At 53.8% G+C, this 60,951-nt stretch overlaps 1 long non-coding RNA gene across 1 annotated transcript; it reads right to left on the minus strand.

The window, feature by feature from the left end:
* Nucleotides 1–19,567: 19,567 nt before the first annotated feature.
* On the minus strand, nt 19,568–43,057 carry LOC103351524 (uncharacterized). Its single transcript, XR_007911471.3, has 3 exons — nt 42,684–43,057; nt 26,937–27,081; nt 19,568–22,132 (listed from the first exon to the last, which is right to left on the minus strand). It is a non-coding gene; the product is annotated as an uncharacterized LOC103351524 (long non-coding RNA).
* Nucleotides 43,058–60,951: the final 17,894 nt, after the last annotated feature.

Genomic DNA, 60,951 nt, shown 5'->3' on the forward strand with positions numbered 1-60,951 from the left:
CTTGGAGGTCATCTGTGCTTGCAGAAGATGAAGTGCAGAGAGGGGAGGTGACTCCGGGGCCATGGCCACATGGTGGGGTTAGGGCCTGGAAGGAGTCAAATTCTCCCACCCTGGAACTCCACAAGGAACCGTGGTGAAGGCGCTGAACGCCTGGTGTGACCCACCGGCCTCTCAGCCTCCTTTTTCCCGGGGAGGGAACAGACCCAGAAAGCAGAGGACACAACGAGGCCAAGGAGCAGCGACAGGCCTGGGGCGGCATCGAAAGTGGATCTCCCCCCTCCCCCGCCCTGGGGGTGTCTCTTGAGTTTATTAGGAAGGACCTGCTGTCCTCTCTCTCTTCCTCTCATTCGGGGTCAGGGTAACTCACCCATCAACGTGCTCTAGTCCCCCTGGCCTTGTGGACATGAACACACAAATGCCTAAGCTCACTGAACCAAGTTGGTCTCTTGTCCTAGCCCTTCTGTTCCATGCCAGTGCTTCTGCACTGGGCAGAGTCAGGGAACGGTTACGAGGGCCTCACACAGAGCCAGGGCCCAGCAGCGAGAAGCAGCATCCCCTGGGAATCCTCCCCAAAGGGAACTTCTCGAGTATCCCTTGGATAGCAGGTGCTCACTCAGCAGAATGCTCTCTGGCTTGCCTTGTTAGGTGCTGTCTGAAATCCTGCAAGGCACCATCTTCACAACAGACCAGTGGACAAGTACACCAACCACTCAATTGCTCCATTTCCACAGTTACACTTGGAGTTGGGCAAAGATCAAGAGACACTCATGTCTTATTTTTTTTAATTAATTAATTTACTAATTAATTTATTTTTTGACAGGCAGAGTGGATAGTGAGAGAGAGAGAGACAGAGAGAAAGGTCTTCCTTTGCCGTTGGTTCACCCTCCAATGGCCGCCGTGGCCCGTACACCGCGCTGATCCGATGGCAGGAGCCAGGTGCTTCTCCTGGTCTCCCATGGGGTGCAGGGCCCAAGCACTTGGGCCATCCTCCACTGCACTCCCTGGCCACAGCAGAGAGCTGGCCTGGAAGAGGGGCAACCGGGACAGAATTCGGCGCCCCTACCGGGACTAGAACCTGGTGTGCCGGCGCTGCAAGGCGGAGGATTAGCCTAGTGAGCCGCGGCGCCGGCCACTCATGTCTTCTTGAGCCTTATCTGCCAGGGCCTTGACATTCCCTTGGGAAGCTGGCACTGAACAGAATGCAAGTCCCTGCCCATGTAAGACTAACACCGCGGGAATTTGGGGAGTGGATTTAAAAGCCACCGCTAGCCGATTCCAGTCCTGGCTGCTCCTCTTCCGATCCAGCTTTCTGCTATGGCCTGGGAAAGCAGTAGAAGATGGCCCAACTGCTTGGGCCCCTACACCCATGTGAGAGACCCAGAAGAAGCTCCTGGCTCCTGGCTTCAGATTGGCACAGCTCTGGCCATTGCAGCCATTTGGGGAGTGAACCAGTGGATGGAAGACCTCTCTCTCTCTCTGCTTCTCTGTAACTCTGCCTTTCAACTAAATAAATGTCTTTTAAAAAAATAATAAAAAGCTATCTCCAGGAGTGAGCATTTGGCACAGTGGTTGAGATACCCTTCGGCCGTCCATATTCCATGGAGTTGCAGGGTTCTAGCCCCAGCTCTGCTTCTAGTCCTACCTTTTTGGCAAGGTGCAACCTGGGAGGCAGCAGGTGATGGCACAGTGCCTGGGCTCCTGACGCCCACGTGGAGCTCCTGGCTCCTGGCTTTGGCTGGGCCCAGGCTTTGGGGAGTGGAACCAGTGCACAGCCGCTCTCTATCTGCCTCTGTCTCTTCGCCTTTCAAATAAACGAAAGTAAGCAGGTAAGTGAAATCAACCCCTGTCCGTGCCGATGCCCCTATCGTAATACTGAAGGCAGTGACGACAGCTGCTTCTCTTGGGGAAGTCACCGCTGGGCACCTTTGTAGATATGATCTCACAGGCTCTGCACCACGCCCTGCCAGGCAGGGATTGATATGAAGGGTCTTCAAAAGATTCGTGGAAAACGCGCAGTATGAAAAACCAGGTATGGGGCTGGCGCCGCGGCTCGCTAGGCTAATCCTCCATCTTGCGGCGCTGGCACACCGGGTTCTAGTCCTGGTCGGGGTGCTGGATTCTGTCCCAGTTGCCCCTCTTCCAGGCCAGCTCTCTGCTGTGGCCAGGGAGTGCAGTGGAGGATGGCCCAAGTGCTTGGGCCCTGCACCCCATGGGAGACCAGGAGAAGCACCTGGCTCCTGCCATCGGATCAGCACGGTGTGCCGGCCGCAGTGGCCATTGGAGGGTGAACCAACGGCAAAGGAAGACCTTTCTCTCTGTCTCTCTCTCTCACTGTCCACTCTGCCTGTCAAAAAACAAAACAAAACAAAACAAAAAAACAAAACCAGGTATGGATCTCTGTCGCTCCCCCTCTTCGTGGAGGAACGACACTAAACCCTGCCTAGGCTTCATATCTGAGTCACGGCACCATTATGTCGCTCCCCCTCTTCATGGAGGAACGACACAGGACCCTGCGCTGTTCTTTCGTCTGCTCGGCCCTCCCCGGGTTTGCTGCTGGTTCTTCCCGGGTTGGCTACTGACCCTTCCACCTCCGTGGAAGGGCGGTTCCCCCTGCCACATTCCCCACTTCCGCGGGGGAGCGGCACACCGCCGGCCGGCTCTCTCGGGGGCTGCACAGGTGTTCCTTCAGATAGGTGTTCCCCTTAGATGTTCCTGGTGCATGCCCTCTCTCTCCTCCTTTATAGTCCTCTTCCGCCAATCCCAACTCTGCTACCCACACGCCGAGTACGCTGCTCTCCTCCAATCAGGAGCAGGTCCTACAGTTTATTGGTTGAACTGGAGGCAGCTGTGTAGAAGCTGTTTCCCTTCTCAGCGCCATATTGTGGGAGAGCAGATGCATAGAATAAGTCTTAATTCCAGTAACTTAGTCTAGTCCGAGTTGCTCCCAGTTGCTCCCCACAGATCTCCACCTTACACTGCACACTGCACGAGATCAGGGCCAGAATTTGCATTCAGATCTCTTACCCCAAAGCCATCTTCTTGTGTTTTTTTTTTTTTTTTTTCCCAATGAACTTAAAAAATTTGATTTTTTTCTTTGAGAGGCAGAGATAGGGAGGGAGAGAGAGAGAACTCCCATCAGCTGGTTCACTCCCCAAAAACCCACACGCGACAGGCAATCTGCTGGGCCTTCGCCAGGAACCAGAAATGGAATCCAGGCCTCCACGTGGGTACCAGGGATCCAAGTACTCGATCCCTCGCCACTGCCTCCCAGGACCTGCATTACCAGGAAGCTGGAATCCAGAGCAGAACCAGTTATGGGACCTGGGTTCTCCCACCTGAGCCCGGTCATCCCAGCTGCCAGGCCGAGTGCCCGCCCACGTTCCCAGAGCCGACACCTGCAGCCCACCCTCTGCCTTCCACCCCTCTAGTCCTCTGCGGGGCCCTGGTTTCTGTAACTCCCCCTCCCTCACCCTCTGACCACCACATTCTGGCCCAGACTGCCGTCCCCAACCCCAGGACAGCCACTGCATGAACGGGGTCCAGAAGAATGAGGGAGATAGGGGACCGGCTCAGCGACTGGGGCCCATCCGCTCCCGCCCTGGCAAGAAGTGCAGGTGGGCCCAGGGGCACCCTGTCCCTAGCCTGTCACTCAGGGAGACACAAGAGGAGAACCACTCCCTGCTGCTCCCTCCCCACTTTGTACCACGCTTTCTGCTGCCTGGTGACGGATCTTGCTCTCCTGACATCCTTCGCAAACTAACAGGGGTAGCCGGCTCTCCTTCAATTACCAAGGGTCGCCGCCTAGTTCCTCCCTGAGTGGATCAGACACTGTGCGTCTCGAATCATTGCTCCACCTGGTGGCTGGACCTGGGAATTGCGGCTCTCCCGCTCATAAGGGCAACTCCCCCTTCCCCCCAGTAAAGGATTACATTTCTTCCGCCTCCCCAATCCTGTACTCTTACTCCCAGAGTAGAGGACATTATACAGAAAAGCCCACTTGACCTCCCCAAATTACCACCATGACTTCTGGATACGCTGAAGTTAAAATCACCCTGGGAACGCTAAGCTCTATTAGTTACTACTGCTGCTGCTGTTATCAGCATTACCACCATTAACACCCCCCAACACACACACACACCAGCACTGCTGCCACCAAAGGCTTACGGCGCACCTGACTCACGGTATTTTACTCAGATGACCTCACTGAATTCTCACCACAACTTGAAGTAGGGCATACTGCTGCCCCCATTTCACAGGTTAGATCATTAAGGCTCTTAGAGGCCCATGAACCACCAGAGTTCCCTCTGCCAGGAAGGAGCAGTGAATTGGGGTGTAAATCGTGGTTGTTTGGAACAGGCGACAGAGGGGCTGCACGAGTCCACCCCGACTGCCAGGCCCCCGCAGACCCTCTGTCTTGAGTTTCTGCTCCCACAGCAGAGGGCTTGGGGTCTGCTCGGCTGTGCAAACTGCTTGTGCGTCATTCATTCCCTCGTGCACCCAGTTACGGATCACCTGCTGTATCCCAGGCATAGTGCTTGGCCTGGAGAGGAGGAGGCAAGGAGAACAGGTCCCAGCACTGTCTTTCTGCAGGGTACCCTCTGGAGCCTTCTGTGTGTGGACTACGGGAGGTGCAAAGAACAGCCAAGGTCCAACAGGGCCACCAGCAAGCATGAAGGTGAATGGTTCGTGAGACTGGAGAATGGATGAAGGGAGCCAAAGCCCGTCAGAGGAAAGAGAAGTCCCACTGGTGGCCGGGTGAGGCCCAGCTTTGATGGCATCAATGGGAACGAGGAAGGAAGTGGCCACAGGCAGCAGCCTGGAGGTGCAGCCGGCGCAGGCAGGGCCCAGGCATGGCTAGGCCATCAGCTCGCACCGCTACCAACTGGTCCTTTCTTCTCCGCAGCTTCCCTGGGGAAGAGGAGACCCAACCTCCAGGGCTGCCTCTAGGGTCAGTGAGCAACATGAGCAGCAGGTCAGTGACCAGGTGAATGTGCCCCTCCTGCTGCACCCAGGTGCTGTGTAGGACCCCAGGGCCCCTGCCGAGAGCGCAGTCCCCCCACTGCACCCATGAGAACGCCGAGGCAGAGACAGTCACTGGCCCGTCACCAAGCGTGGATGCAAAGCTGCAGTCGCTGAGTTCCCAAGGCCACATTCTCTCCACCACAGGACACGCAGCATCTGTTCTGCCAGGGTGTTCTCACTCACGTCTGACCATGTGGGTGAGGGGACTTCAGACACCCTGCACACGAGCAGGTGCTTAGCCCAGCCGACTCCCACTTGAGAAGACCTGGTGTGGCTTCCGACTCCAGCTTCCTGCCAGTGTGCACCTTGGGAGGCAACAGTGATAGCTCAAGCCATCGGGCTTCTGCCACCCATGTGGGAGACCCGGATGGAGTTTCCAGCTCCTGGCTTAGGCCTTGGCCCAGCCCTGGCATTTGGGGAGTGAAACAGCAGATGGAAGCTCTCCCTCTTTCTTTTTTATTCTTTTTAAACTTTTTTGGAAGATTTATTTTATTTATTTGAAAGAGTTACAGAGAGAGAGAGAGAGCCAGAGAGCCAGAGGGAGGGAAGGAGGGAGGGAGGGAGAGGGAGGGAGAGGAAGGGAGAGGGAGAGAGAGAGAGAGGGGTCCTCCATCTGATGGTTCACTCCCCAAATGACCGCAACAGCCAGAGCTGAGCTGTTCCAAAGGCAGGAGGCAGAACCTTCCTCCAGGTCTCCCATGTGGGTGCAGGGGCCCAAGGACTTGGGCCATCTTCTGCTGCTTTCCCAGGCCATAGCAGAGAGCTGGATGGGAAGTGGAGCAGCAGGACTCAAACCGGCACCCATATGGGATGCTGGCACTGCAGGCCAGGGCTTTAACCTGTTGCGCCACAGCACAGGCCCCTCTCCCCCTCTCTTTCAAAAAAAAAAAAAAAAAAAAAAGAATTTGTGGGGAAAAAAAAATGGAAGTCAAAAGATAAGTTTATGTTTGGTGCAAAAAAATTTGAAACTTGGTAAAAAATATTCAAATGCTTTTTTCCCCAGAATATGCATTTCCTAGGAAATGTCACAAGAACCTCACATGCAAGAATTTCAAAATCTTTCGGTGTGGAATCAACTTGTCTTTTAATTCCACTTTCTGCAAACCTGTGGTGTCCCCTTGCAGAGGGGGCTGCACTCAGCGCCACCCAGGGCACCCACAGGGATGGGTCAGCAGGCTTGGGCGGAGTGGCCTCACAGGAGGCTGCAGGGGACAGACCGGCGCCCACCACATCTGCTGGGGATGGCCACTGGCACCCACCACATCTGCAGGGGACAGAGACTGGCACCCATCACATCTGCTGGGCTTTTTTTTTTTTTTTAATCTGCAAGCCTATTTTCTCATTTGTAAACCAATAGTATCAATCACAGGACTGACACGAGGACTATGTTAGTGAATACAGGAGGCGCTGTGCAAAGGGCAGGTATACAGTCAGCACTCCACGCACGTCTGTTACCAGGACGGGGCTGTTCCGCTTCCATTTTGCTAGAACCCGACAGAATCCTGACGGTTCTTCCCTTAGCCATGCGGGCCAGTGGGTGTTTCAGGAGCTTATGAATTTTTATAAGGTTCTATTTTTGCCATTTCATGTCATGCTCCAGTGCTGCTGGCCACGTCAGCTCCTGACCTTTCAGGCGGTGAGACTTCCCATAAACAGAGGCATAAAAGACCACTGGTTTTCTCCTTGGCATGTGAGCTTGTTTGGTGCTGCCCCTCTCTCCCTGGCCATTTGAATAATGACGTCACTGTTCCAACCCCCTCCACCCCGGCTGAGAAAGACCCGCCAGTGATTCCCTCCCGGGGCGCCGAGCGGTTCCCCCCGGGGAAGCTGTGGTTTCAACAAGGTGCAGGCATCATGAAACCGAGAGAGAAGAATCAGTGGGGTGGAGAAGTCACTGGGAGGTAGGAGGCAGAGAGCAGCACTCGTGCTTTTACGCAGCTCAGCTCCAGTCCGTTGTCACGGCTCGCTGTTAAGACGTGGCTACGACAACACTCACAAAATAGAAGCCGAGCAAATGCCAGCCCACGTGTTTCCCTCTGTGATTGCTCCCAGTGGCCGTGCAGAATTTTATGAACATTCTAGTCATACTGTAGGTCTCGTCTGGAGCCCTCTGGGGCTGGTGTTATGGTGTACTTGGGCTAACGCTGACATTCCATATCGGCACCGGTTCAAGTCTCAGCTGCTCTGCTCTGCTTCTGATCCAGCTCCCTGCAAATGCGCCTAGGAAAGCAGCAGATAATGGCCCAAGTGCTTGGGCCCCTGCCACCCATGTGAGAGACCTGGTTGGAGGTCCAGGCTCCTGATTTCAGCCTGGCTGACCCATGGCCGTCGTGGCCACTTGGAAAGTGAAGCAGTGGATGGAAGCGCTCTCTGTCTCTCCCTCTCTCTCTCTGTAGCTCCACCTTTCAAATAAATAAATCTCAAATATATATATATATATTTATTTATTCAATCCGGGGGTCCTTCTCTCTTCCCTGAGTGATATTCCAGGAAGCCTTTTTCAACTTTGCCGGGCCTTCTTTGTGCCCAGCATGGATGCTGCTGCCTCGCAGCCAGGTCTTGAGAGTCACCGCCCCAGCGGCTTGGTCCCCAGCAACCCCGGGGGTGGGGGGAAGGGAGAGGCGGAAGCGTCTCTGTCCCCAGGCCCGGGGTTCACGCCTTTACTTCCCCCCGGGAGCTCGGTCAGTGGCCACCTTGTGCTGCGCAGTCTTCCCACCCGGGAAACAGGGGGGAGGCAGGAGGACACCGTCGCTGGGAGGCTGGGCAGAGGCACAGAAGGCAGCCGCAGTCCCTGCCGCTAGAGAGTTGTGCACGCTCACAGCACCACGAAGGCGAATTTACAACTTTTGCTCTCCTTCCGACATCCCTTTTGGGGAGGAGTCTCAGGAGGGGATTATTTAGCACAAGGGTATAGACATTTCTGCAGATTTAACCATTTTTAGAACTTATTTTCATCTTATTGAAAGGCAGACAGGGAGAAAAAAAAAGAGATGGAGAGGGTTTTTTTTTTTTTTTTTTTTTTTTTTTGACAGGCAGAGTGGACAGTGAGAGAGAGAGAGAGAGAGAGAGAGAGAAAGGTCCTCCTTTGCCGTTGGTTCACCCTCCAATGGCCGCCGCAGCCAGCGCACCGCGCTGATCCGAAGCCAGGAGCCAGGTGCTTATCCTGGTCTCCCATGGGGTGCAGGGCCCAAGTACTTGGGCCATCCTCCACTGCACTCCCTGGCCACAGCAGAGAGCTGGACTGGAAGAGGGGCAACTGGGACAGAATCCGGCGCCCCTACCGGGACTAGAACCCGGTGTGCCGGCGCTGCTAGGCGGAGGATTAGCCTAGTGAGCCGCGGCGCCGGCCAAGAGAGGGGTGTTTTACATCTGCTGGTTCATTCCTCAAATGCTCCCAGCAGTCAGAGCTTGGCCAGGCCAAAGGCAGGAGCCTGGAACTCCATCCGGGTCTCCCATGTGAGTGGCAGGGGCCCGAGCACTTGAGCTATCACACCTGTTGCCTCCCAGGACACATCAGCAGGAAGCTGGGTAGGAAGCAGGGCGGCCAGGACTCAAACCGGTGCTCTGATACAGTGTGCGGCGATGTCGAGCCGTGACTTAGCCAGCTGCACCACAACAGCCAGCCCCTCCTGTGGTTTTCGATATGCATTGCCAATCTGCCTTCTAGAAAGCTGGTAGAAATTCACAAGTCATGGGCCGTGTCGCTAGTCACTGATCCAAAGTTAGCAGCAAGAGGTATGGGCCTAGAAATGTCAGTAGCGCAGCTCATAAGCAGGAGGTACTTCAGGAACCAAGGTCAGCGGTTTGTGGCATTGTGATGTTGGAAGCCGGGAGTCCGAACGCGGTGTGGAGGGAAAGGATACGGGGCCCGGCAGCTGAAGGCCACGATTTCTTCTCCAGTGTTTGTCGAAGCAGACACTCCAGCAGGCTCTGTATTTGTTTTGAAAACATGGCTCTCCCAAATTTATTTCTGGTCTAAAGCCTAAAATGGACTTTCTGCCTTGGTCTTGCGTTTATGATTAACTCTCTCCTTGCAGCCACTGCGTCCCTGGTTCTTTTCTTGGGGAATATACTAAACCGTTCAAAACAAGTTCCTAACAGTGGGCATTTAGCCGAGCCACACATGGGCTGGATTCCTGGCTCTGGCTCCTGGCTCCAGCTTCCTACCAGTGCAGACCCTCGGAGGCAGCAGTGGTGGCCCAAGGACTTGGATCCCTGCCCCCAACGTGGGAGACCTGGATGGAGTTCCTGGCTCCCAGCTTCAGCAATGGCCCAGCCCCAGCCACTGCAGCATTTGGGGGGGAGTGAACCAGCAGACACAAGTGCGCTCTCTCTCTGCCTCTTAAGTAAACAAATAAATAAAGTGCAGAAAACAAGTTCCCTTACTCATCTAATCTTGATTTTTATAATATATTAAAGCTAGTAGGTTGGTTACAGTTTTTAAACATTTACTTCATTTATGTGAAAGACAGGGAGACAGACATAGGGGTCTCCCAATTGCTGATTCACTGTCCAAATGCACACCACAGCTGGAGCTGGGCCGGGCTGAAGTCAAGAAACTGGAACCCCATCTGGGTCTTCCACATGGGTGGCAGAGGCCCAACTATTTGAGCCATCATCTGCTGCCTCCCGGGGTGTGCATTAGCAGGGAGCTGGGATTGGAAGCAGAGCCAGGACCTGAACCCAGGCTCTCCAATATGGGATGCGGGCATCCCAAGCAGCTTATTATTATTATTATTATTATTATTGACAGGCAGAGTGGACAGTGAGAGAGAGAGACAGAGAGAAAGGTCTTCCTTTGCCGTTGGTTCACCCTCCAATGGCCGCTGTGGCCGGCACACCGCGCTGATCCGAGGGCAGGAGCCAGGTGCTTCTCCTGGTCTCCCACGCGGGTGCAGAGCCCAAGCACTTGGGCCATCCTCCACTGCACTCCCTGGCCACAGCAGAGAGCTGGCCCCAAGCAGCTTCTTAACCACTGTACCAAATGTCTGCTTCAGGTTTGCATATTTTTTTAAGAAAAATTTATTTATTTGAAAATCAGAGTTACAGATAGGGAGGGACACACACACATACACACACAGAGAGAGAGGGAGAGAATCTTCCATCTACTGGTTCACTCCCTAGATGATGGGGCTGGGCCAGGCTGAAGCCAGGAGCTTTTCCAGGATCATTACAGGGAGCGTGATCGGAAGTGGAGCAGCCAGGACCGGGATGCCGGCATTGCAGGTGGCGGCCTTACCCACTCTGCCACGAAGCTGGCGCCAGGTTTGCTTGTTCTTAAGTCTCAGCTGGCCAGTCGGCAAACCTCAGTGCACAAGAGCCTACTTTCCCATCAGGGGCTGGGGCATTTCCACTTTCACTTCATGCTTCCTACCGCAGCTCCTCAGTGGGCTGAGAACTGCTGGGTCAGGGTTCAGGAGCTCCTTCTCTGGTTGCCTTGCAGTATCATCTGGGGCAAATCACAACCTCTTCCCTAAATTCTGCACCTACCGCAGCGAAGACTCAACTGCGTGCTACCGGAGACGGGCGCCTTACAGTTTCCGAGCCTCCACAAATCCATTCTGAAGCTCTTGTGACACCCAGGGGATCATAATACAGTAACTCATCCCGACGCAACCAAATTCCCAACAGTGTTTGCAGGGAGGGGACCCTCCCCGGGCTCAATGTCGCCATACACCGCCCAGACCTTTCCCTCTCTGAAAATGGACCCCCATTCCTAGTGAGGGTTGCTGTACTTCTGCTGAGCTGACCACCGCTGTGCCTCTGGTCATGCACTTGGGTTGGGGCTGGTGGATTTTGTCGCCATCCACTCAGCTGGGCTGCTTCCCCACCAGTAATCTTGAAGAAAGAAAGGATTCAATACACAGACTTCGCAACACCCACATTTCTGCCTCCCCTCTGGAGAACTTCTTTCTTCTTCCTTGTTCTTGTTCCTCGCCTACCCCTCAGAGCCAAGGTCAGACCTGGTGTGCACTCACCCCACTGGGGGACAGGGCAGGCCCAGGGCTCGCACACACGCATGCAGCTCTGGGCTCCCAGGGAACCGTGTCCCAGTTTCTCCTGCAGGAAGTGACCACGGCCCAAGGGCCCAGACACTGTTTATAGGCCACGTTCATTTCCAGCCGAAGGAAAATGCCCAGGGCAATACAATGAGATGTAGACGGGATTATTACTGGAACAGGTCTGGGTTTTTTTCTCCTCTTACTTTTACACACACACACACACACCCCCCAGGGCCGTGTTGATAGAGCAGTGGAGTGAAGGAGCTCTCAGTCTAGGGCACTTGTGCCTGGAGGTCTGAAGGTTCCTGGGCACGGTCAGCCCTCACCATGGCGATTTCTCCCTCTTCCAACCCCAATCTGAGAAACTGGGCGTTCACGTCCATCCTCGGGACAGCTTCTCAACAGCACGTGGGCTCGGAGGAACCAGAGAGAGGCTGCAGTCTTGGTCAAGGTCGCCGGTCTGGTTAGGGGCAGTGAAGCGGGTGTGAGAGCGGGCCCGACTGGAGGAGGCTGCAGGGACTAGAGAGGGCGGCGCCCCCCCCCCCACCGCGCCCCCCGCCGCCGCGAGGGCAGACGGTGCGGTGCGGGGTGCGGCTCCTCATCAGCGGTGCAGCGAGGGAAAGCGTCTGGGCTTCCCTTTTCCGTGCACCTTGAAGCCCAAGCAGAGAGAGCAGGTCTTCGCCACAACCACACCCCGCTTCCTGTCTGTGTTTCCCCGGAGTCTCTGCTCCTCTGCTCTCTGCGAGGCTGGGTCTTTCCCAGCTGCTGTCTCCAGCTCCTCACCGCCCGTGAACGTCTCCCAGGGTCAAGCGTGCGTTGCTCCCGTGCAGGTCTGGACCCACCCAGACCCAACCATCAGGATCTGCCGGGGTGGCTGAGGGGTCTGACAGGCACCCAAGTAGAGAGAAGTTTGTGGAGTGATGGGGAGCAACAGAAGACCCTGGTCTTGCGCTGTGCCACTGTCTGTGTCCAGCCTTGTAGGTCACTCGACGGCATGGGTCCATGGTTCAGCTGTGAGGCCTCTGGACCAGATCAATTCATATGAAAGTAATCTTTTTTTTTTTTTGACAGGCAGAGTGGACAGTGAGAGAGAGAGACAGAAAGAAAGGTCTTCCTTTGCTGTTGGTTCACCCTCCAATGGCCGCTGTGGCCGGGGTGCTGCGGCCAGCGCACCGCGCTGATCCGATGGCAGGAGCCAGGTGCTTCTCCTGGTCTCCCACGCGGGTGCAGGGCCCAAGCACTTGGGCCATCCTCCACTGCACTCCCAGACCACACCAGAGAGCTGGCCTGGAAGAGGAGCAACTGGGACAGAATCCGGCGCCCCGACCGGGACTAGAATCCGGCGTGCCGGCGCCGCAGGCGGAGGATTAGCCTAGTGAGCCGCGGCACCGGCCTGAAAGTAATTTTTAAAAAAAGATTTATTTATTCAGAAGGCAGAGTTGCAGAGAGGCAGAGAGAGAGAAGTCTTCCATCTGCTGGTTCACTCCTCAAATGGCCAGAGCTGAGCCCATCCAAAGCCAGGAGCCTATAGCTTCTTCCCAGTCTCCCACATGGCTGCAGGGGCCCAAGCCCTTGGGCCATCCTCTGCTGCTCTCCCAGGCATGTTAGCAGGGAGCTGGATCGGCAGTGGAGCAGCTGGACTCAATCCGGTCCCCATATGGGAAGTCAGCACTGCAGGTGTGGCTTTACCAGAGCGCTGGCCCCAAAAGTAATTTTTGAGCCAAATTTTTGAGTGTGGAAGATGAACCCTCAGGGAGCGTGGAGTCCAGTGATGGAGAGAAGACAGATACCGGGAGAAACACAAAGCATGGCAGGGTGGAGGTGACCCCATGAGATGGGCAGAGACGCTGTCTGGGTCGTTGGGAGGCTCCGTCTGTCTTAATCCAAAATTCTGCCCTTCTAGGCCGCAGAGGAAAACTGAATTTCCTGAGAGGGCCAGACTGAGTCGTCCCAGGGCCACGGGCGGCCATGTGGGAAGTTCAGAAGGAAGGAAACTGGTAGAAGGAACGTCAGAGGTTCTGGATAGGTGAGTAAGTAGAAGGAAACTACAATGTGAAGCAAAGTAGCACGGGCCGTTTCCTGTTCCCACCACGGTCAATGTCATCCAGGCGGAGTCTGGAGGGCAGGGGCCTCCTCTCGCTTGTCTCTGAGAGCTCAGGGAGTGGCCCGGGTCAGAGCTCACGGCCAGTGCCTGAGCCAGGCTGAGATGATTTTTGTGGGCAGGCCCCGCATATCCTGGGGCCGAAGGAACAAGCCTCCGGTTGTGGGGTTTAGGGTAGCATGAACAAAATCCTGCCACGTCGCAGATGCTTATCCTGTCTGCATGGTATCCATGCAGAAGAGCCAGACAGGGAGCTCCCTGGCGTTGGGCTGTTAGCAGCATTGGGATTCCATTGTAGCCTCAGAATTTCATCTGTACAGTTCTGTTGTTTTTCTAACACACCACAAGCTGGATCAATTGAATGGCTTCCATTTTGAAAAATAAAAAGGCAGGTGTGGTCCTCGGGTACAGCGGTTAAGGCACCAACTGTTATCCCCACATCCTGTAAAAGAGTTCCCAGTTGAAGCTCTGTTTCAATACAATTTCCTCCTCCTTCTCCTTCTCCTTCTTTTTTAAAGGTTTATTTATTTATTTGAAAGGCAGAAATACAGAGGCAGAGGCAGAGGAGAGGGAGGGAGGGAGGGAGGGGGGAGAGAGGGGGAGAGGGGGAGAGGGGGAGAGGGGGAGAGGGGGAGAGGGGGAGGGGGAGAGAGAGAGAGAGAGAGAGAGAGAGAGAGAGAGAGAGATTTACTCCCCAAATGGCCGCATTGGCCAGAGCTGCGCCGATCTGAAGCCAGGAGCTTCTTCTGGGTCTCCCACGCAGGTGTAGGGGGCCCAAGGACTTGAACCATCCTCCACTGCTTTCCCAGGCCATAGCAGAGAGCTAGATCAGAAGTGGAGCAGCCAGGATTTGAACCAGCGCCCTTATGGGATGCCAGCACTGCAGGTGAGTTTTACCCGCTATGCCACACCGCTGGGCCCCAATCAGTTTCCCTCTAATGCACACCCAGGAAGGCACCTGGTCCCTGCCACCCACACAGGAGACCCCGATTGAGTCAGGCGCTTGGCTTTAGCCTGTTCTGGGCATCTGGGGGAACAAACCAGTGGATGGAAGACCTGTCTTTCTCTGCCTCTGTTTCTCTGCCTCTCAAATTAAAAAAGTGTTCTAGAATACCAGGCATATTTTCTATCCACTGTCGGAATATGACTAGAGAGGACCTTGTTTTGTTACTTTGGGGAACCTTGGTTAATGTGTACCCATTGGAGTCATTACCTTCTGCCCACTTCCCTAGAAAGAGGCCTGGAAAGACAGGGCTCTCGCATTTCTAGAACTTAAAGGAAACTTTCATTCATTCAGCGAAAAGAAGCTTCTGGAAACTTCTTGTTAATGAGATGACTAACGTGGACTTGCTTCTGCTACATATATGTACACAATCTGGATTATAAGACAAAACAAATTCCTCAAACATATTGTGGGGAGCAACTCGGACTGGACTAAGTTACTGGAATTAAGACTTATTCTATGCATCTGCTCTCCCACAATATGGCGCTGGGAGAGAAGAAAACAGCTTCTACACAGCTGCCTCCAGTTCAGCCAATAAACTGTAGGACTTGCTCCTGATTGGAGGAGAGCAGCGTACTCGGCGTGTGGGCAGCCGAGTTGGGATTGGCAGAGGAGGACTATAAAGGAGGAGAGAGACGGCATGCACCAGGAACATCTAAGAGGAACATCTAAGGGGAATACCTGTGCAGCCCCCGAGAGAGCCGGCCGGCGGTGTGCTGCTCCCCTGCGGAAGTGGGGAATGTGGCAGGGGGAACCGCCCTTCCACGGAGGTGGAAGGGATAGTAGCCAACCCGGGGAGGGCCGAGCAGACGAAAGAACAGCGCAGGGTCCTGTGTCGTTCCTCCATGAAGAGGGGGAGCGACACATATTGTTGTGCTCGTAAGAAAAAAATTAAGATTGGGTTCCAAGCTAGAGTAGGGAGTGGCTGGGGGAGGGGTGCAGAGCCCTCTGTGACTGACAGGGGTTTCAGATTCCAAGACAGGTGTAAGGGGCTAGAGCTCAGCTTTAGATACTGGGCGAAGGCTCAGGGAAGAAACTCTGAGGACAGGGAGAAGCGGGCATGGGGCTGCATTCTAAGGGCTACCCTGTATGAGGGTGGGGGCTGCAAAACTGCCCGCCAGCCTAGGCATTGACAAGGAGCCCTGATAGTCCCCAGGGCCTCTGGGTAGGAAGAGAGACACATGGGAGGGAGGCTCCATCAGCCCAAGCCTGTCTCATGCAGGTGTGGCGTTTGGGTTTATAACATCCAGCTGGGATGGCAGGGGACCAAGTCCAAACCAGCAGCATCAACAGAGCCCTGGAAGAGGCTCGTGTGGCCCTGAAGAGGAGCCTGCAGGACGGTGTTACCAAGCAAAGCACCGGGAGGGAGAGTGCACAGAGAGAGGCAGGAGCAGGGATGGAACATTCTGGAAGAGATCAAAATACTTAAAACACTGAAGGAGGTAAAAGAAGTCAGGAATAAGATAGTAAGAAAAATATTGGGGCCGGTGCTGTGGCGTAGCAGGTAAAGCCACCACCTGCAGTGCCGGCATCCCATATGGGTGCTGGTTCGAGTCCCAGCTGCTCCACTCCGATCCAGCTCCCTACTGTGGCCTGGGAAAGCAGTAGAAGATGGCCCAAATGCTTGGACTCCTGCACCCACGTGGGAGACCCAGAAGAAGCTCCTGGCTCCTGGCTTTGGAATGGCACAACTCCAGCTGTTGAGGCCAATTGGGGAGTGAACCAGCAGATGGAAGATCTTTCTCTTTCTGCCTCTGTGTACCTCTGCCTTTCAAATAAATACATTAATTTAAAAAATAAATACACCTAAAATGCTGAGATTTTACAAAGTGAAAAACATAGTCATTGAAATGTAACAGATGAACTGGGTGATGGAAGAGTGACAAAGGAAAAGAGAATTAGTAACTCGAAATATGCATCTGAGCAAGGCTCCCACAATGAAGCAAATGAAAGAGAGGTTAGAAGACATGAAAGACAAAACGGCGAAGTCCAACATGTTTCTGATAGATGTTCTTACAGGAGCCTAGAGATGTATAAAAATGGTGACATCTGAAGAAATCTGGCTCCCGAAATCGAAAAAATATGTGAGTTCTCTGGTTATAGGAGTAGGGCATGGAACGCCCTCCTTATGATTAGCTACTTCGCCATAAATCTGCAGAGACAGACAGACAGGAACAGGCCTCACAGGAGCAGCCCCTCCTGGCCGTCTCTGACCAGAAGCTGCTCCGTCCACTCTAAAGCAATCAGGAGCAGGGGGCGTCCAGACGCTAAGCACAGAAGCCCCCCAAGCCGCTCCATTCGGGACCCTGCAGAACCAGCATCAGCACAGACATTGCCCTCGGGAGGCAGCAGTGAGCCACACGGTCGTTTTGAGCACATTGAGTGCAAAAGCAAGACCAGCAAGCTGGGTGCAGACCAAAGTGCACACACCGAGAGGGATAATCCAGAGACAGGGAGAGTGCAGCCACGCCTCGGCAGCCCCACCAAACCCCTCTCAGCTCCCGCAGCTGCAGGGGCAGTTGAGGGCCCCACTTCCCCACTCATATCCAAATATAAACCTCAGCAAACTCGCTGTGCCTTGAATGTTGGCTCTGGTCAACTTCTATTACAAATGAGTCAAGAACCTTGAGTATCCAAATAAGTGAAATAGAACAAAACAAAACAAAACGAGTTAAAAGCTGCCAGAGATAAACACATTCTGCACGGGAAAGTCTGTTAGTCTGAGCAGACCTCTGTCTAGCAGCCAAAATGGCCAGAATATGGTGGAAGTGACCTTGAAAGTGCAAGGGAAGAAGAACCAATGAAGCAGAAATGTATGTATGGCCCGCTGAGGTGTTATCTGAGAGTGGAGGCAAAATGATGTTTTCAGGCAAGCATGGAGCTTATCTGTCACCAACCCTCAGTGAGAGGACCAGGACAGGATGCACTTCAAGGAGAAGGGACCTGGAGGTGGCCTTGTGGTGTGGCAGGTCACATTGCCACTTACTGTGCGCTGCCCGAGTCCTGGCTGCTCGGCTTCCCGTCCTGCTCCCTGTTAATGCATCTGGGAGAGCAGCGATGATGGCACAAGTGCTTGAGCCCCTGCCACCCGCGTGGGAGACTTGCATGGAGTTCCAGGCTCCTGGCCTTGACCTGGCCCAGCTCTGGCTGTTGCAGCCACTTGGGAAGTGAACCTGCTGATGGACACTCTGTCTCTTCCTCTCTTCTTCTCTCAGTCACTTTATCTTTTGAAGAAATAAGCAAATAAATCTTAAAAAAAAAAAAAAAGGAAGGGAATTGAGCCCAGAGAGGAGTGGTATTCCCAGAATATGAGTAAAACTAAAATACATGTGTAAACATAGTTATATCTACATAGTCACTAATTTAAAAAAAAAAACAGTAATTTTGGTGAGCTTAAAAATATTATGAAATTAAAGTACAAGGATGAGGCCAGTGCTGTGGTGTAATGGGTAAGGCCACTGCCTGTGGTGCCAGCATGCCTTATGGGTGCCAGTTCAAGTCCCAGCTGTTCCACTTCTGATCCAGCTCTCTGCTGTGGCCTGGGAAAGCAGCAGAAGATGGCCGAAGCCCTTGGGCCCCTGCACCCACGTAGGAGACCCGGAAGAAACTCCTAGCTCCTGGCTTCAGATTGGCCAGCTCTGGTCATTGCAGCCAATTGGGGAGTGAACCAGCAGATGGAAACCTCTCCCTCCCTCCCTCTCTCCCCCTCTCTCTCTGCCTCTCCTTCTCTGTGTAACTCTTTCAAATAAATAAATAAATCTTTTTAAAAAATAAAGTACAAGGATACAAAGAGGTGTGAAAAGGACAAGTTCAAGTGTCTCCTAAAGTTTCTGTGCTTTTGGGGGAAGAGGTGGGAGATACTAATGGTTTGTTAATGCAAGTATTTAATCTTTAAGTACTAAAAGGAAATTGAGTGTAAAGCTTCCACTCTTAAAGGAAATTTGTGAGAATTCCAAACAACAGAACTGCAAAATAAAAGTAGAAACAAGTTCACAAATGTCGCCCATGGTTTTGATCGGATGAAGCTTAAATCCTCAGCACACAGTTGACAGCAGGCACTGTGCTCTGCACGGGAGACACAAAAGCAGGTAGAGACAACTTCTGCCTTCCAGAAGCTCAGTCTTGCAGGGGTCGGGATGGTGCGGGGATCAGGACAAGGTGGCAATGACATCACGGTCAGCTACCGACCCAGGACAGCGGCGTTGTGTGGCTAAGAGGAGGGGGAGAGGGTTGGGGTTGGTGCCCCCTCGGCTGTACCTTGAAGGCTAAGAAAGAAGATGCAAGAAATAGGGAGGGTGCAAAGGCATGGAACACGGCACGTTCCCGCCTCACCTGCTTGGTTACAGCGAAGAACCGGAGTCCGAGAAAAGGTTAGGAGACTGCCCCAAGGTCACTCAGCCAACTAGTGGCAGACCTAGGATCTGTCCCCAGCACCCCACTGCCTGTCCCATCCCCCGTTCTGTACCACACTGCCCAGCATGGCAGCAGGAGGCTCAGGGCATGCAGGTTGTTGAGACAGCAGCCGACACTGGAAACGAGCTGCCCCTGGGTGTGGGGGCTGGATCTGCCTCCGGCCTACCCCAGGCTGGAGCTGAGCCAGGAGCCTGGCAGTTTCCAGGGCCAAGCTGCCCAGCTCACCCCAAGGAAGCCTCAGCCTCCAGCCACGGCCCGACGCTTGGCTTAATCATTAACTTCAAGTTCACAGGGCTGGAGCTGGAATGCGCAGGACCAGGGGAGCAAGCTGGGTCTCCAGGGAGCCGAGAGAGACGGCCCTTGATGTGGGGAGGGTCCCAAGTGCACACCGGGGTTTTTCATTCCTGAAGGGGTCTACATGGGCTCAAGGACCAGGGCTCTCGCCTGACACTCTCAACTTCGCCAAGTTTATACCAGCTTGCTAGCTGGAGTCCAGGATTCCCTGTCAGGGTTCGCAGCAGAGCACACATCCTCTGGCTCAGCCCTTGCCTGTCTGCTTCACTCAACTGTGATCCCGCAGTGGGCAGGACTTGGTCTTTACCTCTGCACCCTCAGGGCCTGGCACAGCCTGTGTTCCCTCTCTTTGATTGGCTGAGTGAAGGAGACCCTAAATCTGCCAGAGCACACACCTTTATTTTTTAATTTTTTTTTTTTGACAGGCAGAGTAGACAGTGAGAGAGAGAGACAGAGAAAGGTCTTCCTTTTCCTGTTGGTTCACCCTCCAATGGCCACTGCGGCCGGCGCACCGCGCTGATCCGAAGCCAGGAGCCAGGTACTTATCCTGTTCTCCACGTGGGTGCAGGGCCCAAGCACTTTGGCCATCCTCCACTGCACTCCCTGGCCACAGCAGAGAGCTGGACTGGAAGAGGGGCAACCGGGACAGAATCCAGCACCCCGACCCGGACTAGAACGCTCTGTGCCGGCGCCGCAGGTGGAGGATTAGCCTATTGAGCCACAGCGCCAGCCAGACACACCTTTATTTCTAAAAAAGATTTGTTTCTTTGGAAGGTAGAGTCACACATACACAGACACAGAGACAATCTTCCATCCACTGGATCACAGCCCAAATGGCTACAACAGCTGGGGCTAGGCCAGGCAGAAGCCAGGACCCCAGGACCCCAGAACTCCATCTGGGTCTCCCACACAGGTGGCAAGGGACCTGCGTACTTGGGCCATCATCCACTAACTTAGCAGGTGCTTTAGCTGGAAGGTGGATCGGAAGTGGAGCAGCCAGGACTCAAACCAGCACTCCTATACAGGGTGCTGGCATTGCAAGCAGTGGCTTAGCCTGCTGCACCACAAGGTGGGCCTGGCCTCGTGTTTTTCCATTAAAAGAAATGGAAGTGGATTTTGCTTAAAAAGTTCAACAGAGGGCCGCAAGCACCTGTGCAGACACCCGCAGTGTCAGACAACATCACAGAGCTTCGACAAGGCCCCCGGTCTGAGGAAATGGGAAGTTCTTGGGGGAGCCTCGCCTTCCCCCTCCTCCCTCAGTGTTCAGGTGACTGCAGGTGGCCTTCCCAGCAGAGGGGTGCCTGGGGTGACAGCGAATTGAGGCAACAGAAGCCCCATGGTGGGCAAAGACCACCAGCATGGTACGGGGAGAGCTGCAGCCTGCTGGGAGGACCATGCCAGCGGTCCTTATAGCCAGTCTGGCTTCCCCGACTGAAACCTTGCCCGGCCAGGCAGGGTGGGAGTGGGAGCAAGGTTTCTTCTTTCTGGTGAACCCGAGCTTCCCGATCTGCAGCACAGTCATCCCTTCACCAGGTGCTCGTCAGGACTAAACCTAACGATGCTACATAAAGCCTCTGGTACCCAGGGGGTGCTTGTGCACAGTGCAAACATCTTTTTCTTGCAAGTGGGAACCCCAAACCTACCAAGAGCCAGGGACGTGGACCTCAATTCTGGTCTCTGAAGCCACATGGCCAGTGCCCAACAATTCTGAGCTCAGTCTGCAGGAGAAAGGGTCCCTGTGCTGAGTCCCGTCTGAAGGCAGGAACATGCGCTCACGGGGACACTCGTGCTAGTGCTGGGAGAAGGAGCTCCTCTTGCAGCCACAGTTGTTCTCACAAGGCCAGCTTGTGTGCTTGGAGCTGGACTCAAGGGTTGCCTCTCCCCCTGGCAAATTCTGTCTGGCCCCAAGGTCCCAGATCCAGGGGAAGCTGAGTGCACCCTTTGCTAGTGACCTCGGGCTCCTTTCTCACTGCAGGCCGGTGGCAGTGAATGCAGGTGGCATTCTCATTCTATCACCTGTAGTTTTCAGATCTGGTCAGTGCTTGGAAGTTTTGGCACCCCGCGATTGTTACAGCAGGAGTTAAAGAATCCAAGGAGGACCCCAATCTTAGGTTCCTCCAGCTTCCTGCATGGCTGAGCAAACTGCCTTTGCAAGGAACCGGGGCTCTAAGCTGCTCGGGCCGCCCCGTTTCTTTCCACTCTGCCTTCTCATTTCTCTCCCTTGTCCTAAAAGCTGAGATGAAATGGGAAGTCAATTGCCAAAGGAGATCCTCTCCTGAGGCAAATTTCCTGTCTTGCTTATGGGCACGGAGACCCTGGGAGGGGAGGGCAGGGCAGGGCACTCTCCCAGAACCAGCCCCGGGGTGACAGGTGCAGCAGGATCCACTTGCTCCCGGCGAGGGGGATGGGAAAGGCGAGGGAAAAAAAAAAAAAAAGGAAGACAGACTGTGTAGGAGACCCCAAGGGCTGCCCCCTTCCTCCACTCCGCCCCAACCCGAAACTGTCAGTCCCCACCAAGCCAGAGAGAGAGAGAGAGGAGAGAGAGAGAAAGTGGGAGTGGGGAGAAAGAGCAGAAGAGGGGGAAATCAAAGAAAATTGCAAAAGTCAATGGGCTGGAACTGGAGGCGGCCTCAGCAACAGCAGTGTGACTTTCATTCCCCTATCATAACCCTGAATTAAAAATTCAGGCAATTATCTGCATGGCTTCCTTCTGATTAGAACGAGCCGGAGCCTCATTAATGCACCGGCACAGAGGAAAGCCATTAGGGTCTGTGAAATGGAATGTTTCTCTGAGAACAGGTTCCGCTTGATGTAGAATACCCAGCAAAAAGAAATTTCACACATTTTTGAGCTCCGAGTCACAGGACGGCAGCCTGCTCCGGGCTTGGGGCTGCGCCGCGCCGTCCAATCTTCGCCGGTCCCGGGTGAAAGCCGCCTTTGTTTCCCAGCCCTTCTCTGGCACCTCTACCCATGGCTGCTGCATGCAGCGAGGGGAAAGGAGTCGTGGGATGCTCCCCCTGCTTGGTTTTGAGGCACCAAGACAGCCTGGATCCCCAGCCTTGCCAGTGCCCAAGCCGTGAGGAGCAGCCGGAACCTCTTAGGAATTCGCTGATCCACCTTGAGAAGAAGGAGTGAACTGGCTGAGGACAGTGAAGGTTCTAGAAGCCAAAAAAGGTCCAAGTGTCTGCACATCCCCAGTCATCTCGGTGTTTCCTTGACCGCGTGCCCTTGAGCTTCCCAAGGTGGTCCAAGCAGAATCTGGCGAGCCTGAGCCTGTTCTGGGGGCCGGTTGGTTGCCTGGTGGAGGAGGAAGGGCCAGGAATAAGGAAGGCACCCTTTACTCATTCCTTATTTTGGACGCTCAGACCTTCCAGAAAGGCAAATTTGCTGCCCAGTGCCCGTGCACCAGCTGGCACTCAGTAACTCTCACGCCTCCCGCAATGCCTAGTGGCAACTTTCCCCCTAAATGACTGATACCTGGGGAACCCAAGAGCAGCTTCCCAAACAACTCCCTCTGCAGCCTCAGAAGTTCCTCTCTTGGGAGACCTGGGCTTCACCCAATTTGTTTAGGTTTGCTGTAAGCCAGTGGGTGGGACTGTAGCTTCCCTGGCTTCAGACAGCTCAACCTTCCCCTAATGTAGGGATTCTGAGGACATCCAACAGGAATCCTTGGACTACCTCACATATATAACCTCGAGAGGAAGGTGAGAATTGAAAAAAGTGGAAACATTTTTACAGGAAAATCGCTGGTTACAGTCAATAGGATTTTTATAGGAAAAGGACCAGTTACACTCAGTTGAATGCAACCAGGAAAACCATTGTCCTTCAAACGGAGTAAAGTCACTTTCTGCTCTGCACACTTGTAAACTAAGTGTGCAAGACTGTAGACACAGCCAAACTGTAGATAGTATAATGGCATCATTGCACAGATATAGTTTGTATCAACAGCGCCCCCTACTGCACACAAGCAAAACTGGGCAACCAGTGGTCATGGTTTTCCAAAGTGTTTTCCACCATATGCCACCCGAGGTCACTGGGGTGACTGGTCACTAAGGAGTTTTTATGAAGCATGTTTTCGACACCACAGTTTTATGGGTAGAGGCTTTTAGAGTTTCCCTCGCTCTCCGATACAAACAAGATGTGTGGTGATCCACGCACAGTGCAGAGTGTCCTGTCTCTAACACGTGGCTGGACCAGCACGTGACCAAGTCAGAGGCACTCAAGATTCACTTGTGACTTCGGATGATCCCACGTGAAGGTGGGCTGACCTCGAGGCACCCGGAGCCTCGCGTGGGCGGGGTTAGCCCAGGCTCATGGGCAGGCAGGAGAGTGAAGGAGCAGGCCAAAGGTCGGGGACGCCTTTGGCAGCTTCGGCACGCTCCGCAGTGAGCCCTGCTTTTTGCCTTTGGGAAATGGTCAAATCCCAGCTCATAGCGCCTCGTGCCTCTCACTTTATGTCTCAGTATTTCCAGTACAAGGGGTGGCATCAGGCCCAGCAGTGAAGGTGCCGTTTGGGGCTCTCACATTCCGTAACAGAGTATGTGGGTTCAAGTCCAGCTTCCTCCTCATGTTTGCCCTAGGAGGCAGCAGGTGATGCTCAAGTACTTGGGTCCCTGCCACCCACGTGGGAGACCTGGGTTGAGTTCCTGACTCCTGGCTTCAGCACGGCCCAGCCCTGGACTAGCGAGTGAACCAGTGGGTGGGGGATCTCTCTCTGCCTTTCAAATAAATAAAAATAAGTGTATCAAATGTAAGACACTCTTCCTAGTCCAGGTCACGCCTTTCTTCCCCCAAAGAACTCAATACCAAGCTTTGCAGTGTGGCACTCCTTAGCCACCAAATATTTTTGCAGCTACTATTATGCGCGAGACATTGCTGTAGGGACAGGAGTCGTAGCACTGGGCAGAAGGCAGATGAGGCCCTGCTCTCACGGGGTGTACGGCCGGCTGGGAATATGGAGAAGACAGCAAGACGGAGGGACACGTGGTGGGGAGCTGTGAGTGGAGGAGGCTGGGGGAGGGGGGCGGGGACTACTCGGAGCAGGTGGTCAGGAAGGCCACTCTGACAAGCACTTTGGCCACATTTCTCACCTGCTCTGGCAAGCCTGCCCTCACCACGGGGACTGCCTCTCTAAGCAAGCAACCCCAGTCACCGCTCCCCTTCCTCTGAGCCCCCCTTCCTCTCATCTCTGCTCAAGCCTCCTCTGCTGGCAGAGATGGATGGTGCTGCGTTCAGTTCTCTTGGCGGACAAGGGCCCTGTCTCCTGCTTCTCTGGCTTGTGCCCAGAATAGAGGGGAAGGGACCAGAAACATGAACGCACTGGCGCGGGTTTAGTGCCCATGAAGCTCCTGCCAACTCTTTTTTTTGGTCCCGTTTTGTAAACGAGGTAAACAAGGGTCAGTTCACCCAAGGGTGCACAACCGCCAAGTGCTGGGGTTCAACCCCTGATCTAGCACCGTAGCCTGTGGTCTCCCCCCAAAGCACAGCACAGAGCATGTCCGTTCAGTGTCGTCAGTGAAATGGGTGCGAGGGAGGGGGCTCCGTCTCTGAGAGCTGCCGGGCTGCCCAAGTCCCTGCATCACAGATCCTTCCTCGGCTACCAAGCAGGTGCCCTTGGGCACTGCACTCCCTCCTCCCAGAGCCCAAAGACCCTCTGTGGATGCCAGTCAGACCAGGGATCTCCCAGCTCCTTCCAGGTCTGACATTATTTATGTATTTCATATATAAAATATATATTAAAATTAATTTGAAAGGCAGAGTTACAAAAAGATAGAGATCAATCTTCCACCCACTGGTTCACTCCCCAAATGGCTGCAATGGCCAAGGCTGGGTCAGGTTGAAGCCAGGAAATTGGAACTCCATCTGGGTCTCCCACGTGGGTGCAGGGGCCCAAATTCTTAGGTCATCTTCTGCTGCTTTCCTAGGTGTATTAGCGGGGAGTTGGATCAGAAGTGGAGCAGCCAGGACTTGAACTGGTGCCTATATGGGATGCCAGTGTCGCTGGTGGTGACTTTACCTCTATACCACAACGCGGGCCCCAGATCTGACATCCTGAGAAAGGGGTCAGGGTGGGTGGCTGATGGGAGCAGTCAGTGGACTTCATCGAATCAAGGTCTGAATTCAGTTTTCAAATTGCCAGAGGACAACACACAACAGTTTGTTCATTCAATTAAGATTCAACATATACTGAACACTGATACATGTTGGACTCTGGTATATGCTGAAGACACAGAAATGAACCTTGAAACATTGTCCTCGGCCAGCGCCGCGGCTCACTAGGCTAATCCTCTGCCTGCGGCGCGGGCACAACCAGGTTCTAGTCCCAGTTGGGGCGCCGGATTCTGTCCCAGTTGCCCCTTTTCCAGGCCAGCTCTCTGCTGTGGCCCAGGAGTGCAGTGGAGGATGGCCCAGGTCCCTGGGCCCTGCACCCGCATGGGAGACCAGGAGAAGCACCTGGCTCCTGGCTTCGGATCAGTGCAGTGCTGGCCGTAGCGGCCATTGGAGGCTGAACCAACAGAAAAGGAAGACCTTTCTCTCTGTCTCTCTCTCTCACTGTCCACTCTGCCTATCAAAAACAAAACAAAACAAAAACAAACAAAAAACATTGTCCTCTCCCTCTAATAGGTATAAAAGGAAAGACAAACAGGATGACTAATAATAATCTTAATACCATGGCACTCACTCTTTGCTAGAAACTTCCGAGCACTTTGTACCACCGTGTGACTCATTTGAATCTTCCCAGACATCCTATGAGGTGGGTAGCATTATTCTTCCCACTTTACAGGTCAGTAACCTGAGGCATAAAGAGGTGCTGCTGTGAAAGCGGCACCGTGGACATCAGTAGCGCATGGAGCTCTATTTCACAGGGCCTGGCCTGTGGGAATGCAAGTGAGGTCCCGGCGTGCAGTGGTTACAGCAGTTCTGTTCCCCTGGGATCTGCTTCTGTCCTTGCTCGTCCTCCTGACATTTAGGAGCAGCCACGCACATACTCTGTAGAGGGGAGAGGTTTGCTACAGGGGGCAGGGAAGGATTCAAAGTTTTGAAACTCAAAGCACACGGCTGTGAGCTAACTCAGGGTGTAGAAGAATGTAGTGCGTTAGGGCCAGTGCTCCTGCCCCGGGAACAGGGGATCTGGGGGCCTGGGGAGGACACTCCATGTCTCATGAGTTTGGGCAGTCAGGTCCCTGAGTGGAAACGGCCGGTGTGTGTGTTCACCACGCCTGAGAAGGCCTGCAGAGCTTGTTTCCTGGGCATGGATGCAACGTCGGAGTGCTGCTCCGGGTCTCAGCGCAGATGGAACCGAGTGGGGGGACAATCCACAGAGGGGCCCATGCTGTGGCGCAGCGGGTTAAGCTGCTGCCCGAGATGCCGGCATCCCACATGGACGCCAGTTCACATCCCTGCTGCTCCACTTCTGATCCAGCTCCCTGCCGATGCGCCTGGGAAAGCAGTGGAGGATGGCCGAGGTCCCTGGCCCCTGCACCCACCTGGGAGACCCAGAAGAAGCTTCTGGCTTTGGCCTGGCTCAGCCTTGGTCATTGCAGCCATTTGAGGAATGAACCAGGAAAGAGACCTCTCTGTCTCTTTCTCTCCCCCACCCCATCCCTCCATGACTCTGCCTTTCAAATAAATAAATAAATCCTTTTTTAAAACAAAGTTCAAGGAGAGGTAAGAGTTTGGTTAAGATGCCCACATTCTTTATGGCAGTGGTTCAGTGCAAGTCCCAGCGCAGCTAATATACACCCTGGGCGAAGGCAGGCGATGGCTCAAGCGCCCGAGCCTCTGTCATCCACATGGGGAAACCTGGATTCAGTTCCTGGTTCCTGGCTGCAGCCTGGACCAGCCCTGGTTATTGCAGGCATTCTGGGGGTAAATCAGCAGGTAGAAGATCTCCAGCTCTCTGTCTCTTTGCCTTTCAAGTAACTAAAAATAAATTGGTTTTTAAATTCATGGGAGAGCAAGATGAAAAGAAAGGTTTATTTCAGTGCCCAATATTTTTGAAATCCATGCCCAGACTTTTTGGGCTACACATTTCCTGAACCTTGTGAGGAGCCCGAGTATGCACTGATGTCAAAACTCCTTGCACCAAAAATAAACTTACTTTTTCATTCCTTTTCTCCTTCATGTGTGAAGCAGCCTCAGAGCAGCAGTCCCGGCAGCCGCTCCCCTCCACGGCACAGCGCAGATCACAGGAATCATAGGATGAGCACCCGTCTTTCTAGGAGCTGCCGGACCCCAGGCATCCCCTGGAATGGGAAAAGAAAAATAAGAAAACGTGGTCCAGGAGGAAATGAGGCCAGGGTGTCTCATGGTGGCCGCAAGATAGCAGGGGAGCCAAGGCCAGCAGGGAAGCTGGTGCAGGCTGGGTCCAGCCTGCTTTGCTCATTGCTCACGCTGTGGGCTGCCGTCAGGTAATGGGCCATTGGCCAGTGCTCAGTAAATAAAGGAAATGAAGTGGCCTCAAGAATCAGGCCTTTGGTTCCAAACCTCAGTTCTACTCTGTCTTTTTCAGATTGATTTATTTATTTGAAAGGCAGAGAGTGACACAAGGGGGTGGGTGGTGGAGAGAATCGTCCTTCTGCAGGTTCACTCCCCTTGTGGTCACAGGAGCTGGAGCTGGACCAGGCCAGGAGCCAGGAGTTCCATCTAGGTCTCCCATGTGGGTGCAGGGTCCCGGGGACTTGGGCCATCCTCTACCAATTTCCTAGGCACATTAGCAGGGAGCTGGATCCGAAGCAGAGCAGCTGAGACTTAAACCAGCACTCTAACAGCGATTGCCCACATCACGGCTGGTGGCTTAACACCAGTCCCAGCTCTACTTTAAGATTTATTTATTCATTTGAAAGGCAGAGTTACAGAGGGAGAGGCCTTCCATACTCTGGCTCACTCCCCAATATGGCCACAACAGTCAGGGCTGGGCCAGGCCAAAGCCAGGAGCCAGGGTCCTGCCTCCCTCGTGGATAATCTGATGAGGTCCAGGCTCCTGGTTTCAGCCTGGCCCAGCCCTCACTGTTGCGGCCATATGGGGGAAGAGAACCAGCACACACAAGATCTGTCTGTCTCTTTGCCTTTCAAATAAATAAAATGAAATATAGAGGAATCTTTTAATAGCAGCGATTAAGGCTGTTCTGAGTTTTTAACAAAAGGGCAAGCCCACAGGCACTGCCGGAAGTGCCTGGTGTTTGCTCTCGGTATCATTAGGTGATGCTGTCCTCAGCCTGGCCCTGAACCTTGGCACAGTGCTCAGCAGCCCCCACCCCACCCCGACTCCCTCCAAACGTGGACACTAACCTTGGAGAAAAGCTGAGGACTCAGAACCGACTAAGACCAAGTTCCCATTGCCGCGACACAACAGAGACGCCTCACAGAAATTAAGCCCAGGCCTTTGAAGATCACATTTACTTTTCTTGCACAACTCATCTTGCAGGTGGATATTCCTATTTGAGAACTGCGCAAGCCTGTGGAAATTCGCTGTCCCCAGGTTACCCCGGGAGCGTTTTCATGAGCCCGCCTCCTCCCTTGTGGGCGTAGTTATACGCTGAGCAGCCTGCCTCTCACCTGCCTTGTCTTTCTAGAAAAGCACCTTCCTCCACGGGCTCTCATTTGCAAGCAGTACAGGAGAGAGCTCAGCTCGAAGGCAGGGAGACGGTGGCCAACAGCTTGTCTGTCGCCCTCCTGAGAGGACCTCCGGGCTTTTTTAAGGACAGAGAATACAAAGAGTTTTATCACTTGGCAAGAAATATCCTGAAGGTGACCCATAAACGTTAATTTTTTATTAAAAATAAAAACCAAACAAGAGCTGGGCAGGTGTTGCTGTGTAGTAGGCTACGCTGCCACGCGCGATCCCAGCATCTCATCACGTCCCCATGGCTCTGCTTCCAATCCAGCTTCTTGCTAAAGCACCTGGGAAGATGGCCCAGGTGTTTGGACCCTGCTACCCATTTGGGAGACTTGGACGGAGTTTCCTGCTCCTGGTTTTGGCCTGGCCCAGCTGGGGCTATGGCAGCCATTGGAGGAGTGAACAAGCAGATGGGGGATCTCTCTCTGGTTTTACCCTGCGCTGTGTCACTTTGCCTTTCAATTAAATAAATGAATACCTGGCTTCCCATTTATGTAAACGCCAGCAGGGTGACCAGGTGTCCTGTTTCCCCAAGACTGGTTCCCCATTAGCATTGAAAGCCCCCCATCCTGGGAACACCCGAAGTCCTTGACAAACAAAAATGTCCTGAATGTCCCAGACAGAGCCTAAATACTGATTACAAATCAAGGACAAGCTTTCTCCAGAGTGTGCAGCAAATGGAATTAGAACTACAAAACAAACAAAGCAAAACAAAACTTTGAAATCCATGGCTTTTTCAAAATTCACATTTTTCATGAACATTTTGAAGACCTTTCATAAATACAGACTTCAAACACTTTTTGGGGGCCGGCCCTGTGGTACAGTTGGTTAAAGCCCTGGCCTGTAGTACTGGCATCCCATATGGGCACTGGTTCAAGCCCTGGCTTCTCCACTTCTGATCCAGCTCTCTGCTGATGTGCCTGGGAAAGCAGTAGAAGATGGCCCAAGTGCTTGGACCCCAGCACCCATCTGGGAGATCTGGATGAAGCTCCTGGCTCCTGGCTTCGGATGGGTGCTGTTCCAGCTGTTGCGGCCATCTGGGGAATGAACCATCGGATGGAAGACCTCTCTCTCTCTCTCTCTCTGACTTTCCTCTCTCTCTGTAACTCTGCCTTTCAAATAAATAAATCTTTTTAAAAAAATTTTTTTGCACCAAAATAAACTTATCTTTAATTTCCTTTTTATCTGAGGGAAGGGGAAGGAGGGAAGAGGGGAAGAGAGACAGAGAGAAACAGATTTTCCATCCATTGGTTCATTCCCCGAATGCCTGCAACAGCTGGGGATGGGCTAGGACGAAGCCAGGAGCCCAACTCCATCCGGTCTCTCACATGGGTGGTGGAGCTACAAGGTCTTGAACCCTGTGACCTCGTTTCAGAGGGCCCTGCGGGCTGCCCCAGTGCAAAGTGGCAGCCCATCCCACCCGGCTCAGCCCAAGCCGGGGTGTGCCCCTCTCCCCTCAGACCAAGTGTCTCTGGCTGCCTTTGGCACGCAGAACGAGTTTCTGGGCACAGAGAATGCGGCACAGCCTGTCCGGCACCTCGTGGGCGAGTGCGAGCCGCCAGCAGGGCTGTGGGCGTCTGGCCTCTGAGCTTGGATTCCTGGGGCTGCGCAGCTCCTTCCATGGGTGGATCCCGGGGGCCAGTCTACCAGGTTGGGTGGAGTCTCCCAGCCTGGTCCCCGTGCCCGTTCCTGCGCCACAGCCCGGCCACACACAAGTTGGCTTTCCTGAGGGCCTGGCACACCTCCTTCCAGACGCCCCAACTTCTTTAACCCCAAGGGGCTGGTTTTCTCTTTCCAGAGGCACAGTGGCCAGAGGTGGCCAAGTCACCTGTGGGGCTCAGCGTAAAACGCACATGCAGAGCGCTGGCCTGGGGCTGGGCCATCCATGCCCCCTTCTGCGTGCACCTGCCGCCCCAGCCCACAGAGGCCGGGCAGTGTCTCCAGGGCTGAGCTCTGTGCTGGGATGTGCTTGGGGCTTGGATCTGGGGTGGACCTGAGGCCCCTGCCAGGCTGCAGCCAAAACTCCACAATGTATCCTTCCTAGCGTCCAGAACACCCTGAGGGCTATTGTCAAGCCCGGGAAAACCTTCATTATTTTTTCAAAAAACAATTATTTTTATTTGAAAGGTAGAGCAACAGAGACAGGCAGGCAGAAATTTTCCATCCAATGGTTCACTCCTCAAATGTCCACAGTAGCCAGAGCTGGGTCAGGCTGAAGCTAGGAGCTCTGTCTGGGTTTCCCACGTGGATAACAGGAACCCAAACACTTGAGTTATTGGCTGCAGCCTCCCAGGTGCACTGGCAGGAAGCTGGATGGGAAGCAGAGGTGAGACTGGATCCCATGCATTCCCATATAGCATGCAGGCATTGCAAGGGCACCTTCTCTACTCAGGGTGATTCAGGGTTCCAGTGCAGTCAGTTGGTGACACCCACTAACCAGGGCTGTAGAGGGACCTGAGTAGGGGAGGGGCTCAGAGCCTCAGTTTCCCTGTAAATCCTCCCCTGGGAAGTGATTAAGGATAGCATAGGACCTGGCAAGTAGTAGGTGCTCAGAAAATGGGCTACCCTCATCTTCCTCAACCTCATCTTCCTTCCCCTGTAGCCCTTCAGGGTCCCCTGAGAAGTCACTGATAAACATACTCCCCTTGTTACGATGGGGGTGCAAAGAACCCCGGGCTTGGAATACAAACATCTGGGTCCAAGTCCTGTCTGTCACTTACCAGCTTTGCAACTTTGGACAGATTCCCCGCCCTCTCTTGTGGCCCAGTTTCCCCATCTGTGAGATGGCCATGGCTGTGCCAGCCTCAGGGTGGCAGAGACATGTGGCCGGTATCAGCATCAGGGCTTTGCACAGTACAGAGCAGTTTCACTGCATCAAGTGTTTTTATCTTGCTACTTGGAAGAGTTACCGAGCACCTGGACTGGACACTCGCCAGTGTCTGGGAACTGCTCAAGTATTTTGTTCTCTGTGGACTAAAAGGAGTTGAAAACCTCAACTAGCCTTTAATCTAATTTGGCCTAAAGCTCAGCCAAATTGCCCACGATTTCCACAAACATACTGAGCCCCAGCTGTTGGCCACAGTATGTGCCTAGGGATGGTGACTTGAAGGTGAGTGACACAGTCCCGCCCTTCAAGGAGGGCCTCACGGGCAGAGAGGACCTCGGATGGGCATCTGGAGGGGGCATCTGGTCCCCCAGCCTGGGGCAAGGTTACAACCCAGGTCCCTGTGTCCCCTCCTGCAAAGGGGCATGGCCAGCCACGTCCTCCACGTGGGTCGTAAATACATCACCGTCAGCCCTGCCCTGCAGGGGAGGAACCGCAGCATCAAGAAGGACCCTGGGGGTGAGCGGCCTCCAGACCCCAACCGCAACGCCCAAGGCTCCCTCCCGAGAGCATCAACATTTCCAAGGGTGATCACAGACTCCCTCCTGTAAAATCAACAAAGCCACAGGGAAAGCATCTCCCGCATGACTGCCCCAGAGACATCCCAGGCAGTGCGCTCGCCCTTCCCAGCTCAGGATGGGCGAGCCAGGCCTCGCCACGGAGGCCCCGGGGCCAAGAGGACACCGTCGGGTGGGTGGGCAGCCAGTCCCTTGTGTTTCACTTGCAGAACTTAGAACAGGAAGGAGCTGCATTTTGTGCTGGGCCTGCACCACCCCTCTAGCAACGTGAGACAAGTCGGTGGGCCCGGGGTCAAGCTGCAGCCCCTCCCACGCCCGGCTCAGGGTCTTTGCACAGAGAAGAGTCTCTCCACGCCTGGGGCCCTCTACTCACAGGAGGGCGATGAGGCCACCTCTGCCTGCCCTCTGGGGAGGCCACGAGGTCCCAAGAGATCTGTCGGCACAAGTGTCCCGTGCTCTCGATGGCTTGGGGTCACAACGTGCTTGATAAAGAACAGATTTTATGAATTAAAAGGTGCCAGCGCCAAGTGCACTAATGCCCCTGTTAGAGCCCCTCGGCCTACAAGTGACGGAGAACCCAAGTTCAGACTTTGGAAACTGAGAAGGGCTGAGGTGCAGCTGACTGGGGCGAATGCAGCCCCCGGGGCCTCTGGGCACTCCCTGCCCTGCCTGCCACAGTCTCCTCAGGGCGTGGCTTCACCCCGCCCCCCTGGCCTCACCAGGTCTTTGGGGTCACAGATGCCCGGTGACCACGTGTCTCACGTCTTCCCACGACGCCATCCAGGGCAAGAGAGACCCTCTTTCCAGAAGCTTCTGTTGACAAGATGTGGGGAGAGAGGCAGCAACTCACTCCTCTCTAGACGTGGTGAGTGTGTCCTGTTCCCTAAGCTCTCTCTCTCCATAGCCAGGGCATAGATGTGCCGCCTGACTCAAGGGGCTCAAGGCCCTAGGAGCAGACACTCAGCTCAGTGTGGCCGGCCTCCCACCCCAGAGAGCCTGCATCTCATACCCGCCACCTGCTTCTGACTGCAGCTTCCTGCCAATACGGAGCTGGAGAGGCAGTGGGGACAGCTCAAGTGACTGAGTATCTGCCACCCACCTGACCACCTGAGTCCTTCCCAGCTTTGGCTTGGCCTGGTCCAACCCATGCAGGCACCTGGGGAGTGAACCAGTGGAAGGAAGCTCCAGCCCCTGCCTCTTTGTCTATCTCTGCTTTTCAAATTCAAAAAACGAGAGAGAAAGGGAGGAGAGAGATGTAGAATCCAGGTCCATCCCCAGATCTGTAGACAGCACTGGGATGCCAACCGAAGCACACTTGGAGCGAGCTGTTTAGTCAGAAGAGTGGGTGGGTGCCGGGTTGCAGAAAAGGCGCATATCCAGTACCAGCCACCCGCTCTGCCTGCCTGGGGCCCGGACTCACCCGCAGCCCCACAAATATGCCTTCAGAAATACCCACACTGCATCACGCGCACACGCACACACACACACACACACACACACACACTCTTTCTCCCAAAGCCAATTCCCCTTTCCATCCAGTTCGTTCCACAGGTGACAGGCAGTTCCGTGTGAACCATGGGACTTAGGGGGAGTAGCTGGAGGTAGATTGAATCACCCCTGATGTGTTCAGTAAACACTAGTGGAGACAGAACAGGAAAGAACTCAGAGTGACCAGGCCCCTGAAGTTCTGAGACACAGATTCCCCTCCCTGGTGCCAGGCACACTGCACCACACCTGCCTGGGCCCACAGCGGTGGCCCCATCTCTCACAACCTGCTCTGCACCAGCAGCCAGGCCTACCACGCTCAGAGCTGCCAGCAAGCCTGCCTTGCCTAAGGGAGTCGTGTACTAACTGGAGGTATAATCCCCAAACCCCTGCAGCCCAGGCCACTGAGGCAGCCACAGGCACTACCCATGGCGACCACACCCAAAGAAACTCCACAGAAATTGTACTCAAGTGCACATCTGGAACCAGAGCCCATGCATGCAGTGTATGCAAGCAACACGCGAGGGCGCAGAGCCAGCACAAAGCTTTTTACCACACAAGCCACTCTGCAAAACTTGGTGGAAGCAACTGACCAACCAGATGCCCAGAAACCACAAGGGGCACAAGCAGCCTGCAAAACAAGACACTAGGACATCTCCAAAGGGACACAGCTACTCCTGGCAACAAACTGCGAAGAAATGGAAGTCGAAGAATCGCCTGATGGAGAATTACGTACAACGATTCTAAGGAAACTTAATGAGATACGAGAAAACACAGGCACGCCCATGGCATTAGGAATGCACCTCGTGATATGAACGAGAAGTGCATCAGATAGAGGTAACGAGAGAGATCGTCAGATGTCTCTGAACTACAGAACTCAATAAATGAGATTAAAAACACGGAAGAAACAATTTCTGAGCTTGGAGACACAGCTTTTGGGACGACCCCATCAGACAAAGAGCAAAAGAGAATTTAAAAGAATGAAACAAGCCTTTGAGGCTTATGGGATTACAGTAAGTGAGCACGCGTCCACTTACGGGGATTCCAGATGGAGGAGAGAAGGAAAACCTCACAGAAAACCCACCCAGTGAGGCTGCTGAAAACTTCTACGTACTGGGAAGGACACAGACATTCACATCAGGAGGGGTTCCTCACCAGCAGACTGGACGGTCCTACAGGAAGTGCTTAGGGAGCTCTATGCAGACACTCGAACATGCAAATCTCAACAGTCAGGCACGTGCGCAACAGAGAAGAAAATCTAATTATGTTTTATTTGTTCTTTTTTCTGGATTTTACTTGTTATATATTAAGTGTTTTACCGATTAGGACTATAGTATCAGGGTTATAGTTCTGTAACCTCCTCTTTTTTATACTCAGGATGTTTTAATACAGCAGTTATTGTTGATCTTTTAAAACAAACCGCAAAGAGCTCAATCCTTCCCTATCTTCTGAAAGAACATACTGTGGTATTACTTATTCTTTAAATGTGTAGTAGAATTCACCAGTGAAACTAGTTAGGCCTTTTATTGTCTCTGTGAGGACTTAAAAAAAGAATTTAAATCCTAAAATACATATGATGACATTCAGATTTTTTTTACACATGAGTTTGCTGAATTTCTGTTTTTGGAGAAATTATGTGTACTTTACACAAGTTGCTAAACTTACTGGCATAAACCTGTGTAGTATTCTTTCAAAAATTTTAAGCAAAGTTACCCTCCGATCCAGCAATCCCACTACTGGACTTGTATCCAAAATACATGAAATCAGTGTCGAAGAGATGTCCGTTCTCCCACATTCCATGGAGCATTGTTCACAGCAGCCAAGATGTGGAATCAACATTAGTGCCCATCAGCAGAAGAATGGGTAAGAAAAAGTGGTGTGTATAACATACTGGAATACTGTTCAGCCACTAAAAAGGCTGTAACGCGGTCATCGGTGACAACACAGGGAAACCTGGAGGACATCATGCTATGTGAAACAAGCCAGGCACAGAAAGACAAATGCCATGTGACCTCATTGCTACGTGAAATCAAAAAAGTCGGATCTCACAGCAGCAGAACCTAGAGCAGTGATCGTCAGGGGTGGGAAGGGAGGAGGCACAGGGCAGTGGGGGGCGCTTGGTCGTGTGTGCCATGAAACATTTAGATAGAAGGGACCAGTTCTGGCAGTCGAGCACACAGTAGGGTGACTATGGTTAATAATATTACATGTTTCTTTTTTTAAAAAGATTATTTGAAAGTCAGAGTTACACAGAGAGAAGGAGAGGCAGAGACAGAGAGGTCTTCCATCCACTGGTTCACTCCACAATTGGCTGTAGTGGCCAGAGCTGTGCCGATCAGAAGCCAGAAGCCAGAAGCCTGCAGCTTCCTCTGGGTCTCCCATACAGGTGCAGGGCCTAAGGACTTGGGCCATCTTCTACTGCTTTCCCAGGCCATAGCAGAGAGCTGGATTGGAAGTGGAGCAGCCGGGACTTGAACTGGTGCCCAAATGGGATGCCAGCACTGCAGACGGTGGCTTTACCTGCTACGCCACAGCACCGGCCCCATTACATGTTTCAAAACAGCCAGAAGAGACCAGCAAGAAATGATGAATGTTTGAGACAATGGATAGGCCAGCCATTCACTTTTATCATTACACAATGCACTTATGTGTGAAAGCACCACGTCGTACCATGAAACTATGTCAAATTATCTCCCCATTAACAAGAAAACGGGAAAAAAAATAGCTTTCCTAGCAGGTGTGAATCAGCTTTTGTATTTATTTTTCATGCTGCTAAACACGTGTCTCATTTTGTCCACCAGTCATTGTACCAAGAAATTTAACAATTAACTGTTAGTGGACGCTTGTCATACACTAGGTATGAACTGAGCCCTTTATTGTCTTATTTAACCCTCATAAGTTTTTAAGGGCAAACTTTTCATTGTAAGGTAATATAAACAAGCACACTGCAAAATGTTTGTGCAAAATAGAAAAGGTAAATTTGCTCTGCTGCAAAATAATTTTGAAATCCATGCCTATGAGGGACCTTCACAAACTTCTTGGACAACAAATACTGTGAAGAAACCAAGCATGGCCTTCAAAAATGTTTTGCATCAAAATGATCTTTAATTCAACTTTTCTACAAACTTTCTGAAATAGCCTCATATATAGAAAAGTGCACAAACCACAAGTGTATAGACTGATACATTTCCCCAGAGTGAATATGCCCATTACCAGTACCCATTTCACAAGATAAGTCATGGGGCTGGCGTTGTAGTGCAGCTGGTTAAGCCACAGCCTGTGGTGCCGGCATCCTATATGAGCATCCATTTGAGTCCTGGCTGCTCCATTTCTGATCCAGCCCCCTGCTAATGCACGTGGGAAAGCAGCAGAGGCTGGTCTAGTGCTTGGATCCCTGCTCTGGGCCATCTGGGGAGTGAACCAGGGGATGGAAGATGTCTCTCTCTCTCTTTAACTCTGCCTTTCAAATAAATTTTTTTTGTTTTTTAAAAAAACAGCTCAATCATCACCAGTGCCCTAGAAATTCCCATCCCTCTCCCAGGTCCATTCAGTCACCAACTACCCACTCATCCCAACAAAAGCAAAGTAATATCTTAACCCCATAGATTATTTTTGTCTGGGTTTGAATTTTCTATGAATGGGATCATAGAACATAAAATCTTGTGTACTGCTTCTTCTACTAAGTATATGTTTATGAGGTTCATTCATGTTGTTGCATGTAACAAAATCATTTATTCTCATTGCTAACTATTATTCCATTTTATGGCTATACCGCACTTAGCTATTGTACTATTGAGGGATATTTTGTAGTTTCCCATCTTGAGTCATTACCAACAGTTCTTCTGTAAGCATTCTTTTTTTGATGAATGTATGCACACAGTTCCATTGGGCATTTATCTAGGAGTGTAATTGCTAAGTCCTAGGCTGTCGCTCCCCCTCTTCGTGGAGGAACGATACAGGACCCTGCATTGTTCTTTCGTCTGCTCGGCCCTCCCCGGGTTTGCTGCTGGTTCTTCCCAGGTTGGCTACTGACCCTTCCACCTCCGTGGAGGGGCGGTTCCCCCTGCCACTTTCCCCACTTCCGCGGGGGAGCGGCACACTGCCGGCCGGCTCTCTCGGGGGCTGCACAGGTGTTCCTCAGGTGTTCCTGGTGCATGTTGTCTCTCTCCTCCTTTATAGTCCTCTTCCACCAATCCCAACTCTGCTACCCACACGCCGAGTACGCTGCTCTCCTCCAATCAGGAGCAGGTCCTACAGTTTATTGGTTGAACTGGAGGCAGCTGTGTAGAAGCTGTTTCCTCCTCTCCCAGCGCCATATTGTGGGAGAGCAGATGCATAGAATAAGTCTTAATTCCAGTAACTTAGTCTAGTCCAAGTTGCTCCCAGTTGCTCCCCACAGATCCCCCTTTCTTTTTATTTATTTATTTTTTTTTTGGCGTTGATACGCGCCTGTCTTCAGTGCCCCGTGGCACACACTCTGCTCTGCTCGCTAGAGTTGCCCACAGGTGCTTACAAGCCCTACCAATCAGGCAAACCGAATCCGGGTCCTCTCTTCGCCATGTTGTGAGGAGGTTTTTAGGCGCTGATGCGTGCCTGTGTTCGGTGCCCTGCAGCGCATGCTCTGCTCTGCTAGAACTGCCTGCAGGTGCTTACAAGCCCAATCAGGCAAACCGAATCCGGGCCTTCTCATTGCCGTATTGTGGGGAGACTTATTGATGTTAATTCGTGCCTGTCTTCGGTGACCTGCGGCGCATAAGCTGCTAGCCGCCCACAGGTGCTTATCGTCTTACTAATCAGGCAGACCGAATCCAAGCTCTCTCATTGCCATGTTGTGGGGAGGCCTTATTTTTCTGTTTCTCTATCTCCGGGCATTCCTATTTCTCCTATTTTACTTCTATCTGCCAGCATTCCTATTTCTCTCATTTTACTTCTAAACTTCTGTTTCTCTTATCCCCGCGGCTTCCCGGCGCCCGCCCTGAGGCTGCTTCTTGGCGCCTTGCCCCGCGGTGGCTTCCCGGCTCTGCGCGCTCTGTGGTCTCCGCGCCCTTTGCGCCCGTACCACGGCCTTCGCGCTAGCCCCACGTTTTCTCTATCTATTTGCGCCCCGTGCACTCTCCCCGTTCGTGCCCCACGCGCTCTCTCTGCGCGCGGCAGCTTCCGCGAATCACACAGCCTAGCTCACGTTTCCGCCACCGGTATTCAGTCTAAGTTCCCCGGGCTAACCTGGCGAATTCAACCCAGCTCACGTCTGCGCCTTTTGGTTTGGCTTCCCGTCTTTTGCTCCCCGGGCTAATCTGACGGATTCCAACCTAGCTGACGCGTCTCTGCCTCTGGTTTTAGCTTTTCGCCTTTTGCTCCCCGGGTTGACTTGAAGAATTCCAACATAGTTTACGTCTCCGCCTCAGCCTGCCCCCGCGGCTTCAATTTCCCTAACATTTTTCTCTACCCGGTATGTTTCCTAACTTTTCTTCCAACAATATTCCCCTCTCATTTCTCCTGGCCTCTCCCCACAGTCCATATCTGAGTCTAAGTTTCTTCTAGGTTTCACTTTCGCTTTCAATCTCCTAGCTTCCCCCCATAGTCTGTATCCGAGTCTATGCCTAGGCTTTCGATAGCTTCTTCCGGCACCTTTTCCGTCCGGCTTTTCCCTAGGCTCTTCTAGTCTCTCTCTCCGGTATTTTCCCACTTTTTCCCGCTTCTTCCCTCCTAGGTTTCCTATCCGAGTCACGGCACCATTATGTCGCTCCCCCTCTTCGCGGAGGAACGACACAGGACCCTGCATTGTTCTTTCGTCTGCTCGGCCCTCCCCGGGTTTGCTGCTGGTTCTTCCCAGGTTGGCTACTGACCCTTCCACCTCCGTGGAAGGGCGGTTCCCCCTAGCCACTTTCCCCACTTCCGCGGGGGAGCGGCACACTGCCGGCCGGCTCTCTCGGGGGCTGCCCAGGTGTTCCTTCAGATGTTCCTGGTGCATGTTGTCTCTCTCCTCCTTTATAGTCCTCTTCCACCAATCCCAACTCTGCTACCCACACACCGAGTACGCTGCTCTCCTCCAATCAGGAGCAGGTCCTATAGTTTATTGGTTGAACTGGAGGCAGCTGTGTAGAAGCTGTTTCCTCCTCTCCCAGCGCCATATTGTGGGAGAGCAGATGCATAGAATAAGTCTTAATTCCAGTAACTTAGTCTAGTCCGAGTTGCTCCCAGTTGCTCCCCACACTAGGCCACGCATATGTTTAGCTTTAATGGCTACTTTTAAAGGGATTAAAACATACCCATCACAAAACATGAGAGTCCTAGATACTCCAAACACTTACTGACATTTTATATTATTTACCTTTTCATTTTAGTCAGTCTGGTGAGAATATAGTGATATTACATTATGCTTTTAATTTGTATTTCTTGGGGCCAACATTGTGATGTAGAATGTAAAGCTGACCATACGGGCACTGCTTTGAGTCCTGGCTGCTCCACTTCCAATTCAGCTCCCTGCTAACGCATCTGGGGAAGCAGTTGAAGATGGCCCAGTGCTTGGGCCCTTGTACCCACGTGAGAGACCCAAAAGGAGCTCCTGGCTCCTGCCTTCAGACTAGCCCTGCTCTGGCCATTGTAGCCATTTGGGGAGTGAACCAGTGGATGGAAGACCACTCTATAAACTCTGCATTTCAAATAAATAAATGTTTAAAATTAAGAACTATTTCTTTTATGAGCAGTGAAATTGAGCATTTCCACATGTTCATTGTCCACTCGGGCATCTGGTCTAGCATCTGTTCAAGATTTTGTCCACTGTTCTACTGGGCTTGGTTGTGTGCCTTTTTCTTATCAATTGTGAACATTTTTTATATATTCTAAAAATGAGTCCATTTTATATTGTGTATCACACATACCTTTTTCTCATTTGCCTTTCTACTCCTTTAATAGTATCTTTTGATGAACAGACTTTTAAATTTTAATCTACTCCAACTTATTTTGTCTTAATGGTTAATGCTTTTTGTGTCCGATTAAATATCTCCTATCCTGTTGTGGCATAGCAGGTCAAACCCCGCCCTGTAATGCCAGCATCCCATATGAAAGCTGGTTCCAGTCCCAGCTGTTCCCCTTCCAACCCAGATCCCTGATAACGCACCTGGGAAATCAGCAGAAGATGGCCTAAGGGTATGGACCCCTGCCTCCTACTTGGTAGACCTGGATGGTATTCTTGGCTCCTGCTGTCAGCCAGCCCCAGGCCCAGGCTCCAGGCCCAGGCCTAGCCATTGTGGCCATCTGGGGAGTGAACCAGCAAATTAAAGATCTTATCTCTCCCACTCTGTCACTCTTCCTTGTAAATAATAATTTTAAAAACCTCCAGTCCTACAATGTTATAGACATTTTATGTTTTATTCTAGAATGTTAGTCCTTATTTTTTTAAGATTTTATTTATTTGAAAGAGTTACAGAGAGAAGTAGAGACAGAGGCTTTCCATCTACTGGTTCACTCCCCAGGTGGCCGCAACAGCTGGAGCTGAGCCAATCTGAAGCCAGGAGCTTCTTCCATGTCTCCCACGTGGGTGCATGGGTCCAAGGACTTGGACTGTCCTCCACTGCTTTCCCATGCATTAGCAGGGAGCTGGATCAGAAGTGGAGCAGCCAGGATTTGAACCAGCACACATACCTGATGCTGGCACTGCAGACTGGGACTTCAACCCTCTGCACCACAGTGCTGACCCCTGTTATTATATTATAGTGTTTATTTTACATTTAGTGGTCTAAGGCACCTAGATTACTTTATGTATGGTGTCAGATAGGGATTTCCCCCAGGCAGTTGAACGATGAATCAGACTGTGAATTTGGTCCAAATACTAAGTCCTTTAAAAAAAAAAAAAATCCCCACAGAATCCCAGCTGAATTTAACTATTTCTAATTAATTAACAGCATGTTTTATACATCTAGTATTTGCTAGGTCAGCAACTTCTGAGCTCAGGCCTGATTAACAAGATGCAGTTGGCCCTGCAAGGATTTGGGGGAATATTCCAGGAAGAGGGGAGAGGTGAGTGGGCGAAGGTTGATAGATTCAGGGAAACTCAGGAAGGCCAGTGCAGCTGAGGGCTGGTGCCCACGATGGGGGCTGGGTTGTGGTGCAGCATGTCAAGCCACAACCTGTGATGTCAGCATCCTATATGAGCACTGGTTCAAGTCCCAGCAGCTCCACTTCCAATCCAGCTCCCTGCTAATGCCCCAGAAAAAGCAGAAGACCTGGATGAAGCTCCTGGCTTTGGCCTCATCCAGCCCTGGCCATTGCGGCCATTTTGGGGAGAAAAGTCAGTGGCTAGAAGATCTTTCTTTCTTCCTCTATCTGTAACTCTGGTTCTCCAATACATAAATAAATCTCTTTGAAAACATGCTCAAGATGAAATGAGATACAAGAGAAATCTTACGAATACGAGATCAAAGGAAAGAGAACCATTCTGGCATCATCAGAAGGCAGTGGAACAGTACCTGCGAAGGTCCTAGGGGAAGTACTTTTCAACCTTGAACCTTGAACCCCACCTCAGCTCTCCAGAGCGAGGGCGGGGGTGGGTTATGGTACAGCATTTCAGCCCTTGTGATGCTGGCATCCCATATCTGAGTACAAATTCAAGTCCCAGCTGCTCCATACTTTGGATCCAGCTCCCTGACACACCTGGGAGGCAGAAGATGGCCCAAGCACCTGGGCACCTGCCCCAGTCGTGGGGAAAGCCCGATAGAGCTCCTGGCTCCTGGCCTCAGCCTAGCCCAGCCCTGACTGCTGCAGGCATTTGGGGAGTGAACCAGTGGATGGATGATCTCACTCTTCCCTCTCTGCCTTTCCAGTAGATGAAAACAAATAACACACTAAAACATACAAAACGTAGTTAAAAAAAAAAAAAAAAACAGCAGGGAAAGAATAACGACAGCAAAGACTTCACAAGAACTCAGAAATCTTATCTGCAGCTCAACACTGGGACTCCACCCTAGGAAGACGAGGACGGGCGGAGGGAGGGAGGGAGAGAGGGAGGAGCCTCCGCAGGGAGACGTCAGACGTGGCCCGCGGGGAAACAGCGCAGCTGCTCCGGGGACGGCGGGTTTGGAAGATGCTGGAGCAGTTTCCGCTTCCGCTTGTGCCCCTCTAATCTGTGCCACAGCTCAGGTGGGCCTGAACACCTTGCAGACTGCCCTGCCCTCTCAGTCTAACATCCTTGAGTGGATCTCAGGGCAAAATCCGACTTTGCCTATGATTTAGGAGGCCCCGGGCTAGCGCCCCTGCCTCCCGCCTCCCGTCCCCACGCTGGCCGGCTGCTACAGCCTCTGTTCAGGTCACTGATCTTCTGACGGACTTCTCACAGCTACTCACCGCCCGCGAGACTTCGCATCTGCTGTTCCCTCTCGTGAGGACGCACACTTCCGCCCCGACCTTCCCGGGGAGGTTCTTCCTGGTCTCTCAAACCTTGGCTGCTCGGGGGGCCTCCCCCACCCTGGTTGCACCTGCACTGCTCCTTTACGTTGCTTGCCTCTGCAGCCAATCGGTCTTCACGTGATCAGCGAGTGCCTCACCTGCCCTCCTCACTTGATTGGCATCCCCTGGGGAACAGGGACCGTATCTTAATCACTGCTGATGGTTCTACAATGGCTGCATCCTCCGGCCTCTTGAGCCGTCAGACTGCCTAGGTTAAAACCTCCGCTGGGTCACTTGCCCTGTTACCTTGGGGACTCTGGGTCTCCAATTTCTCGCTTGCCAAACGATGGGGTATTTTTATCTGCAGCACCTGGCCCACAAAGGTGCCCGCTCATCTGTGTGGAATGAATGCCTGCAGGAGCCTTGGAAGGGGGAGTGAGGATGACTCACTTCCATCAATCTTGGTTCCTGCCCTCCCTTCCCAAATCGGAATGCTCGGCTTCCCCTACGACAGTCATGCTTTGAGGGTTGTGAGAAGAATCTGGAAAATGTGGGCTCTTTCCCTCTTCATGTGTTGACCTAAGGAATTCAGGATGTCTCCGGAGCAAAAATGCCCCAGCCACACGCCACTGCCGGACGTTCCAGTAAGGCTGTCCCAGCAGTGTGCTGCTTTGGGGCCCACATTTCCCGAGGTGCACTGGGAGGAGGCAGAGGGACCGTGTACCCATTCTGCAGATGGAAAACGTCATGACCTTCTCGGAACTTCTCAGAGCCCAGAACTTCCAGGACTTGTCAGGAATCTATCAAGGGGGGAGGCTCCTGGCCCCCAGGGGGCCCCTCTCTAGACAAATGGGCGTCTTCTTTCTGTTCCTGTGGGGGAAGCAGCCGCCCTGTGCACCTGTGTAACTTGAGGAGGGGCACTGATTCTTCTCGGTGTGCCCACAGCACCCGGAGCAGAGTTGGGGGCGGACTGTCCCACCTTCCTGCTCCCGCAAGCCATCACTTTGCAGGAGAAACCAAGGAGATGCGACCAGGAGGCTTGGGCTGGGATTTCTGACCACGAGCCCTCCCCCCTCTCTCAGTAGACAGCAGTAAGACACCAGCGTGGGCTCTGTCTGTGCAGCCTTAAGGTGGACCTTCCAGGGCAAGCGCCTCCAATTCCCTTCATCTTCTCCCCATCCTACACATAGGCACCCAGCTGTCACCCAGGCAGACCATGGACCACAGCTTAAGAACTGGGGGCCAGCGTTTGTCTGGAAGGTAATGGGAGTGCCACCATGGTTGCACTTTAGCTTTTCTCCATTCCGATGCCATAAAGATGGTCCCTTCCCACAGAGAGCTTGTGGCCACACAGGGACACTGCCAGTGCCAAGAAGCAACTCGGTGGGCAGGTGAGGTTTCAGGTCTGCTGCTTCTTCTCCAGGGGATATCACACTTGAGACTGAACCTGGGAGATGGGCTCTGGGCAGGAGGCGTGACACCCATCTCCTACATGCACGTTTTGGTCCACGTGCAGAACTTCCTTGTCTTACAAATGATGATCCTCTGTGTGCTGCTGTCTGTGGACTGAACACTGAGGTTGTGTACCTCCACGCGCTGCAGGCCCAGCCTACCTCAAGAGCTGGGAAGCACAGGGTAAGGTCCCAGGAAGTCCATGCCAAAGAAAGCAAGGGAGTCTGCTGGAGCATTTGAGAACTTTGCCTTGATTACATAACAATGGGATCAGGGCAGGAACACAGTGACACGGGGCAAACCAGCGGGTGGCGGGGGCTCTCCACGGAGGCAGGCGTTGGAGCCCTGAAGAGTCCCACACCACAGTTGTGATGGTGCCTTGATCCCTTCCAGCATGCTCCCCCAGATTCTAGTATTTGAAAACGCTGAGACCTACTACATTATCTGCTTCTTCCCCAAAAAACCCTCTCTGATCAAGGCTGCCAGGTGAAATACTGGACACCCAGTTCAGTCAGAGTTTCAAATCAACAATGAGTAAATTTGCTTAGTGTAAGTATGTCCCATGCAATGCCTTGTTCATCTGAAGTTCGGATTTAACCGAGATCCTGGAATTTTAGTTTACTCAGCCTGACAGGTCCTACCTGTGATTTCCTTCTAGTTCTTGTAGCGTGACCGGTGCAGCTGCACATGTGGGTTCCTGTTCTGTGATGTGCACCCTCTAGTGGCCACGCAAGCCTCCAGGGACTTCTCCATGAGAAAGCCCTAAGACAACAGGGCATGAAGCTGGAAAGAAAAAACTATACTTGAATTTTAAAGATGCCTTCTTTAGATGTGGTGCCTGTGGTCAGATCAACAGCACAGATTGTCCAGTGACTACAAGGGGACTTGGAAACGTTTATGGGAAAAAATGGAGTTAAAAGTTAAGTTTAGGAGCCGGCACTGTGGCATAGTGGGTTAAGCCAGGGCCTGTGGCGCAGGCATCCCATATGGGTGCCAACTTGAGTCCCAGCTGCTCCACTTCCGATCCAGCTCCCTGCTAATGTGCCTGGGAAGGCGTGGAAGCTGCTTGGGCCTCTGCACCCATGTGGGAGACCTGGAAGAAGCTTGTGGCCCCTGGCTTTGGTCTGGTCCAGCCCTGGCTCTGAGGAGTAAAGCAGTGGATGGAAGATTTCTTTGTCTCTCCCTTTCTGACTGTACCTTTCAAGTAAAAATAAATATTTAAAGAAAAAGGTAAGCTTATTTTGGTGCAAAAAAACCCTTTTAATTATATATACAATGAGTCTTCAAAAGTTTGGAAAGTACATACTATGAAAAAACTGCATAGACTTAAAAAAAAAAAAAAGCCTCTTCCATGACCTCTTTCTAGTGTCTGAAATCCGCTGTGAGCTCCCCACCTGTGCGAGGTCTTGGGCTCGTCTCTGAGCTCCTGAGTGCCAGGACGCAGCCTTGGGGTGCTCCTCATGAGTTCTCTACAATGGACACGTGCTATCCAGCAGACTCTATCAAGTGCAATAAATGTCAGGCTGGCGCAATTTTATTAAGGGAGCCCTGAGAAGCAGGTATTTCCTGTTTATCATCTTACTGAGAATAAAAGGAACAGGCTCCATTCACTGGGTCTCCGCCCGGGCCGGCCCATCGCCGGAATCACCTGGGTGTTTGTTAAACGATACCTGGACCTTACCTCTAGATTTAATTGCTTTGCAATTCAGGCTAGATTAATATCCCTCCCTCCCTCCTGCCTCCCTCCCTTCCTTCTTTTTTTTTTTTTTTTTTTTTTCAGTAAACAGTTTCCAGAAGACCCTAAAATGAAGCCAGGGTTAAAAACTTCTGTTAGTTGAAATGCATGGGTTAGAGAGGTGTGACCTCGGAACAAGTTACTTCCTGAGCCTCCGCGTCCTCATCTGTACAGCAGGGATGATGTAAGCACCTTCAAGCACCCTGGCGGAGACGATGTGAGCATCAACCCGTGCCCAGCACGGGGCAGGCACTCGGGCTGTCTCTCCAGACAGGAGGCTAAGGGGGCAGGTTCCCACCACTCCAGAGGACAGAATCCAGGCACAGCCTGAGTTCACAATCTGGACACAGGGGCCACGTCTCCCAGGAAAGGAGAGGGCCCTGGATGTCCTGCCAGCTGCCCAGGCCCGGGTGTGACCGGGGCCTCGGGGAACGACAACCCTCCACAGACTGAAAAAGAGCAGTCTGTCCATCCAATGGGAAATGGGGGTGATAGGGTGCAGCACAAAAAAACCCAAAACCGACTTCATCCCTTAGAGAGCCACTCACACTACTTCCCAGCAGTTGTTCCCAGAACTTTACGGAGTGTCGGCTGCCTGACGAAACACTGGCATTGCTTTGTGTATAACCACACAGACTCCCCCACGCCCCGGCACCCATCCTCGTATCATGTGCCATGAAGGGTCCCTAGCCGTGGCTAGACCGTGAGTCGTCAGACGTCAGGTGCCGCCGAATCACCCGGAGCGCTGGTGCGGCCCTGGCTGCTGGGCCCACATCCAGCACTTCTGACTCAGCAGGTCTGGGGGTGGGGCCCGGGACTTTGCATCAGGTTCACAGGTGATGCTGCGGCAGCTGGTCCCTCTTATGAATTAAGTATCTACTCCCGCATCTGCCACGCCCTCTGGGTGGGATAGGGACCACCAGTGAGACACCCCTGCACGCCCTGTGGCTAACACAGAGCCCAGCAGGGGCCCATCTGAGCACAGCTCACAGCCCAGGGAGCCACGCCCTGCTGGGGAAGAGGGGTCGGGGTGACCCTCTGCGGCCCGAGAGGCCGAAGGCGCTGCAGGAATGAAAATTGCAGGGGAGCTGAGTTCGGCGCTGTCTCCTGTCCCGCCAGTCAGCGATGGCAGCTGTGCGTGCCATGTTCCCTACCAGAGGTGTTTCAGCAGCCGGCAGGCGATGGCTTGGGAAGAAACGTCTGTCCTGTGAGTCCGAGTCCAGCAAAGCAAAAGAGTAGGGAATGGTCTTCCGAGACCTCCTGGCTGAGCTCTGCCCCTACAGGACGGGTGAAATCAGAAGGCAGACGAGAGAATACATTGGCCTTGCTGGCAGCGGGGCCCTGGAGAAGCACGTGCTCATTGATAGGTCAGCCTAACTTGGCAAAGCCGGCTCCCACCTAGAACTTCTAAGCGGAATGCCTCACCCTGGATTTTCCGGAGTGATTCCATGAGGAGTGGAGACTCTTCTTGAGGGGCTCCGGTCATCAGCAAAGGTTCATGAGCTGGCCAGGGCCAGCCTAGTGGATGCAGAGTGGTTTTCATGGCTGCTTCTCCTCCTCCTCCTCCCCCTCCTCCTCCGCCCTTCCCACCAAGTGAGTTTCTGCCTCTATGGGCAGTGCGTTATGCAAGGCTGAGAACGTAACAGGAATTGAGCACTGAAGTCACATGTCACTTGGAAGCTCGAGACCATCCTCAGCACGTCCGCAGTGGCCAGGAGGTGCCTGGCTTTATTTTATTTTGCTTTGTAGAAAAGGCTGAAAGACCAGGAGCTGTGGTACCTGGCTCTGCGATTTTACCACACTTCGCTCACTACAAAACGGCGTAGAAACCCCATCTGCAATTTAGTCCAGAACCAAAAAAGTTGAAATCCCAGAGCTCAATTTGCCCTTTGAATAGACTTCAGAATATCCTACAGGGTGCATAGGAGTTCTGTAATGAAGATTTATTTTCAAATACCCTCCGAATGCATAAGGTGTCTTTAATCATAACAATGAGGATGAAAAATGATACCTGCCAGTTACTGAGTGTCTCTTATTAGCCAGATACTGATCAGGATGGTGCTTGGTCTACATTCTCTTGTTTGAACTCTCAAAGTGACCCACTGGGGTGGGGTGGGTGCCATATCCCAGGTCCCACATAGAGAGACTGAGGCCCACAGTTTGAGCGGCTGGGCTGTCTGACACTCAGCCTTGTCTGACCCCCAGTCTGCTCTCCTAGTGCTGCCACCCAGCCATGCCTGCGGCACCTGCTTCTTTGCCCTCTGAGCTCGTGTTTGGGGTGGAAACCCCTCTGCTGAGTCCCTTGCAGGTTAACGATGCTCAGTTTCCAGCCATAGCTACCTGCAGTGTTGAGGTCCTGGAAGCTAGATTTTAAAATAACCATGTCCTTCTGGCTGGCTCAAGAGGCAAAAAAGCAATTTTGATTAAAAACAGAGATAGAAAAAGATCTTCCATCCACTGGTTTACTTCCCAAATGCCAGCAACAGGCAGGACTAGGGCAGGCCAAAGCCAGGAGACTGGAGCTTAAGGCAGGTCTCCCTGTGGGTGTCAGGGACTGAGTACTGGAGCCATTCCCTGCTGCTTCCCAGGGTGCGCGTTAGGAAGAAGCTGGAATCAGAAGCAGAGCCTGGACTTAACCCCCAGTGCCCCGACGTGGGATGTGGGCGTCCCAACCAGCATCTTAACCTCTGCACCAAATGCCAGATTTGATTTTCTTTAATGAGACTTACCTTTGAGTGACTGAGTCACCTTGCAGGTCCTTTGGGATCCTTGGTGATGACATCGAAGGCTATCTCTAAGGATGTACAGATCCTCTCCTGGAAAGAGAAACAAGAAAACCATCATCTGTAGAAGGGATGTTGGAACCAGTACCATCCCAGGACCTGCATTTCAGCAGTAACCCAACCCTGGTGCTTCGAAGCTGCTCAGGCTGAAATGGCATCCACTCTTTCAGGAAGCCCTCCGTGACCTACCTGGGGCCCAAGCCCATGAGCTGCTTGCTCCGGGCTCCCACCACCCTTGACCCACACCTCTTGGCTCTTCTCAGCACGCTGCATCAGCAGAGGCAGGGTATGGGCTGCAGACACATCACTTTCTTCAGATCATGAGCTCTGTGGAAGTGGCCACAGAGCACAGGGAGCGGGCAGGGGCTGGAAGGGGCCACCCTGGCAAGTTTTTGCCTGGGCACCGTGATTACAAGGGTATGCATTAGGGGGAGCTGTGAAAGGCTGTATAGTGTCTTGGTGTAGCATCTAGTCCATGTCACAGCCTGGGATTTTCATGCATGCCTTAGAAAGTTAGCCTCGCCTGAGAGCCCATAGCACCTGGGTATGCACCTGCCGCAGGACTTCCCACACTCGCTCCTTCATGGAGTGTGTGTTTACTAAGAGCCCCCTGGGGACCTGGCCCTGTGCTGGGTGCAGGGGATGCAATGGTGGGCAGCACAGCCAAGGCTCCTGCCCCCGTGGAGCTTATGGACAAGGGAAGGGGCCTGCAGGCACCTGACCTGGATGGGTCTCTCCCCACACGAGGCCACACGACCATGTGACAGCTATCACAGAAGATCTAGTCCTAAGATATTTACATCCCTGTGGCCATGGGTAGTCACTCCCCACTCCCTGTGCCCCAGACCCTGCTCATCTCTAAGCTTTCTGTCCTGTGGATTTACCTTTGGACATGTCATGTCCAAAAGGAATGCCGTGGGGGTCGGTGCTGTGGCACAGCAGGTTAAAGCCCGGGCTTGCAGTACCGGCATCCCATATGGGCACCGGTTCAAGTCCTGGCTGCTCCACTTCTAATCCAGCTCTCTGTTATGGCCTGGGAAAGCAGTGGAAGATGGCCCAAGTCCTTGGGCCCCTGCACCTGCTTGGGAAACCCGGAAGAAGCTCCAGGCTCCTGGCTTTGGATCGGCACAGCTCTGGCTATTGCAGCCATCTGAACCAGCGGATGGAAGACCTCTCTCTCCTTATCTGCCTCTCTGAACTCTGCCTTTCAAATAAATAAATAAATCTTAAAAAAAAAAAAAAAGAATACTGTGATATGTGATCCTTTGTGTCTGACTTCTTCCGTGAGTATGTGTCCAAGTTCTTCCATGTCACAGCTGGAATCGGCACTTAATTCCTCGTTATGGCCCAATCAAGCTCCATCGTGTGGACATCCCACAGTGCGTTTGTTCCTTAGCGATGGATGGTTACAGTTCCTCTGTATCTTGTACCTCCTTCTTACTCTGCCTTCATTTTTCCTCCCCTGCCTTCCTTGTTGCTTTTTTCTGTCTCAACTATTTATTATTCTACACCTTCCGTGTCTCGGACGCTGTAATGAAACATCCAAGAAAGCTTCCAGATTGAGAGAAGCTGAAAGGCACTACCACCTGAACTTTTTAATAAGCACTTTCAATTTACAGGAGAGTTGCAAAGGTAGCAGAGTTCCTGCGTCTCGTTTCACAACGTCTCCAGTGCTATCCTACAAGGTCCCAACTGCTCCACTTTATACTACTATAGCACATTTGTTGCAAATAAGGAACCAGCATTGCTGCATCCCCACTTACTAAACTCTGCCCTTTATGTAGAGCCCACTGGTTTTTCCCTATGGCCTTGTCTTGTCCCCCGACCCATCCAGGATGCCACAATTGCAGTTGGTTTTTTTTGTTTCCAAAAATTATTTATTTGAAAGACAAGGGGAGAGAGAGAGTGCGGGGGCGGGATCTTCCATCTGCTGGGTCATTCTCCAAGTGGCTGCAACAGCCAGGGCTGAGCCAGGCTGAAGAAGCCAGGAGCCAGGAGCTCCATCTGGGTCTCTCACGTGGCTGGCAGGGACCCAGGTATTCGAGCCATCCCCTGCAGCCTCCAAGGGGGCGTGTTTGCAAGACGCTGGAGCAGCAGTGAGTGGGATTTGACCCCAGGCATTGTGATCTAGGATGTGGGCTTAACCTGCTGTACCATACCACCTGCCCTGCCTCCTGGCTTGCTTACTTGATTTATTTATTGTAAAGATTATTTATTTGAAAGGCAGAGTTACAGAGAGAGAAGGGGAGGCAGAGAGATGTCTTCCATCCTCTGGTTCACTCCCCAGATGGCCACAATGGCCAGGACTGGGCCAGGCGGAAGCCAACCTGCCTGCATTTAATCACCATGTCTTGCTGGCCTCCCCTGGTCTGTGACGGTTCCTCAGGCTGTCCTGGCTTTTGGTGATCTGGAAGGAGCCCTTGCCTCTTTTCTCCAGAGAGAGCTCGGCTGGGAAGAAATGCGCCTCTGTCCAACGTGGAAGCACCCATGACATTTGTTCCCTTTCTCCCTGCGGGCCCTACCATGGGACCCGGGTGGGCCAAGCCCTCTCTCCAGGCCTCTGTTGGATTAGGAAGTTGGAACTGAGGCCCCTTGAGGCCTCTTCCCACTGTGGGGCTCTGAGGGAGGGTCTGTAACTCCCCTCCGTGGCCAGTGAGGTCCACAGACGGCCCCTTTTACCCATACTGCTGTCCTCGGGTGGTGTCTGCTCCTGGAGAACATCCCCCCACCACCACTCCCCACCCCCCACGGCATGCAATTCCATCTTCAAAACCTTCCTCGCAGACACAGAAGAAAACAAACTCTCAACTCTGGCAGCATGGACTCACAGCTGGAGGGACGCGGGGCGTGTGCCAGGGCCGCTGGGCCCAGAGCGGGACCCTTGTCCTGGCCGTGCTGACACAGCAGGGAGCCAGAGTGGCGAGGGTCACAGGCAGATCCACGCACCGCGCGGCGCTCCCGCCTCCCTCGCCCCCAAGGGGCTGCTTCGGTTCAGCAGCTCCTGTGGCTTGAGCAAGTTAATCACTGATAAGCAGAGATTAATCTGTAACTGGACAGCAGACAAGATAGCTCAGGCTTCGACAGGGTGGCACTGAAGTGTGGCGCGGGGCTCTGCGCGGGAGACACCTGGGCCTGCAACTCGCTGCAGAGGCTGGGAACCCGAGAGCCATACAGTTTCCCTAGCGAACACCTGGCCCAAAGGCGGGCACTGAGTGCTTTGGGCACTTCCGTCCTTTCTACAGTGCACCTGCTTGCCTTAGGAAAACTCCAGCTGAGCAGGAGCAAGGCCATGCGAACCCAGCCAGGGCCTGTTGGCCAACTGGGTGGGGCAGAGAGATGTGGAAGGGTGCATGGGCGCCAGGGTGTGCATCGCCCCTCCAGCCTGGGTCAGCCTGCTTGTGTGTGGCTCTGCCTCCCACCCCGTCCCGTCCCCTCTGCCATTCCCTCCCTGAGCCCCCACTCTGAACCCACCCAAGGCAGAAGTGAGACATGTCATACAGACCCCTCTGGGCGTTGCTCTCCCTGGGGTAGCACAGCCCTCTCCCGCCATGTTGGATACGCTTGGCTGTGGGCACTGCTGTTCTGCCCGCTTCGGCACTGTGGCGTTGCCAGTGAGCACTGTGGCGTTGCCAGTGAGCAGGACGTGGGATTCCTAAGTGAGGCCGCTTATCCAGACTACCAGGAGGCTCGTTCCTGCCCCAGGCCATGGCCTGAGGGGAGTAAGAAGGAAGAGGCCAATGGAACAGATAATGGGGAGGAGGGGGTGCAGGGGACCCTGCTGTGGGCTGCTAAGAAGGGGACTGGGAGTGCTCCCCAGACGAGCGGGGAGTCGGGGAGTGACTCACACTTGATTTTCCATCCAGAGTTGGGCCCTGTCCCAACAGTGCACCTGTGCAGCATCCTGGCTCTCCATCCTTGTTCTCGTCATTCCTAACCGGACACCCCTCTCTCCTCTCTCCAAGCCCCTCGCTGTGTCTGCCATCCAGATCTGCCCAAGGCTCAGGGTCCACCGAGGACCACGGAGCTGTGTGCGGGTCCCGCAGCAGCCTTTGCTCCCTCCTGTCTAGTGTGGCAGCAGCCGTGGGGTTCCCGGCTCTGATGGGCAGACTGGGGCCCCCTGGGGGGACCCAGCCCTGAGTCACAATCTCCTGGGTTCAGATTCCAGGTCAGGGTTGCTCATGTCTTTGCAGGCCCACATCCTGCGGGCTTGGGGACAGAGGTTAGGTCACGGTGACTTCAGACACAGAGTGCAAGGCTCACCTCTTTCTGTTCGTTCACGGTGCCTTGTCCGGGCTGGGTCCTGGGGGTGTGAGAGCAGAAGCAGACCCGGTTTGGCTGGCACAGCTTGACACCTTGCAGGGGAGAGGGCGGTGAAGCAAAACCCTGCACACCTGCGTCTCCCTTACCCTACCCCACCGTGCAAACTGCGACCTGCGTGAGATAAAGGAAAACCGAGGGAGCTGGCAGCAGCTGTGATGGGGGCGCTGGCGCAGGCTGGGCTGGGGTCTGCAGCGAGCATGCAGACGGGCAGCAGGGCAGTCTGCTGGCCGGGAGGCACGGGCTAAGCGTCAGCCCCTCCATGTGGTTTCCACGAGGAGCTTCCCTTCACCCCTGCCCCACCTCGCAGTCTCCACCTCTGCTTTCAGCAGTCAGTTCTTCTGCGAGCCTTTGGAAGCAGCCGAGTCTCAAGTCTCTGTGCAGGGGCTGCCTGCTAGCATCCAGCACAGGGCCTCCGCTGAATTCCAGAGAGCTGTACCGCCAATAGAGCCAGCCTCACCTGCACTGGACACTTGACGTGGCCAGTGGCGTGCAGGGCCCCTACTCATGCCCCCTACCCTTGTGCAGTGACCAACTTGGACAACCCTCTGGGGTGGCCCTGCTGCAGCCCCCTCTTGGGCAGAACATTCTGGCTTCTTGGTGCTCCCTCCCGGCTGGAAGATCCCCTTATCCTGGAAGGAGGTAATTACGTCTTCTCTGGGCAAACCTCTGTAAGGACATTACAGAGGAATTTCTATGTATTTCTGAAGGACTGGGTGTTTTTCTTATCTAAATTGAAATGAATTAAAAAAAAAACCACATGATCCAAGTGAGTTCTTTCATATGGTAATTCACACGTGCTCTGGCCGATAAGCCCCAGACTTGGCGTAAGGTTCAAAGCAGAAATTGGATTTAGACGAGGCCCAGGGATGCTTTTCGGTCTGATTTGCTTTCAGCCACAGACACTGGGATAATTGTGCTGTCTGAGTGGCAGTGGGACTTAAAGGTCCCGTCCAACAAGACCTTCTTAAAGAATAACCCGCAATCCCTAGAAAGAGGGGAGGGGGCCCTTGCCGCAGGTGGGTGCTGGGGAGACCCCATCAGCCAGGTCACAGGTGTTGTGCAGGAGCCGCCCCGCCCCGGGAGCCCCGCTCGGAGACCCTCCCTCTTACCACTGGGGAAACTGAGGCTCAGAGGGAGAGAGTGGGCTGGCTTAGGTCACGCAGAGGGCGACAGAGCCAGGTCCACACCTGCCCGACAGAGGTCTTCTTCTGCACCCAAACCTTGCTGATGGCTGACCCTGCACAGAGGCTGGGCAGCCGTGTTAGGATGGCGGCGTGAGCCTGAGGGCTGACTGTGTGCCTGGGGATGGTGACAGTGGGACATCGCGGGCTACAAGACTCAGGGTCTCACAGGGCCCAGGGCAGCTGGAGTTGATTCTCCCAGTGAAGAGGGGTCAGGTGAAGCCTCCCCTTCAGGAGATGGTACCGGGAGGATGGGGGGGCCACATCACACATCAGTGTTTCCCAAGTGGGGAGAGTCAACGGCTTGGGGGAGGGGGAGGGAAGGCTGAGTGTTAAAGCAAGCCCCCCCATGAGGGGGACATGAGCTCGCAGGTGCTCAGCACACGGCAGCTGGAGAGAGGGAGGGAAACACAGGCAGGGCTCCGCTGCACCTGTACCCCAGCCCCCGCAGGGCTCTCGGGATGGGGGATCCGCCTGCCCAGCCCATGGCTCACACGCAGGGCAGCTGGCTTCTCGGTTCCGGGCCATGCCAGCCGCTCCTCGCCCAGCTCTCCTTTCTGGCTTGGGCCACCCTCGCTCTGCTGGTCCTCCCTCTCCAGGGAGCCAAGGCAGACAGGATCCCAAATTCCTGGGCGTCTGGGTGGACGCACAGCTCTCCGGCTTCAGGCTCTGAGGCAGGGAGGCCCTTGGCTGCAGGGCTGCAGGCATTCTGGGACGACCCCCAGGTTGGCCTGTCGGCCCCTCCAAGACCACCCGGCTCTCCAGAGGCCTGCGCCCGTCAGGGAGCCAGGACCCAAACATCAAAGCTCAGACGTCCCGGCCTCAGGCTGCTCTTCACGGGGCGAGTCCCACAGTCCCCAGGGAGTCCTTCCTGTACCTCTGGTCACCTGCTTCCCACCAGGGCCACTGTCATCTCCTTTGTATAAAAGCGTCCTGTGGAAGAGGCAGTTAGGGTGTTCCGCAGCTTATGGCCGTGTCCCTGGGGAACTGCCGCGAGGCCTCACTCTGGAACACAAACGCCAACACCTGCACACTGTGTCAAGGGCGCAGGCGACACACGAGGTCAGGTGACAGGGAGCTTCTGCACGCGGGGGCGCCGACCAGGCTGGGAGCGAGGAGACCTTCCTTCCCTGCTGCCTGTGTGGTCTTCGCCGAGCTGCTTCATCTGGGAGCTTACCTGCTTGCTAAGGACATCGTACAAGTCTAAGTGCAGGGAGCGTTCTCTCCGCGATGCAGCTCTTTGTAAACACTGAATCTCACACGTTGCCTCAGCCATGATACTTGATGAGCTTATAGTTTAAAAAAAAAAATCATTTACTGATTTTGAGAGAGAGAGAGAAACTCTCATCCACTGGTTCTCCACTGGTTCACGCCTCCAAATCCTGCAGCGGCTGGGCCAGGCCAGGCCAGGCCAAAGCCAGGAGCCAGGAACTCAACCCAGGTGTCCCACGTGGGTGGCAGGGACCCATGGACTTGAAGCCAGGGTTGGTAGCCGAGCAGGGACGACAACAGCAACAGGTGTTTGAGGCAATGACTTGAGCGCCTCCCCAGCGCGGCCCTGCGTCTGTCAGCGTGGTAGTGAGTCAGGGCATAGATACTTGATGTTGTTGAGTTGGTTCGCGTTTGCTTAACAGAAAACCCTGACAGTGTGGGTGTTCCACGCTCCCCCGAGTGGGAGCCTCAGAACCCAAGCGCGAGACCACGGAGCCAGTCCAAGCTCCTGAGTTGATGGGGGTGGAGGAACCAACTCAGGCAACACAGCAGCCCAGGGGTCCTGGGGAGCTGGGGACAGGACTGGCGCTCGCCGCACCACGCTTCCTCTCTGCCTGAGTGAAGGGGAAGGGTCCCAAACGGCAACCGTTGACTTCTGGGCAACCGTCACACGTGGACGCAGAGGCCCCACGTCGTCCGGGCCCAGAACCTTGCCCGGCTTCAGTGGCCGAGGTGGATAATCGATTTGCATCTCCTTCAGCCACCCCGGGGAGCAACTCTGAACTCAATTCAAAGAATGGTCAAGGCCGAATGCACACGGAGGTCTCCATGCGCTCCACTCAGCAGATTCAGGTCTGACCCCTACAGAGCCTGGACTCTGCCCTGGCACGGACATTCTCGACGCTCAGCGACCATTTCACACGGTGAATTCATCTGTGCAGTGGTGCCGAGCTGGCCCGAGATTAACTCCATGTTTGCATGGAGATCAAAATGCTTGCTTTTGTAAGTTTGGTTTTCTTCCACATCTGTCTTATCTGGGGAGGCGCTCATGCCTGGAATTTCCTGGGATTGAGACTGGGAGGGCTGGGGTAGGGGGTAGGGGACCGTCCCTTTTATTGCTCTTTTTGGAAACAATTGGCAATTATTCCTTACTGCTTTGGCAAGCGCAGTCCCAGCTCCCTGGCTCCTGCTTGATCCCACCCCCAACTCATACACAACTAGAACATGGCCGAGCACTGCATCATCTCCAGTTACTTCCATTTCACTTATGCCTCCGGTTTTTGGAGGGGGATATTTGTTCCGGGGCCTTCCAAGGACAGTCACATCCAAGCGGGAAGGGGGCCAACCCTGGGAGCGCTGGATTCGAATCCAAAGGCTCTGCTTTCTGCTGTTTCACCTCACTTGCACTCTGGAGTAGGAGCCGGGAGAGGTGCTGGGAGGCGCCCTGCTCTTACGCGCACGGCGGGGACCAGCGGGGAAGGAGACGTCTGATTGGGGTGGAGTGTTTCCACTTAATCATTACCACTGCTGACATCAATGAAAAACAAGCGCTGCGTGCCACCCGCGTGAGCAGCTACAATCAGCGGAGAGGAGGCCAGAGTTTCAGTCCGTGCTATGACGAGGCAGGGCACGGACAGGAGCGCAAAGCCGAGAGGGGCACCGTGGCTGGCATCCCGGCTGTCGCACACCACGATGTTCATGGCTGGAGCGCTGAACAGTGTCAGGAGAGGGGAGGGGATGTGTTCCAGACTCCCAGGTGGGGGCCCCGGGGCACAAGGCAGCCCGGAGGACAAATACAGCCTCTCTCAAAATAGGAAGCCAACTATTTACTTTCGTGCTGTAAAAAGGCTTTGTGAGTTGAGACCCAGCCCCGAGCTTTGGACTGACCCCTAGACTTGTTCCAGGAGGCCCCTTCCGGAGCGAGGCAGGACCTGAGGCTCCCAGTGCGGGCTGGGGCTTGACCCCACGGGAAATCGGGGAAGAGCGCCCTCCACAGCCCAGGCAGACACCATCAGGACAGCGGCCTCGGCAGGTATCCCTGGCCGGCTCCATCATCCGCCCTGCAGCACGCTCCACGCTGGACACGCAGAACAACTGCATCCAGGGGGCCCTAAGTAAGATTCACTCACTCAAGCAGGGCTGAGTGCGTTGTGCCAAGGTTGCCTGACCAGGAAAGCACTGGAATCCAAGGCTGTGAGTTTGCAGTGAGAGCAGCCCACGCAGCTGCGCTGCTTCCATCAGACCTGGTCAGCTCCGTGGCGCCAGGTGGCCAGGAAGCAGCGTGAGCTTCCAGCAAGGCTGCAGTTTGGCCAAAGCAGTGACAAAGTGCAGGGGAGGGAGGGTTGAAGTTCTACAAAGAGGTGATTCAGCTATAGAATCATGGGGTTTTAAAAAGAATTTTACTTTATAAACTTTTTTTCTTTAAAGAAATGAGCATAAGCCTTGGACCCTGAAGACTTTGGCCTACCAGTCTGACCCAGCTGTGCACTAGCTGGACAGCCGAGGGCCATGTGTCCTCAGCAGGGCCCAGTCCCTGCCACACGAGGCAGCTGGACCAGCAACACCAGGAGATGGGAGTTTCTGGAAACTTGGCTGTGGGCCGGCACTGCGGCACATCAGGTTAAGCCATGGCCTGCAGTGCCAGCATCCCATATGGGCACTGGTTCAAGTCTGGCTGCTCCACTTCCCATCCAGCTCCCTGCTAATGCACCTGGGAAAGCAGCAGAGGATGGCCCAAGTACTTGGGCCCCCTCACCCATGTGGGAGACCCAGATGAAGCTCCTGGCTTTTGGCTTTGGCCTGGCCCAAACTGGGTGGCTGCAGCTACCTGGGGAGTGACCTCTGTCTCTCCTCTCACTCTGTAACCCTGCCTTCCAAATAAATAAATCTTTAAAATAGAAAGAAACTTGGCTGAAGGAGTGAAACAGGTCCTTCCTCATCTGGCACAGGCCCAGGACCCCCATGGCTGGCTGTTGTGGGGGGGGCAGGAGGACCCAAAGAGAAACCCTTGCAGGAAGATGCTCCCCCCACCCATCAGTCACTGATTCAGTTTCTGATCCTGCTGCTGTAGGTTAGGGTTGCAGAGTCACAAACCTCACACAAAGCACCCACTTTGTCTCTGAGCAGACTGCAGAGGGAGCGTAGTGGAAGCGAGACATGGGCCTGGCGGTGTGGGACTTGGATTCTTTTTTTTTTTTTTTTTTTTTTTTTTTTTTTGACAGGCAGAGTGGACAGTGAGAGAGAGAGACAGAAAGAAAGGTCTTCCTTTGCCGTTGGTTCACCCTCCAATGGCCGCCGCGGCTGGCGCGCTGCGGCCGGCGCACCGCGCTGATCCGATGGCAGGAGCCAGGAGCCAGGTGGGACTTGGATTCTAACCCAGCTCTGTCCCTATTCCTCACTCCCTCCCTCCTTTCACGCCTCGGCTTCCTCCTCCTGGTAATGCAATGCGTGAATTGGAGTTCACCGAGGTCCCTCTGGTCTCCACCATCTCCTGGCACCGGCGGCATCTTCCTGCCTCTTTACCCTGCCTGTCCCGTTTCAGACATGGAACTGGCTCAGCACCAGCGAGTTTATGGTTTTACAAACCCCGGCGCATGTTCTGCAAATAAGCAATGACGACATTACAAATACTGCGCGCAAACACCCACGTCTTGAATAAGAACAGGACTTGGGAGTTGTGAGAGGCATGGAAAGGAGTTGATGCTGGAAACACCTGTCCTTGACTTTAACACCAGCTGGGTGAGGACCACAGACCAGAGCCCGCTGGCGCTGGGAGCATCAGACCCCACGGGGTGCCAGCTGGAGGACCCAGGCAGCTTCGCTGGTGCATCTAACCCACCGGCAAGAAGTCAGGTTCCTGAGACCCCTCCCTGGGTTTGATGAACTTGCTGGAGCGGCTCCCAGGACCCAGGGAAGCCCCGTGCTGGCTGATTACAAAGGCCATCTTGAAGGATAGGGGTGAAGAGGGGCACAGGGTGAGACAGGTGGGAAGGCGCACAGAACCTCCAGTGCTCAGCTATTGGGAAACTGCAAACCCTGCCCATTGGGGTCTTAGGGAGCCCTCACTGCACACACGGCTGAGGCATGGACACCCGCGCTCACCCAGTGCTAACAGGCAGAGTGGGGAACCCAGCAAGGCTGTGGCCTGTGTGTGCAGTGTTCCTTCCCCAGGCAGGGGGGGCCGGACTCCTTCTCAAAAGCCATCTGATCAGCTACTGTCAGACAAGGCAGGTCAGGGAGCCTCCTTAGGGCCGGCTCGGGACAGAAAGGGAGAGAGCAGTGCCTGAGCCCTGCCTTGGGGAGGAGAAGGTCTAGTTTCTATGGCCTGCTGTACAGAGGGAGCTCCGAGCTGGGAACCCCATGGGTGAGAGCCAGAAAGCATGCATCACAGTATCGCAGGTTTGAATCGACACCCCTGGCTTCGGAGAAAGAGCGCAAAGGCCGTTGCACCTGCTGCCGTGCACTGTGCCTGCGCCGGGAGCTGGGAGCTGCTCACCGCCTGTGTTTGCTCCCATTTCTTTCCCCACAGCCCTTGGTGTGGTGCAGCCTGCAGAACAGTGCCTCAGCTTGTCAGTGCTCCTGCAGAAAGGATTTTGCTGTTTGGAAAAGGCTGTGCGAGCCGCGGTTTCAGCCGATTGATCTTTTCCCGCTTCCTCCGAGCTTGCCTGCTCTCAAGCTGCTGAATCCCCAACATGCTATTCCGCATCTGCCAGCCTCAGCCGTGGGATACAGAAACATCAGCCAAGGGTGCAGCTGGACGTCTGTGGGCTCAGGACTCAGGCCAGAGCCCCTGCTGGGAAGCGGTGTTCTGTGCCCCTGTCCTGTGCTAGGCCTTGAGGGTCCTGGGAGGGGCCTCAGATTCTACTCATATGCTGAGTGTGAAGCCAGGGGGTGAATATTAGATCGAGGTCAGAGCTTGGGTAGAGAATCCCAGGCTGGGTGCAATGGTCTCAGAGGCTGGGCCACACTGGCAACCAAACTGGGCCCAAAAGCCAAGCAACGAGGAACCCCGGGCGCCGAGAACAAGGAGAGGCAGGAGGGTGGGACGACTTCCAGGCCCCCTGGATCGCTTCCTCACACACTCAACAGGATCCATCTCTCGTGCCTGGGGCAGGTGGAGGGAGAGGGAGGAGGAACACTGCACTTGCGGCTGCCCAAGACGCCCCCCTTAGCACCACGCTAATTGCTCCTCATGCCCCCGAGAAAGGACCCTCTGGCCTCCTGTCCCCCCAGCTGTATGCTGCTAGGGCCCTGCCCCTGAGCAGACCCGTGCCTGTGACACGCGCCTCGTCCTAACTCCAGGGGTGCGCAGACTCGGGTCGGAGCACACGACGGCGGAGCACGCAAAGCATCGCCAGGCCGCCGTTCAGCACAGAGCTATGTCCGTGAGCCGCCTGGACACACGCTCCCTGCCTCCTGGCCTCGCCGTTCTCGCGGGGGGACAGACAATAAACCAGGGAGACGAGGGACGCATGGGTCAGCCATCGGCAGTAAGGACAGACAAGCGGGGCTGGCACTTCAGCGGCGGCGCCCAGGGATTCCTC

The sequence above is a fragment of the Oryctolagus cuniculus genome, chromosome 17, assembly GCF_051225735.1.
Source record: "Oryctolagus cuniculus isolate XC-2025 breed Fujian yellow rabbit chromosome 17, ASM5122573v1, whole genome shotgun sequence".
Taxonomy (NCBI): domain Eukaryota; kingdom Metazoa; phylum Chordata; class Mammalia; order Lagomorpha; family Leporidae; genus Oryctolagus; species Oryctolagus cuniculus.